General features: G+C 45.7%; 1 protein-coding gene across 1 annotated transcript; it reads left to right on the forward strand.

Moving 5' to 3' along the window:
• Positions 1–5,660: 5,660 nt before the first annotated feature.
• On the forward strand, positions 5,661–54,608 carry LOC149438038 (uncharacterized). The gene is given in 2 exon segments (XM_089660326.1): positions 5,661–7,380; positions 52,592–54,608. Coding segments are annotated over 2 exon segments (3,492 nt in total). The 5' UTR covers positions 5,661–5,847; the 3' UTR covers positions 54,551–54,608.
• Positions 54,609–72,089: the final 17,481 nt, after the last annotated feature.

Here is a 72,089-nt window from a genome sequence, read left to right on the forward strand (position 1 = left end):
GCAGAGAATAGGATTTGGAGCCCCGAGCTCTTTATCTCTGAATGTCTCCACATATTTGTAGTGTATTTGTGATGATTTCTGTGCACACACAATAGGACAGCGCTGTGACACATAATGCTCTTCTAGATGACAGGGAATCCTTCCCTTTGTTACAGCAGCAGTCCGCTAGAAGGTTTTTGTAGGTTTGGAGTTGTTACACATAGCGCGGGTTTTATCCATTTATAGTGATGACATCATTGCCCAAATCTGGGGGTCACCAGCCATTTCCACCCTTTACTCCCAGCTGGGGGGCTTTGTATCCATATACCAGATGTTCTACAGGACTAAATCTGCAATCAATGTTACTGCAAAATCAAAGGGGCCAAAACCCCTCCCCCGAGCAGTCATATATTTATGTCCCCCTTGGTGGGAGTGGAGGTGACCCCTCTATAAGGATCTACAGTCCATACACACCCAGCACAAGGCCGGGGTCACACTACCAGACGCTTCTCGGGGCTGCAGTTCCTCTGAGCTCCACAAGGTGGGGATCTCACTTCTACCCAGACAGGAAGTCTCTATGGAAGACAGACAGGAAGTGATGTCAGGTACAGACAGGAAGTGATGTCAGGTACAGGCAAGAAGTGATGTAAGGTACAGACAGGAAGTTCCATGAATCAGGAAGTAGAGAGGAGACATTCCTGGATCTGGCAGCAGAGGAGGTAATACGTAGATGAACCCCTTCAGGGGGAGGAGTTGATGATAATATATTTGCTCCCAAAGCTGGCCTACATGGTTCAGTTTTATCGTTCAGCCAGCGGGATGACCATAAAACATGAAGCGATTCCCCCATCCACACATTGGAGGTGGATGGGGGAATCCTCCCCGATGCACTCTTGTATTCTGACAATGGGGGGACTCCTCCGCTCTCAGAATACACGGATCAGCACTGAAGCTATTGGCTGCAGCCGCTGGGGGAGTGGCTTTTATCCGGCAGTGGCCACACATGGATGGAAATGTGAGCGATCCCTGCTGAACCAGCTGAATTTCCATGGATCTATGGTCACCTTCAGTGACTTCCTCCCCTCCCCCTCATCTCCTTCATGATGGAAGTCATGCTGAGATCATCTCCCATTGGCTGAGCAATATTCTCATTTGTCTCTCAGCTCCTTCTTGCTATTCCTCGTCCTGCCTGTTGTTTCCTTGGATTGATTTTCTGTGTAGTGACCCCGGCTTGGTCTCTTGGATGCGCTCGTCTGTTGCTTGCCCTGACCTTTCTCCTGATTCCTGGATCTCCTCCTCATCTCTCCTCCATATCCTCTTACACAGCTTTTCTCCACACCTGCAGTGACCCTGGGGGGAGGAAACATCACACTGACCTCACAGCTCCTCCCCCCAATGTCCCTCCATCCGGAATCAGAGAATCCTATGACATCACACTGACCTGACAACTCCTCCTCCCAATGTCCCTCCATCCAGAATCAGAGAATCCTATGACATCACACTGACCTCACAGCTCCTCCTCCCAATGTCCCTCCATCCAGAGTCAGAGAATCCTATGACATCACACTGACCTCACAGCTCCTCCTCCCAATGTCCCTCCATCCAGAGTCGGAGAATCCTATGACATCACACTGACCTCACAGCTCCTCCTCCCATTGTCTTTCCATCCAGAGTCAGAGAATCCTATGACATCACACTGACCTCACAGCTCCTCCCCCCAATGTCCCTCCATCCAGAGTCAGAGAATCCTATGACATCACACTGACCTCACAGCTCCTCCTCCCAATGTCCCTCCATCCAGAGTCAGAATCCTATGACATCACACTGACCTCACAGCTCCTCCCCCATTGTCCCTCCATCCAGAGTCAGAGAATCCTATGACATCACACTGACCTCACAGCTCCCCCCCCCCCAATGTCCCTCCATCCAGAGTCAGAGAATCCTATGACATCACACTGACCTCACAGCTCCTCCTCCCAATGTCCCTCCATCCAGAGTCGGAGAATCCTATGACATCACACTGACCTCACAGCTCCTCCCCCCAATGTCCCTCCATCCAGAGTCAGAGAATCCTATGACATCACACTGACCTCACAGCTCCTCCTCCCAATGTCCCTCCATCCAGAGTCAGAATCCTATGACATCACACTGACCTCACAGCTCCTCCTCCCAATGTCCCTCCATCCAGAGTCAGAATCCTATGACATCACACTGACCTCACAGCTCCTCCTCCCAATGTCCCTCCATCTGGCATTTTTCTGATGCTCTTAGGATGTGGGGCCCCTTGGTATCCTCACATGTAAAGTGGGACTGTTGGTCCTGCGTTGTATGTAATGACATCAGAATGCTGCAACAAGCCTATACCCTGCGTAGTGTGGGGGTCCTGTGGGGGGGAATTATACCTCAGCCTGAAGTGGGGCTTTAATAAAATGGAGACCTGAATGGAGAGGTGAGGAGGATTCTGGGAATATCATTTGATGTGACTATTTGTGTTCAGATGTAGAGTTTTCCTCCTGTGAAGTCTGGAGATCATATGACATCACATTGCCTCCACCTCCCTCCCTGATAGAAGAGAGAAAGAAGAAGAAGATTCTAGAAGTCACCAGAGAGATCACTGAGCTGCTGACAGGAGAGGTGAGCGGTGCCGGGAATTCTGGGACATTCTCCAGTAACAGACAAGGGATGTGTCTGGATGGTGACTGTATCATTGTGTGTGTCAGGTTCCTATAAGGTGTCAGGGTGTCACTGTCTATTTCTCCATGGAGGAGTGGGAGTATTTAGAAGGACACAAGGATCTCTACAAGGACGTCATGATGGACAATCAGCCGCCCCTCACATCACCGGGTAAGAGGAGACTTTATTGTAAAGGAGAGAGCAGTACGGAGGATCCACCTAGATCCCCCATCATCTGATAAACACATAGAAACAATGGATTCAGTCAGTGTGTGTGTTTCCTACAGATGGATCCAGTCATGGGAACCCACCAGAGAGATGTCCCCGTCCTCTGTATTCCCGGGATTCCACACAGGAAGGTCACACCATCCCTCACCATTGCAAGGTTGGTGGGATGGAGCATCTAGAACATGGATTCATAGAGACAATGTGTGGATATTTTATGTGACCTTATATTTTACAGATGATATTCTCTCTCATTTCCTTGATTTAGAGTGGAGATCCAATCGATACAGAATTTGAGGTGAAAGCAGAAGAAGAAGAGGCGTATGTGAGGGATGATCAGCAGTCTATGGAGGAGGATGGAATAACGGGGACATTTATAGAGGAGGACACTCCTACAGAGATCAGCACAGGTGGGTCATGAACACTAAATCCATTCCTCCACCCATACTGCTCACTGATTGGTCCAGAGTAGGGCGGGGACTGGATGATATCTGTTTTTTTTACCTTCATGCATTCTTCAGCCTTTAGAGCCACTTTAAGCCACCACTGATTATTGGACAACACTTGTAGCGCTCACCCCGGATGGGCCGGCTGATTTTTCCTCAGGCTCTTTTTCATAGCTCGCCCGGTGGCAGCCAGGCACACAAGATGGAAAGATGGTGTTGGACCCGTAGGGTTATCTTCCTGGTATTTTTCTATGAAGGCATTGATGTTGGTGTAAATGATCTGGTTCCTGGGCAGGTGGCTTCTACACCCCCGAGGATCTCCACCTCTTCATCTCCCTGGCTTGTAGTGTAAGGCAACGAGAACTGAGATTGAAGCTCCACACCACTGCTAAGAGGTCCAGATACAATTTTAATTCCAGTAAAAGCCGGTTTAGGGGGTCAGAGCGCAGCCTTCATCAGGGCTTGACGTGCAACAATGGGAACAAACCAGAGGTTTGGCAGCTACACAAGATGCTTGTATTTCACAATGCACAAAAAATACAATTGTAGGTCCAGTTCATTTTGATGCCAGTCAAGCCCTGATGAAGGCAGCGCTCGGACCCTCGAATCGCGTTGGCTACTTCTTGGATTGTACCCCTAACTGTTAATGAATGAAGTTGTATCTGGACCTCTTAGCAGTGGTGTGGTGCTTCAATTTCTGTTCTTGTTCCATCCCAGTCACTCTTCTGGCTCCATGAACAGTCTAGGAATATCCCTTTATAGATGATGTATTATGGGGTGACCTGGGATATGGTGCAGGGGGGCTGTGGGGTACTCCAGTAGTAGTGTAGTAACATGGGGACACTATGACTTTCTCACACTTCTCAGAACGGTCCTTCCAGCAGCAACGAAGGGACTGAGTGACATGAAGACACTGTAGGAAATGTCCCGCTGTAAGCCAGCTCTAGCATCACACAGTCACTAGGATCCTACACACTGGTCTGTACTCACAATGTCCCTGGGTACTTAGATGTCTGCGTCCAATATCAGCCAGACATTCCTCCCATGAACCCTCCAGACCAGATTCTCAATCCGTTCTAGCAAGGTTCAGTACAATAGGCCCCTCAGCTCCAGCATAGCTAAGACCTCGATCAGCACATTTAGAACCACAGCTGGACTGCCCAGAATGGAAGCAGCTCTTCAGGCTGGGAACTTCTCCTCCTGGACAAGAACAGGGCTGCCTCAGACCCTAGGCTATTTATGCACTCCCTGGCCACCTACTGGGCATCCTCCAGGGATTGGCTGAGACAAAATAAATATGCAGGCTGTGAATCTGCCTTTTCCAGCCCACTATGTTTTATATTACTCCAGAAGGAAGGGGAAGCAGTTGAACCTGAAGAAAGTGAAGCCTAAAACAGTCCAAAACATTCAATCACTGATTACAGGGAAGCCAAAAAGGACTAAAGGAGCCTAGGCTATCTAGAAACCTGTCTAGGAGTGTGCTATGGACTATATAATTTATATTACAACTTGACCCATGCACTATATACTGTATGTTGTGCATTACATCCTCCTGACCCCTGCACTATATACTCTGTTGTACATTACAAACTCCTGACCCCTGCACTATATACTCTATGTTGTACATTACATGCTCCTGACCCCTGCACTATATACTCTATGTTGTACATTACATACTCCTGACCCCTGCACTATATACTCTATGTTGTACATTATATACTCCTGACCCCTGCACTATATACTCTATGTTGTACATTATATACTTCTGACCCCTGCACTATATACTCTATGTTGTACATTACATACTCCTGACCCCTGCACTATATACTCTATGTTGTACATTACATACTCCTGACCCCTGCACTATATACTCTATGTTGTACATTACATAATCCTGACCCCTGCACTATATACTCTATATTGTACATTACATACTCCTGACCCCTGCACTATATACTCTGTGTTGTACATTACATACTCCTGACCCCTGCACTATATACTCTATGTTGTACATTACATCCTTCTGACCCCTGCACTATATACTCTATGATGTACATTACATCCTCCTGACCCCTGCACTATATACTCTGTTGTACATTACATACTCCTGACCCCTGCACTATATACTCTATGTTGTACATTACATACTCCTGACTTCTGCTCTGCCCCCTCCCCCCACTGCTATATATACACATAATATGGATTCTCTTTTGTTCCCCTCATTTCCTTCCAGCTGGACATTTTATATCGGATGATGTGATTGGAGCACAGACTTTTACATGGTGATAATAATGTGATAACATCCTCCAACTTTGGGCCCTTAAACAGAAAGTGATAATGAGGGAGGAGTCAATACCCCAATGATGGTGGTCTTCAGGATCAGTCCAGTCTTCATCTTGGTTGTTCTCCCCCCATCCTCACTCTCTGACCTCTGGTGGGGCTCAGCCAGTCCTGGTTTGGGGGAACCAATCAGCTCCTGTCTAGTAATCCTCTTTGTCTTTGTATTTTAGTCCATGGCCGGGAGATGAGGAAAACCTCAGAGGATTGTCTCACTTTGTCTCCAGACTGGAAAGTAGAAGATGAGGACATCACACAGTATAGTCCAGGAGAAAACCCGGCTCCCTCCAATGTCCATCTGGCACCACCCAGTGTAGATGGACCATCGGATTCTTCGTATCCTAAGGAACCTCAGACTGTGCGGGACCTGGCCGGCCTTCCAACAGAGAAGAGGCTCTCCTGTACTGAGTGCGGGAAGGGTTTCCGGCGTAAATCAGAGCTTAATGTGCATAAAAGATCTCACACGGGGGAGAAGCCATATGCCTGTCCTGAGTGCGGGAAATGTTTTTCACATAACTCCAGTCTTTGCCTTCATAAAAGATGTCATACAGGGGAGAAGCCATATTCCTGTCCTGAGTGCGGGAAATGTTTTTCACAGAAGTCCTATCTTTACCTGCATAAAAGATCTCACACAGGGGAGAAGCCTTATTCCTGTCTTGAGTGTGGGAAATGTTTTTCAGTCAAGTCCATTCTTTACAAACATCAGAGATCTCACACAGGGGAGAAGCCGTATTCCTGTCCTGAGTGCGGGAAATGTTTTTCAGTACAGTCCAGTCTTTACACACATCAGAGATTGCACATGGGGGAGAAACCTTATTCCTGTACTGACTGCGGGAAATGTTTTAGTTCTAAAAACAATCTTAATAGGCATAAAAGATCTCACACGGGGGAGAAGCCGTATTCCTGTCCTGAGTGTGGGAAATGTTTTTCAGACAAGTCCAATCTTTACACACATCAGAGATTTCACACAGGGGAGAAGCCGTATTCCTGTCCTGAGTGCGGGAAATGTTTTTCAGACAAGTCCCATCTTTACACACATCAGAGATCTCACACAGGGGAGAAGCCGTATTCCTGTCCTGAGTGTGGGAAATGTTTTTCAGAAAAGTCTAGTCTTCACAAACATCAGAGATCTCACACGGGGGAGAAGCCGTATTCCTGTCCTGAGTGCGGGAAATGTTTTTCAGTGAGGTCCTATCTTTCCAGGCATCAGAGATCTCACACGGGGGAGAAGCCATATTCCTGTCCTGAATGCGGAAAATGTTTTTCAAACAACTCTAATCTTTACACACATCAGAGGTTTCACACAGGAGAGAAGCCGTATTCCTGTCCTGAGTGTGGGAAATGTTTTGCACATATGTACATTCTTCACAAACATCAGAGATCTCACACAGGGGATAAGCCGTATTCCTGTTCTAAGTGCGTAAAATGTTTTTTAGAGAAGTCCGATCTTTCCAGACATGAGAGATCTCACACGGGGGAGAAACCATATTCCTGTCCTGAGTGTGTGAAATGTTTTTCACATAAGTGCAGTCTTTCCAGACATCAGAGATCTCACAAAGGGGAGAAGCCGTTTTCCTGTCCTGAGTGCGGGAAATGTTTTTTGCAGAAGTCCGATCTTTGCAGACATCAGAGAACTCACACAGGGGAGAAGCCACTTTCCTGTCCTGAGTGAGGGAAATGTTCCTCACTGAAGTCCTGTCTTCCTGTACATCAGGGGTCCCACACAACCCTGGAGGTGTATTAGTGCCTTGAGTGCGGGAAATGTCTTCTAGATGAATGTTGCTGGACATCCCAGCTCTCATGTGGGGAAGAAGCACACCCTGATATACACCTCAGATATACTCCATGGCTGATCTTCATCATGGAAGAAACAGTTCATAAGGAGATCAGAGGCCCCCAAAGACATGGATGAAGTGTGGGACCGGGTTGGCCATTGATGGCAGGAGAAGAATAAAAATGGAGTTCTGCCTGAAAGGATCTAGAGAACCTCCATTGTGTTGATGTACGCCTTTTTAAGTATTAAGTTAGGTTTTTGCAGATATATTAGAAGTTTATTAGAACTGTTTTAGTTTGCTGAAGGATGTATCAACAAAAGATAACATGACCCTGAAGTTTTCTTTGCCCGGCTAATTCTCAGAAAGCTAGCAAAAACAGTTTATACCAAGAAATGTATATGTCATGTTTCATGTAGTCAGCTCATAATGGAAACTTACAAGTTACAGTTTTAGAACTCGCTCCCCCCCCCTTATTATTTCTGTATCCTATATAATCTTAGTAATGTCTAATAAACTTTGAACATCTCTGAACAAAGGCTGCTGATATTTCCGTGTTCAAGGGGTGTTCCCAGAATTCTGCTGATAAACCAGGAATCTCTCCACATACCGGGGGTCTCTGAGGGGATATGAAAATCATCCTTTCAGCTGAGGGCTCGTCCGGGATGACCACCCACCTCACTTGGTAGGTAAACCTTTTTTCTTTTATGACCAAAAGCTCTTTCTTGCCCTGTGTTGAGGGAAGGTCTTGAATCATTCTGTATTGTCTATATAGACCCGTGATAACCTGTAGCTGCTTTTGGTAAGCAGACTTAACTCTTTGGTAGAGTTACAAAATAGTGCACTATAAAAAAAGAGTGTTTTTGGTAAACACAGATTGTTCTCTGGTAGAACATAAAATAAATTGTTCTTTGGTAGAACACACTGTCCTTTGGTAGAACAGTGAAGAGATAACTTTTGGCAAGTTATCAAAAGGTTAATAAGTCTGTGGAGCAGATTCTGGTTTATCTGTCTTTTGCTTTTTCTTTCTGTTGCGTAGAAGTATAAGATAATTTGTTGTGTGGAATAAAATAAGATTTTATCCACTGTCTAAATATGGGTCAAGGAGGTAGTTACCCACCAGGTACCCCAGAAAAGGGAGAAAATTGTAAGGATTATGTGGGACAGACTACTATTTAATAAATCCCTGGGTGGATTGTATGGCTGGTTGGACAGAGGCCATGGGAAGTACAGACCCATCCCCGAGAGATCTTATGGGAATTTTAGGGATTTCTCTGAGAGTAACATTAGAAGGAGGTATTGTTGCCAGATCCTCCAAAGTACCCATTATACCCGCCTATTTCAATGATGAGAGTCATCCCTCACACATTACACCCCCTCCTGATACACATCCAGTTGGGGCCACAAATTCTATGGATGTAGGATTGATTTCATGTACACCATACACAGTCACACTCAAGGAAGGGGCATTGTCCTACAAACAGAGGCAATACAAATTGATGCCAGAGAAGGAGGAAGGGATTGCTCCTCTAGTGGAAAGATTTTTAGGGACAGGTATTTTAGAAGAAACGGTTTCTCCTTACAACACACCTATCAATCCTGTTAAGAAGCCAGATGGCTCTTACAGGTTTGTACAAGATTTGAGGGCCATAAATAATTTGGTGGTTCCAATAGCCCCAATAGTGCCTGATGTGCCATCACTCCTCACCTCCATTCCGTCCGATGCAGAATATTTTACAGTGATTGATTTAACAAATGCATTATTTTTGGTTCCTCTGGACCACCAGATGAGGGCGCTATTTGTATTTATATTCTGAAAATCATCAGATGACCTGGTGTAGAATGCCCCAGGGTTTTGTAGATTCACCTGCAGTCTGCTCACTTGCCCTCCAGACCACACTGAGGTCCTGGACCCCTCCCAATGGTTCAGTTCTCCTACAATATGTGGGACCTATTGATTTGTAGTTCAAGTCAGGCGGCCAGTCAGGAGGATAGTTGGTCTCTGTTAGAATGGTTGTCAGGGAATGGTCACAAAGCATCTAAAAAGAAACTGCAATGGTGGCAAAAACAGGTTGAGTACCTTGGTTCTACTCTAAGTCATGGTGAGAGGAATGTCAGTCACAAAAGAGCTGCGGCTCTCGTGGGTCTGCTCCGCCCACAAACAAAAAAGGACATGCTAACTTTTCTTGGTATGATTGGTTACTGCCGCCAATGGATACCTGATTGTTCATTCTATGATCACACTCTGAGGTCTGCCACACTTTCAGAATCACCTGACATTCTCACATGGTCAAATGAAATGGTTGATGCCTTTGTGTACCTGAAGAATGCTATGGTAACAGCCCCTGGTCTTGGACTACCTGACTATAAGAATGTTTCATCTGTATGCGGGGGAAAATTGTACAACCATGGCGGGGGTCCTGGCTCAGGAACATGGAGGCAAGCTCCGCCCTGTAGCTTTTTTTTTTCAAAGTAGTGCCAACTCAGGTTCAGGGCATGCCTGCTTGTCTGAGAGTTTTTGCATTCAGCGTGATGGTGGTGGGAATGGCTATTTCTTTCACATTGGGACATGAAACTACCCTACACACCACACATCAAGTGTCCTTACTACTGAAAAACATACACACTCAACACATGTCAGCACAAAGGTTGAGCGGATATGAAGTGATTCTTCTATCTGATCCCAACTTGATTATTAAATATTCTTCAGCAAATTCAGGCCCTGCTCCAATTTTGAATGCCCTATTGGGGCTAAAGGGGGAACAGGATGAAGTGGCACCAGAACACAACTGTATAACCCACATACAGCAAGACACTTCCCCTAGGTCCGACATGTCAGCTGTGGCTCTTGATGGGGCCCCAGATGTGTTTGTAGATGGCTCATGCTCTAGGCCAAATGATAATACTTACCATGCAGGATATGCCATTGTGCAACTTCCTGACAAAATACTCGAGGCAAAGCCAATCCCATATCAGTCAGCCCAAGCAGCCCAACTGATTGCCCTTACAAGAGCATGTCAATTATTTGCAGGACAGGATGTCAACATTTACACAGACTCCAAGTACGCCCATGGTGCTGTACACGATTTTGGGGTCATTTGGGAGAGAAGAGGATTCATTGCTGCTGATGGCAAAACCATATCTCACTCTTCCTTGATATCTGATCTACACAAAGCCATACAGTTACCAAAAACATTAGCCATTCTCCATTGCAGGGCACATACAAATCACAGAGATCATATTGCCAAAGGAAATGCATTAGCAGATAAGGTAGCAAAGGAAGCTGCATTACAACAGGTGGCCAGTGAGCAGATGTCTATGCCCACTTCAGGCGTCACAACTACCCCACATGACCAGATGTATGCAGATTTACAAACATTTGCTACAAAAATCGATCTAGCAGACTGGAATGGTTCTGGAGCACAACTAGATCCAGCTTCTGGTCTAGTGTGCTTAGAGGGGAAACCATGCATTCCCATGTCAAGTGCCCCATTGTTCATTGCACAGTACCACGGTCTAGGACATAGAGGATGGAAAACGACATGTGAAACATTATTGCAGGATTTTTACATTACAGGTTTATCTAGGTTGGTGAAAGAATATGTTTCCAGGTGCATTACATGTATAAGGAACAATCCACAGAACCCAATGAAATCACAACACCAGCATCTAGTGTACCCAACTACACCTTTCACCCATTTACAAATAGATTTTACCCACATGCCAAAAACAGGACAGAGGCAAGAGTTTTTGTTGGTAATGGTGGATATGTTCAGCAGATGGGTGGAAGCATTTGTCACTAATAAAGAAGACGCACAGACTGTAATCAGAATTCTTACACAGGAGATAATACCCAGATGGGGATGTCCACTGCAGATAAATTCTGATAACGGACCAGCCTTTGTGGCCAAGGTACGCCAAGACCTGGTAAAAGTACTTAGATTGGAAATGTCATATTCCCTATCATCCTCAAAGTTCAGGTATAGTAGAAAGGATGAACAGGACAATTAAGGATAAGTTGAGGAAGGCCACTGGAGGAACCTATACCCACTGGAAGAAGATGTTACCTGCAATTCTAGCAGAGGTAAGAATGACACCTAATAAGACTACAGGGTTATCTCCTTTTGAAATATTAATGGGAAGACCGTTCCCCACTCCTTGGGCTAGACAGCCACTTACGTTATAAAGAGGGGACCTTGACCTGGTACAACAAGAATATGTGAGAAAATTGATTCGGATTTTAGATAAGGTTGAAAGAAATGTTGCTCGCACTTTTTCTTTATCTTTTCAGGAACCAACACACCTTTTCCAAGTGGGAGATGCCGTAGTGGTCCGCCAACTCGCTAAAGACAAGAAGCAAGGCTACCCCTTTGGACCACCTACTACGGTGATAGCGGTTACCAGAACGGCTGTTCTGGTGGAGAATTCCCAGTCCTGGATCCATGCTAGTCGAGTGAAGAAGGTGAACCAAACACCTGAGAAACACGAGATGGAAAAAGGAGGGGAAGTATGAGAGGAAAATCCTCGAAGAGCGGGTGAAATCAGTGAAAAAGGCCCTGAAGATGACATTCCTTACTTCCCCTCATGGTGCTTTGAAGATCTGGGTCCTATTGGTCACACTGACTGCTCTTTTTCCTGCCAGTATGGATCATAACTAACTGTATTTATCACCCTGAGGACTTGGGCCTAATAAAAGGTATCTGTGGTCAAGGACTAGCTTTAAATGAGACCCAGATAACCAAAAGTGAAAGAAAGTCAAAAAGAAGTTTTGAAGAGAACAATCCTTTTTCAGGAAAATGTTGATGATGCAGTTTAAATCTGCTTATGCTCAAAAGTCAGGTTCTGATAAATGTTGGATCTGTAGTAAGTTACATCCGAGCACATAGGAAATTCCTCTTCTGGCCGCTCCAGTCAAAATATTTTTGTTAATAACAGGGAATGTAAGTATTGGTTTGACCAATATTACTTCTAATGCCACCATATCTTTTCCAACTCTGGGAGTCACTCAACTCCCCGATTGGTGTTTTAGACTGGGGAATACTTCCCACAAGGGAAAGGGAATGTGCTCTCAGTCCATATTAAACATATCTGATCCTGGAAGGAGGGATGGAACTTCTTCTGTGAAACTCTGGCAAGTAAATGGTAGAGCCCTGAATGAAAGTTTAGAAGGGATAAAAGACAATGTGGGGAAAACTATGTATGGAAAACTTCTTTTTTATTTCACACTTGTTGTCACCCCTGAATTTTGCTCTGCAATACAAAAATAGCCGATCTCCTTGGGAAACAATACCTATATCTGTTGTGGTAAGATCTGTTACCCTTGGATACCGAGTAATGTCCATGGCTGGTGCTATGTAGCCCAATTAGTGCCAATCATGGCAGCTATAGACCAGAAGGAACACCAGGTAAAAGCCAGTACATACCCAAAACACCAACTAACTCTGAGACAGAGAAGGGAAACCAAACAAGAAAAGGTAGATCTATTCTCTACAGGTGATAAGGATGGTCATGGTTCCCTACCTACACGGGATGGGGAATAACACTCATGAACAAAATAAATAATTACACAAACATTATTGATGATATACTGGAGAGGAACTCTAAGGACATGGGGTTGCTAAATACTGAGACCAGAGCTATTAGAGAACAGCTGGAGATGCAAGAATTAGCTATTGAAAGTATGAGTGCTGCTCTGACAGGTCTGTGTGAGATGACAGAGGATTCTGAATGTTGTACTTGGATATATAATACCACAATGACTGTTCCAGATTATTATGAAATAATAAAGCAACACAGGGAACAGGTAGATGGTTTAATGGAAGAAGCTAGAGCTATAGGAAAAGATGGATGGACTCCTTTTGATTGGCTAGGATCAGGATTTGGTTCCGTCTTTTCATGGATGAAAGGTATCGCTGTAAGAATAGTCATGATATTGTTTTTTGTTTTATTTTTATATCTATGTTTTAAATGCTTATTATATTGCATTGTTAGAGCTACCAAGCCACAAAATACAAATGAAGGTTATCTGGCTATGTAAAAAAAGATGAATGAAGTAAAGAATTGAGGTCATGTTCATGATCTAAGAGGGAATTGAAAGGATCTAGAGAACCTCCATTGTGTTGATGTACGCCATTTTAAGTATTAAGTTAGCTTTTTGCAGATATATTAGAAGTTTAATGGAACTGTTTTAGTTTGCTGAAGGATGTACCAACAAAAGATAACATGACCCTGAAGTTTTCTTTGCTCGGCTATTTCTCAGAAAGCTAGCAAAAACAGTTTATACCAAGAAATGTATATGTCATGTTTCATGTAGTCAGCTCATGATGGAAACTTACAAGTTACAGTTTTAGAACTCGCTCCCCCCCCCTTATTATTTCTGTATCCTATATAATCTTAGTAATGTCTAATAAACTTTGAACATCTCTGAACATAAGCTGCCGTTATTTCCGTGTTCAAGGGGTGTTCCCAGAATTCTGCTGATAAACCAGGAATCTCTCCACAGACCGGGGATCTCTGAGGGGATAAGAAAATCAATCCTTTCACTTACCTGACCTAAATCCAACAGAACACCTCTAGGATATCATGTTTTGGTCCATCCGACGCCACCAGGTTGCAACCAAACGGGATATCGTATGTAGTCTCCAGCGCCTCAGGATATGCACAGCCAAAAGGGAAGCCAAGGGAACCAGGACAGCGACAACCAAAGGAAATGCTTCAGGGGTGCAGCCCTCCTCAGACGGGGAGATCAGCCACTATTATTATTATTATTATACAGTATTTATAAAGCGCCAATAGTTCGCTCAGCGCTGTACATTACAGAGGGGGACAGAACATGTGACAGAACAATACCAATACAATGCAAAACATGAGGGGATCGAGGGCCCTGCTCTTTCGAGCTTACAATCTAGGAGGGAGGGGATGGTGGCACAGGAGGAGATAGCTGTGGGGGATGGAGTGGTAGGAAGAGTGGAGGAGGTCGGCAAGTTAGCAGGGGGTGGGGTAGGCTTCCCTGAAGAGATGGGTTTTCAGGGTGCGCCTAAAGGAGAGGAGAGTAGGTGATAATCTGATGGGTTGGGGCAGGGAGTTCCAGAGGATGGGTGACACCCTGGAGAAGTCCTGGAGGCGGGCATGGGAGGAGGAGACCAGGGAACTAGAGAGAAGGAGGTCTTGTGAGGAGCGGAGTGTGCGTGTTGGGTGGTACTTGGATATTAGGTCAGTGATGTAGTTTGGGGCAGTATGGTGGACGGCTTTGAACGTCAGTGTTAGGATTTTGAATTTGATCCGTTGCGCAATCGGAAGCCAGTGGAGGGATTGGCAGAGGGGGGTGGCGGAGACAGAGCGGTTGGAAAGGTGAATGAGTCTGGCAGCCGTATTCAGGATGGACTGAAGCGGGGATAGCCAGCGGCGAGGCAGGCCAGTGAGGAGGGAGTTGCAGTAGTCGAGTCGTGATATGATGAGGGAGTGGATGAGCTGTTTAGTGGTTTCTGGGGTTAGGAACGTGCGGATTTTGGCGATGTTGCGGAGGTGGAGTCTGCATGTTGCGGAGGTGGAGTCTGCACGAGTTTGTTAAAGATTGGACTTGGGGCTGGAAGGATAGGTTGGAGTCCAGAATGACACCCAGTACTCTGGCCTGCAGGGCGGGTTTGATGGTAGCGTTGTTGGATGTGACGGAGAAATCAATGGGGGGTGGTGTCCGGGCTGGGGGGAAGACAAGAAACTCGGTTTTGGAGAGGTTCAATTTAAGGAAGTGGAGCGACATCCAGTCTGATATGTCGCTCAGTAGGTGTGTGATTCGGGCTGAGACCAAGGGGGTGAGGTGGGGGGTTGAGAGATAGATTTGTGTGTCATCGGCATAGAGGTGGTAGTTGAAGCTGTGAGAGTGTATGAGTTGGCCAAGGGAGGAGGTATAGATGGAGAAGAGAAGGGGCCCGAGGACAGAGCCTTGAGGGACCCCAACAGAGAGGGGGAGTGAGGGGGAGGTGGTAGCATTATAGGTAACGCTGAAAGAGCGTTGTGACAGGTAGGATGAGAGCCAGGAGAGAGCAGAATCTCTGAGGCCGAGGGAGTGTAGTTTGTTGAGGAGGAGGGGGTGGTCGACTGTGTCGAAGGCCGCAGAGAGGTCAAGGAGTAGGAGCACTGAATAGTAGCCATTAGCTTTGGCGGTTAGCTGGTCGTTGGAGAGTTTGAGTAAGGCAGTTTCGGTGGAGTGTAGGGGATGGAAGCCGGACTGTAGGGGATCGAGGAGGTTGTTGTCGTTGACTAGATAGAGAATAAACAGGTGCGCACACACCTTGTGCATTATCCAAGGATTATTGGAAGGAGTGAAAAATAAAACCAGACTCACAGGTGAAGCATGTATCTAAAAATCATTTGCATAATGACGATGGCCACAACGGCAAGCAAGGTGTTCCAAGTGTCAGTGCGGTCAAATGGTTGACGCGTTTCGGGGATGAATCCCTTTAATCAGAGATCCTGACCAGCCTCTGATGCAGATGTGTAGTGGATGGATGATGGGAGTCTTGCTGGTGATCTCTTATTAGGACCCTCCCCCGACATTGTCAGGCATGCATACAAGCACATGGGGGCCATACAGACTACTGAGGACCATTCTGAGTTGCTGCAATGACATTTCAGCACAATGGATGACAGGCGGTGCCACTTGTGAGACTCGGCATGTGAAGGTAAAATTGCCGCACTGTGAAGCTAAGCATGGAGGTCACAGCAATGTGTAATCAGCCAATCAGCTGCATTCTTCATTTAGAGGTAGGTGATCAGGGGGCGGGTCTGTGACATCATCCTCTTCTAAGCCCCTCCCATCTGATCGTGCCCATTACTCTCCATGACATGCCGAGCAGAACTTGGTTTTCATGTGTCTGCGTTGGGCTGATTTGTGGTCACCATGGATTGAATTATTAGGTGTAAACCAGGCAGATGGCTTGTTCTGGGGATTGTCAGTGATCACATGTCCTGTTATATGGATTCAATATCCATCGTCTGACATCCTAACAGGAGTTCTGTCATTTTTCAGGATGTCAGGAAAAACATGTCCTCCGTCAGTAAATGTTCATGTTGTGTCAGTAATAAAAGTCACGGAGGGTTGGGAACCCTGCAAGGGGTGCAGAGATATGTGACTGCCTAGTCCAGCCTTTCTCAGCCAGGGTTCCTCCAAAGGGTTCTAGGGCTTCCTTGTCACTTCATTGGGCTGTATATGGAAGTGTCACCGACCAGCCGTTTCTGGATACACAGCTTTGTCATCATTGCACACACACACCATTTTGTTTTCATTCAATACATTTTTTATTATAATTTCACTTTTAACAAGATTGCAGAAAAAAATCAGTAAACGGTAAAAGAAGGAATCTGATTGGTCAGGAAGATCCCTTGTCTGGAATGTGGGGGCGGAGTCATTATTATTGGTGTACAATACAATACACAACGTGTTCCATTATTATAACAAAGTATTGTAGAAAAGATCCCAACATGTGACATGGCTGAATGAATGCTGGTCATATTAGTCCATCTATTCTCTAAGTGGGGTGGTATCTATTGGGCCAATCCCTTTTACAAACCACACATAATATCGCCCTTCAAAGTGAAAACAGAAACGATTTGCACAAAATCAAAGAGTAGAAATATTTTCCGGTGGATCCCCTCTACCCAGACCCCATATGTAGACATAGAACAACAAGCTGTGTTCCCTCTCGTGCCGCACTCCTCCAACCACCCAAACCCACACAGAAGCCAAGGGAAATAATGAGAGGAAAGTTCCCCCATAGTTTGGGGCGGAGTTCTCCTTCCCTCCTCTTGGGGGATGGGAGAAGGATGGACTGAAGACAGAGAGACGCTTCGGGGTCACCACTGTTCTGTAGAGCCTTGAAATGAAGGACATCAACTTCAGAAGTTCTTGTTGTCTGTGTAAAGTTCCCCGATAACCAGATCTGGGCTCTCCCGGCTTCTAGCTCTGTAACCCGCTATATCATTATCAGGAAACGCAACTCCGACACCCAAGAAGGGCTGAAGTTGTGTCCTTCATTTCCAGGATCTACTGACCACTCTGCACCCCGACATTTACTGCACTTCATCCATGTCTTTGGGGACCTCTCATCTCCTTATCAACTGTTCCTTCCATGATGAAGATCAGCCATGGAGTATATCTGAGGTGTATATCAGGGGGTGCTTCTTCCCCACATGAGAGCTGAGATGTCCAGCAACATTCATCTAGAAGACATTTCCCGCACTCAAGGCACTAATACACCTCCAGGGTTGTGTGGGACCCCTGATGTACAGGAAGACAGGACCTCAGTGAGGAACATTTCCCTCACTCAGGACAGGAAAGTGGCTTCTTCACCGTGTGAGATCTCTGATGTGTGTAAAGACTGGACTTCCATGAAAAACATTTCCCGCACTCAGGACAGGAATATGCCTTTTCCCCCGTGTGAGAACTCTGATGTGTGTATAGATGGGACTTCGTTGAAAAACATTTCCCGCACTCAGGACAGGAATACGGCTTCTCACCTGTGTGAGATCTCTGATGTGTGTAAAGACTGGACTTCGTTGAAAAACATTTCCTGCACTCAAAACAGGAATACGGCTTCTCACCTGTGTGAGATCTCTGATGGGTGTAAAGACTGGACTTCCATGAAAAACATTTCCCGCACTCAGGACAGGAATATGGCTTCTCCCCCGTGTGAGATCTCTGATGGGTGTAAAGACTGCACTTCACTGAAAAACATTTCCTGCACTCAGAACAGGAATATGGCTTCTCCCCCGTATGAGATCGCTGATGTGTGGATAGATGGGACTTCGATAAAAAACATTTCTCGCACTCAGAACAGGAATACGGCTTCTCCCCTGTGTGAGATCTCTGGTGTGTGTAAAGACTAGACTTCTGTGAAAAACATTTCCCACACTCAGGACAGGAATACGGCTTCTCCCCTGTGTGAGATCTCTGGTGTGTGTAAAGTTTGGACTTCGTTAAAAAACATTTCCTGCACTCAGGACAGGAATATGCCTTATCCCCTGTGTGAGATCTCTGATGTGTGTAAAGACTGGACTTCACTGAAAAACATTTCCCGCACTCAGGACAGGAATACGGCTTCTCACCTGTGTGAGATCTCTGATGTGTGCACAGATGGGTCTTCAGTGAAAAACATTTCCCGCACTCAGAACAGGAATACGGCTTCTCCCCCATGTGAGATTTCTGATGTGTGCACAGATAGGTCTTCAGTGAAAAACATTTCCCGCACTCGGGACAGGAATATGACTTCTCCCCCGAGTGAGATCTCTGATGTCTGTAAAGATTGTACTTCAGTGAAAAACATTTCCCACACTCAGAACAGGAATACGGCTTCTCCCCCGTGTGAGATCTCTGATGTATGTATAGATGGGACTTCATTGAAAAACATTTCCCGCACTCAGAACAGGAATACGGCTTCTCATCTGTGTGAGATCTCTGATGTGTGTAAAGACGGGACTTCTCTGAAAAACATTTCCCGCACTCAGGACAGGAATACGGCTTCTCCACTGTGTGAGATCTCTGGTGTTTGTAAAGATTGGACTTACTTGTAAAACATTTCCAGCACTCAGGACAGGAATACGGCTTCTCCCCTGTGTGAGATCTCTGATGTATGTGAAGATTGGACTTCTTTGAAAAACATTTCCCGCACTCAGGACAGGAATAAGGCTTCTCCCCCGTGTGAGATCTTTTATGCCTATTAAGTTGGTATGTAGAAAGGAAACCCTTCCCGCACTCAGTACAGGAGAATCTCTTCCCTGTTGGAAGGCCGGCCAGGTCCCGCACAGTCTGAGGTTCCTCAGGATACGAGGAATCCGATGGTCCATCTACATTGGGTGGTGCCGGATGGACATTGGAGGGAGCCGGGTTTTCTCCTGGACTATACTGTGTGATGTCCTCATCCTCTACTTTCCAGTCTGGAGACAAAGTGAGACAATTCTCAGAGGTTTTCCTCATCTCCCGGCCATGGACTAAAATACAAAGACAAAGAGGATTACTAGACAGGAGCTGATTGGTTCCCCCAAACCAGGACTCCGCCCACATCAGGCAGCTTGGTCTCTGAGGAGCTTACAATTCCACCCTCAAGGGAACAAGGAAATGGCTCCTCTGATCTCCTACCAGGTCATTTCTTTATTCATGGACCTTAGTCAGAGAGTGAGGAAACAACCAGAACTGTCTTTTATAGGAGGGACAGTGATGAGGGGATTATAGGACGAGGGTCCCCACCCCCTCTATCACTCATCGCCATCTTCCCAACACAAGAAGTACTGCACTTCCTTATTTACTCCATGATTTAGTCATGAAGAACAGCGGGGCTGAGCCCCACCAGAGGTCAGAGAGTGAGGATGGGGGGAGAACAACCAAGATGAAGACTGGACTGATCCTGAAGACCACCATCATTAGGGTATTGACTCCTCCCTCATTATCACTTTCTGTTTAAGGGTCCAAAGTTGGAGGATGTTATCACATTATTATCACCATGTAAAAGTCTGTGCTCCAATCACATCATCCGATATAAAATGTCCAGCTGGGAGGAAATGGGGGGAACAAAAGAGACTCCATATTATGTGTATATATAGCAGTGGGGGGAGGGGGGAGAGCAGAAGTTAGGAGTATGTAATGTACAACATAAGGTATATAGTGCAGAGGTCAGGAGTATGTAATGTACAACATGGAGTATATAGTGCAGGGGTCAGGAGTATGGAATGTACAACATAGAGTATATAGTGCAGGGGTCAGGAGTATGTAATGTATAACATAGAGTATATAGTGCAGGGGTCAGGAGTATGGAATGTACAACATAGAGTATATAGTGCAGGGGTCAGGAGTATGGAATGTACAACATAGAGTATATAGTGCAGGGGTCAGGAGTATGTAATGTACAACATAGAGTATATAGTGCAGGGGTCAGGAGTATGTAATGTACAACATAGAGTATATAGTGCAGGAGTCAGGAGTATGTAATGTACAACATAGAGTATACAGTGCAGGGGCCAGGAGTATGTAATGTACAACATAGAGTATACAGTGCAGGGGTCAGGAGTATGGAATGTACAACATAGAGTATATAGTGCAGGGGTCAGGAGTATGTAATGTACAATATAGAGTATATAGTGCAGGGGTCAGGAGTATGTAATGTACAACATAGAGTATATAGTGCAGGGGTCAGGAGTATGTAATGTACAACATAGAGTATATAGTGCAGGAGTCAGGAGTATGTAATGTACAACATAGAGTATACAGTGCAGGGGCCAGGAGTATGTAATGTACAACATAGAGTATACAGTGCAGGGGTCAGGAGTATGTAATGTACAACATAGAGTATACAGTGCAGGGGTCAGGAGTATGTAATGTACAACATAGAGTATATAGTGCAGGGGTCAGGAGTATGTAATGTACAACACAGAGTATATAGTGCAGGGGTCAGGACTATGTAATGTACAACATAGAGTATATAGTGCAGGGGTCAGGAGTATGTAATGTACAACATAGAGTATATAGTGCAGGGGTCAGGAGTATGTAATGTACAACATAGAGTATATAGTGCAGGGGTCAGGAGGATGTAATGTACAACATAGAGTATATAGTGTAAAGGTCAGGCCTCATAATTACCATTCAGTAATCAACTGTAATCTAAATGTTTACTGTAGACAAGTTGCAGAGATCCCACACCGCTGCCTCCCATCTCCTGAGACTGCACTCAGTGACTTGGGTCTGAGACACTACAGACATATCCCTCCACCCGACACAGCCAGCAGACCACAGAGCAAGGAACCCTGGGAGAAATGTTCTGTCAGACATCTTACTATACTCGGGCATGGAGAAGAAGAAAAAAATTACTTGTCCAAGGTGCTTAGGTATCTTAACACTTGTGAAAACGAACATTTTTCTGCCAGCTGAACCCCAGAACCTCCATAAATCCAGTCTAGAGACATAAATTGTGTCTGCAGCACAGAGAAGGAAGATTATCCGAGAGAAATCCAGGAATACAGGACGGGGAACACAGCTCAGGAAAGTGACCAGGGGATTACAGGCTGATATCACCCAGTCCCCGCCCTACTCTGGACCAATCAGTGAGCAGTATGGGTGGAGGAATGGATTTAGTGTTCATGACCCACCTGTGCTGATCTCTGTAGGAGTGTCCTCCTCTATAAATGTCCCCGTTATTCCATCCTCCTCCATAGACTGCTGATCATCCCTCACATACGCCTCTTCTTCTTCTGCTTTCACCTCAAATTCTATATCGATTGGATCTCCACTCTAAATCAAGGAAATGAGAGAAAATATCATCTGTAAAATGTAAGATTTATGATTGTGACATCACACACAAAATCCACACATTGTCTCCCTTCACAGAAGCAGATCACATGTGATATGTGGGTACATTTCCCCTAAATACCGCATGCCATCCTGAAACTGTCCATTTCCTATCCCGTGTTGCGGTATTGACCACAAACACTGAACACGCTCAGTAAATACCGCATGAACAGGCGTTACATTCACAGAAGGAAATAAAGAATGAAATGCATGCGGTCATTAATTAGTGGTGGAGACATGCGGCATTCAGGAAATGTGTACTGCTTGGTAAAGAGTGGGCGGCCGCTGGCATCCTTAACAACCAGTAAACAACATGGTTGTTAGGGAGCAAACGGCCGCTGCGTCTTAACCAACCGATAAATTTAAAAAAAAAAAAGATTTGCCGGCAACAAAATATTAAGAAAATGGCGTAGGATTCCCCCTTTGGGGGGTCTAGTATGGATTTTGAGGGGGACCCCTTGTCAAAATGAAAGAAATACATACCAGACCCCTATCTGAGCATGCAGCCCAGAAGGTCAGGAAAGGGGGGGGATGAGCAAGCGACCCCCCCTCCTGAAACATACCAGGCCACGTGCCCTTAACATGGAGTGGATGTTCTGTTGCAGGGGGGGGGTTTGCTCCCCCAAAGCACCTTGTCCATGTTGATGAGGACAAGGGACTCTTCCCCACAACCCAGGCTAGTGGCTGTGGGGGTTTGCAGGCAGAGGATTTACAAAATGTAACAAGGGGGCCCTCAGATCCCTCACGCCATGTGAATGAGTATGGGGTACATGGTACCCCTAATTATTCACCCCCAACAAAGTATTCTGTTATATAGACAGCAGGCAGTTTTTGACAAGTCCTTTATTAAAAAAGCAAAACTAAAGCAAAATGTCCCCCCGGTGTAGATCCATCATCAATCACGATGCTCGCTGTCACCGCTGACTCGGAAAGAAAAGCTCTGCTCCCAATGAAGACTCCCCTCTGTCTGACAGCTCTGCTGCCTCCTGCCACTAAATATATTAAGGGACGGTGCCACTCAGTGATGTCACTGACCGGGGCATGTTGTATTGGTGATGTCACTGACCGGAGCATGTTGTATTGGTGATGTCACTGACCGGGGCATGTTGTATTGGTGACATCACTGACCGGGGCATGTTGTATTGGTGATGTCACTGACCGGGGCATGTTGTATTGGTGACATCACTGACCGGGGCATGTTGTATTGGTGACGACACTGACCGGGGCATGTTGTATTAGTGACCTCATTGACCGGGGCATGTTGTATTGGTGACGTCACTGACCGGGGCATGTTGTATTGGTGACGTCACTGACCAGGGCATGTTGTATTGGTGATGTCACAAAAGGGCAAGGCCACCCAGTGATGTCACAGGGTGGTAGAACTCCTTATTCAGTCAGTGATGACAGCGAGTATCGTGATTGGATCATCGATGGATCTACATCAGGGGGATATTGTTCTTTATTTTTGTTTTTTCAAAAATTACTTCCAGTTTTTTCTTAAACTACTTTTTTTTGGTGAATGAATAGGGGTACTATGTACTTTATACTCATTCACATTGTGGGGGGCCGGGATCTGGGGGCCTCCTTGTTAAAGGTGACTTTTAGATTCCAATAAGCCCCCCACAACCACTGCCCAGGGTTGTGGGGAAGGACCCTTATCCCCATCGACATGGGGACAAGGTGCTTTTGGGAGGGCAGAGTGCCCCTGCCCTGAAGCACCCACCCAATGTTGAGGATATGTGGCCTGGTATGGTTCAGGAGGAAGGTGGGCACTCACTAAGGGTCTGGTATTGATTTTGGAGGGGAAACCACGCCTTTATTTTTATTATTTTGGCATCGGGGTTCCCCTCAAAACCCATACCAGACCTGTCACAGCTGTCAGCGGGGAACTTGGCGACCGTCCGCTCCTTGTTTACTGGTTGTTGGGGACACTGGCGGCTGCCCTCTCCTTAACAACAAGCTATTTACAAGTGTTGCTATGGACACCAGTGGTAAATTACCCGCAGGCTTCACTACTAAAAAACAGAATGCAGCATCTTACTACATACTGGGATACGGGAAGATACCGCTTTGTGATTGGAGCCCATAGTCTCTACAAGTCCATGTTCTAGATTCTCCATCCACCAACCTTGTAATAGTGAGGGATGGTGTGACCTTCCTGTGTGGAATCCCGGGAATACAGAGGACGGGGACATCTCTCTGGTGGGTTCCTGGTATTAGGTGGCTCCATCATATCCTTGTGTCCTTCTGAAAACTCCTCCATCACTCCATACTCCTCATCCTCCTCTTTATACTCTTCTTTAACATCAATATTATCATCCCCGAGGATTCCACTCTGAAAGATATAATAAAACATTCATTGTAACAAACATGCTGTGTATAAATCACAACTACCAATAATTGTCATCATCTACCTGATGATGGTGAGGGATGGTGTGACCTTCCTGTGTGGAATCCCGGGAATACAGAGGACGGGGACATCTCTCTGGTGGGTTCCCATGACTGGATCCATCTGTAGGAAACACACACACTGACTGAATCCATTGTTTCTATGTGTTTATCAGATGATGGGGGATCTAGGTGGATCCTCCGTACTGCTCTCTCCTTTACAATAAAGTCTCCTCTTACCCGGTGATGTGAGGGGCGGCTGATTGTCCATCATGACGTCCTTGTAGAGATCCTTGTGTCCTTCTAAATACTCCCACTCCTCCATGGAGAAATAGACAGTGACACCCTGACACCTTATAGGAACCTGACACACACAATGATACAGTCACCATCCAGACACATCCCTTGTCTGTTACTGGAGAATGTCCCAGAATTCCCGGCACCACTCACCTCTCCTGTCAGCAGCTCAGTGATCTCTCTGGTGACTTCTAGAATCTTCTGTGTCTTCTGTCTTGTAGGGATCAGGGGTGGAGGTGGGGGGATGGTGATGGGATTCTGGATTCTCGAGGATCTTGTGGTCATACGATGAGATCTCCTTCTGGTGTCATTGTCGGTAGATTTCTTCATGACTCCTGTACAGTTCTGTGTTATACAAAGATAAATCTCACTCTCCCATAATCCCTCACTTCTATGGTCAGCTCTAGATTTATTCTCCAGGGATTGGCCACAATGTGCCGACTCAGCAAAGGACAGACATCTCCATCCAATGATATGATGACAATGGGGTCAGATTTATAGCTCCTTCTAGAAGTCATATAATAGAGTCACTAATGGTTTACTAGTAAGGCTCACTGACCCACCAGGAAATGTCACCCATGGATTTAGTGGTCAGTGGGCGTGGCATGCTGGTAATCATGGGTCTCTGTGATTGGACTAAAGCTGAGATTGTTCTCTTCTATAACCAATGCCGCCATCTTGTGCTATAACCAAATCTCATAGAGTCCGGACACTTTATGTATTCATAGTACTTGTGTGGATGTCGTTATTGATTACAGAACATCAGAAGACTTCAAGTGACTCTGAATACCTCCCAGTGTACAGCCGAGTCAGATTTAACCCCTTCATTACACTCACCTCTCCAGTCAGCAGGCTGAGGATCTCCAGGGTGAGCTTCAATATCGTCTCATTCCGGGGAAATTCCTTCCTTACAATCTTCACAAAACCCAAAGTCTGCTGATTGTCCATCATGACGTCCTTGTAGAGGTCCTTGTGTCCTTCTAAATACTCCCACTCCTCCATGGAGAAATAGACAGTGACACCCTGACACCTTATAGGAACCTGACACACACAATGATACAGTCACCATCCAGACACATCCCTTGTCTGTTACTGGAGAATGTCCCAGAATTCCCGGCACCGCTCACCTCTCCTGTCAGCTGATGGACCATCATGGTGGTCAGTTCCAGAATCTTCTGCTCTTTCTCCCTCTCAGGTATCAGAGAATGAGATGGAGGCACCATGGTGAGGCTCCGGGTTCTGCTCCATCCTCCTGAGATTGGCTCCCCACTAGACTTCTTCTTTACAACATAATCCTACAGATCAGGAGACAAATAAAACAATATCAACCACCTGACATCATCTAAATGTGTGCAAAAATAAAATGGTCTATTGACCAGAATAGACAAGAGTGATGTCATGTGACCTCCCAGAATCCTCCTCGCCTCTCCGGTCAGGTCTGTGTTTATTAATAGAGATGAGTGAAGTCATGTGACCTCTCAGAATCCTCCTCACCTCTCCGGTCAGGTCTGTGTTTTTTTAATAGAGATGAGAGTGACGTCATGTGACCTCCCAGAATCCTCCTCACCTCTCCGGTCAGCAGGTAGATGATCTCCAGGGTGAGGTTTAGTATCTTCTCAGTCATGTGACTCCGGTCCTCCTCCATCCTCATTGGTGCCATCATGTGATCTATACAGGTCTCCTTGTAGACGGATAACTTTGGGAAATGAAAGTAAGAATGATTTGGATGGTATTGGTCACACAATAATAGGATGTGGATGTGAGGGGGGAATAGGAGGGTTGATGGACATTGAAGAACTACTCCCCCCATGGGAATACATTTAGTTTGGACTGTTTAGTGTTTACTACAATTTTGAGGTCCGGGGCCCCTTTTCTCTGTTGGGTTTGTTTGGTCTCTGAACTGATTTTGATGAGTATTAGATCTGCAGACAAGGAATGATAAATCTGATCCTTCCTATGACTAGTTTGTTCTGAGGCAGTGCTGTGAGGTCAATGTCGGCTCATCATGCAGGGATGGTCACTTTACATCACCCGACGCCCGGGATATGTAGTTCTGGGGGCCGGGCAAGTATTGTGTTTAATCTTTATCCCTGCTGAGGGCAAGCCACAGGGCTCTCCTTTCAGGTGCCAGCCTCTGCCACCCCGTGTGTGTGAACCTCTCCTGTACCTACTATGCTTCCCCGGCTCTGCTTGCCCATCTGTGGGCCCGGGTCAGCGGGTGTCGGAGGGTAGAGGGGACGGAGGAGAGCGGACATGTTCACTCCCTTCTTGTCCTGACCCAGAAGTGATGTTATGACAGATTTCCCGACCATCGAGGACGGCAAAGAATGTAATGCGGTGCGATGTGCTCTACATTACATCCAATGGAGTACAGGGGAGACATTGGGGGTCTCAATAAAGAGAACCTGTCATCAAAAGTCACCAGAGGACTTTGTCCCCTTAAGTAAATTTTTTTTTAATTGTAAAGAATTAAAGTTACAACCAAGTACATAACTCCTCCCTTTAAAAAATGTTGAGGTCCCCCCACCCCCACATATATGCACACCCAAATGTAATTGCACACGCTGGAGCACCTACACGTGATAACATTGATTGTGATACACGTTACATATCGCCGGTCACACCAGAATGAGAGGATAATTCTAGGAGCAGACCTCCTCCGTACTCTATACTGATGACCTAGAAGGGGCTATAAATGTGTCACCTATAGATAATACCGGGACTAAAGGTTGTCACCATTTCAGCACACACAACTTAAGGTTTGACATGTTGGATATCTATTTACTCGCTGCAACCTCGGCTTTTATATTATTACAAATAAATGGGTCATTTATTGCTTTTTTGTGCCCTGAAATTAACTTAAGTGTATTTTTTACTGAAATTTGGCATTTCCTAGACTTTGTGATAATATTTTGTGACATAAAAAATTGGAACTGCCACTATTTTGTTCTCTAAAGTCTCTACTTGCAGAAAATCGATATTTTGGGGGTTTTGTGTCATCTTCAGGATAAAATAATTTTTTAAATGTGCAAAAAAGGCTCTGGGAGTGAAAGGGAGAAGGCAATCGGTTCTCATTACACTGCAAGGTCTCTCTCCTCCCTGCTAGTCCCTGGGTTCAGTGCTGGAGAGAGGCGGGGGAGGGGAGGAGGAGATAAACAGCGCAATGTTACACATATTACACATTTAAGTTGCTATAAAGCCCCTTTCATTTTTTAAAGCCGAAAACATTCCTAAAAGAGCCTCAGATTTATAAACATTTGTTGTAAATAGTTAATAACATCTTATTACCTCCTCTGCTGCCACTTCCACCAACGTCTCCTCTGTACTTCTTCCCGCCTCACCTCTCATCTGGAACTTCCTGTCTGTGCTTGACATCACTTCCTGTCTGTACCTGACATCACTTTCTGCCTGTGTCTGACATCACTTCCTGTCTGTGCCTGACATCACTTCCTGTCTGTACCTGACATCACTTCCTGCCTGTGTCTGACATCACTTCCTGCCTGTGTCTGACATCACTTCCTGTCTGTACCTGACATCACTTCCTGTCTGCATTCCATAGAGACTTCCTGTCTGGGTAGAAGTGAGATCCCCACCTTGTGGAGTTCAGAGGAACTGCAGCCCCGAGATCCATCCCATAATCCCCCTTCCTGTATAATATGTACCTTACAGGGATACTACGGGAGATGAAACATTACTGAATAAAGGAAGAAGAAATAAATGTAACTCTTATGTAACCAACTGTTCAACAAACATCTCTTATTACATATAGAAAAGTCTTACAAACACAGAACACAAAATACAAATGTATAGCTAATGAGAGCGATCCCGCCAAACCTGATCCTTCTGGGGGGGACAATGCAAATATATATATCAATCCAATCATAATGACATCATCTTCTGGGAGTGTCTGCACATCCATCCATTTCATACACATTTCACTGTCTCAGCAGATCTCCTGCAGCCTATTAGCTCCCATTTCCCTCTCTATGTCTCAGCAGATCTCCTGCATCCTATTAGCACCCATTTCCCTCTCTATGTCTCAGCAGATCTCCTGCAGCCTATTAGCGCCCATTTCCCTCTCTATGTCTCAGCGGATCTCCTGCAGCCTATTAGCACTCATTTCCCTCTCTATGTCTCAGCGGATCTCCTGCAGCCTATTAGCTCCCATTTCCCTCTATACGTCTCAGCAGATCTCCTGCAGCCTATTAGCACCCATTTCCCTCTCTACGTCTCAGCGGATCTCCTGCAGCCTATTATCACCCATTTCCCTCTCTACGTCTCAGCGGATCTCCTGCAGCCTATTGGCTCCCATTTCCCTCTCTACGTCTCAGCGGATCTCCTGCAGCCTATTGGCATCCATTTCCCTCTCTACGTCTCAGCGGATCTCCTGCAGCCTATTAGCACCCATTTCCCTCTCTACGTCTCAGCGGATCTCCTGCAGCCTATTGGCACCCATTTCCCTCTCTACGTCTCAGCGGATCCTCTGCAGCCTATTAGCACCCATTTCCCTCTCTATGTCTCAGCAGATTTCCTGCAGCCTATTAGTTCCCATTTCCCTCTCTATGTCTCAGCGGATCTCCTACAGCCTAATAGCACCCATTTCCCTCTCTATTTTTCAGCGGATCTCCTGCAGCCTATTAGCGCCATCTTCCATCTCTATGTCTCAGCGGATCTCCTGCAGCCTATTAGCACCCATTTCCCTCTCTATGTCTCAGTAGATCTCCTGCAGCCTATTAGCACCTATTTCCCTTTCTATGTCTCAGCGGATCTCCTGCAGCCTATTAGCACCCATTTCCCTTTCTATGTCTCAGTAGATCTCCTGCAGCCTATTAGCACCCATTTCCCTTTCTATGTCTCAGCGGATCTCCTGCAGCCTATTAGCTCCCATTTCCCTCTCTATGTCTCAGCAGATCTCCTGCAGCCTATTAGCACCCATTTTCCCTTTCTATGTCTCGGCAGATCTCCTGCAGCCTATTAGCACCCATTTCCCTCTCTATGTCTCAGCAGATCTCCTGCAGCCTATTAGCACCCATTTCCCTCTGTATGTCTCAGCGGATCTCCTGCAGCCTATTAGCACCCATTTCCATCTCTATGTGACGCATTACAACAAGCAGTCACAAAGGTAAATGTAAAATAAAAGCAGAGAGGGAGAGAAGGCTGATAAAGCAGCTCATCGATGAGAGGTACATAAGAACATACAATGTCAATACAAAACAGTGACATGGCCATCAATCACAAACGATCGGAGCAGACAGATCGGTGTCATAGGTGTCCCGTGGGTCCTGAACTGCCTCCAGCGCAGGGACAGTAGCAGGGTGTAAAGCAGGTAGGTACTCCAACTTTCTCATTTCTGCTCTGACCTTCATCAGTGCCGGTAACATGGGGGACATAGAAGACAGCCAATGCATGGGAATGGTTCTCCTGGCTGCCCTCATGTAGGTGGAAAGTTTCCTCGCACATTTAGAGAGACCCGAAAAGGTAGACCCAACAGAAAGTAAATGGGCTCAAAAGGGACAGGAGCCAGGAAAAGTAACCACAATGGGGTAAGGACCTCCCCCAAAAGGGCGCAATGGACCGGCAATCCCAATAAATGTGGAAAAGAGTGTCAGTTTCCGTCCCACAACACCAGCAAACAGAAGAAACATTCGGGTTACTATCATGGAGAACCTCAGGGGTCCGATACCAAAACATGGGGGTCTTAGAAGGATTTTCTGTATACATTACACACACAGAAGATTTAGAAGAGGCCTCCCAAATCCTACTCCATTGATCCAACCCAATATCACATTGAAGGAAACGGGACCATTTACACATATAAAGGGGAGAACCAATAGAAAAAGGGCGACATCTACAAGCAATGTATACGTAGCGGAAATGATGTCCCGGTGGTGTGGGCCTTGGATGCAGATATGATCTAAAGGGGTAGGTTGTTCAAGAGTCAGAGAAGAGGCTTTGGAGGCAAAAATGTGTTGTATCTGTAGATAAAATACTGATGGGGTGGAATGCGAGCAGCTTTTTGAATGTCAGGGAAGGATTTAAGATTGTGAATTATGGGATTGACCAAATGTCACAATTGGAATAGATTAACCTCAGCCCAAGGACGGACTCGACCAATGGCCAGACTATCTGGGAGACTTGGGTTAAAAATGATGTTGGTCAAGGGGGAACACTTAGAGCCTAGGATGAATCTAACCCTACACCTCCTCCATATAGACAACATAAACTGCATGGGTCCTAATATGAGAGGAGAGGTAGTGCGGGCTGTGACAAAATAAGTCCCCCTCATTCCCTCTTTACACCAAGTCATGGCCAGACATGCACGCCTCGGTTAGCTAGTCGCTGTGGCCGCGTGCATGTGGGTGGGATCTGTGACAGCCTCTGATGACTCCTCTGTAATCCAATAAAGCTGATGGACCTCAGATGTCTTCCATGTCCTATGATGAAGCTGATGGACCTCTGATGTCTTCCTTGTCCTATGATGAAGTTGATGGACCTCTGATGTCTCCCTTGTCCTACGATGAAGCTGATGGACCTCTGATGACTCCCCTGTCCTCCAATAAAGCTGATGGAACTCTGATGTCTCCCTTGTCCTACGATGAAGCTGATGGACCTCTAATGTCTCCCCTGTCCTCTGATTAGGCTGATAGACCACTGATTTCTCCTCTGTCCTCTGATAAAGCTAATGGACCTCTGATGTCTCCCCTGTCTCCAATGAGGCTGATGGACCTCTGATGTCTCCCCTGTCCTCTGATGAAGCTGATAGACCTTTGATTTCTCCTCTGTCCTCTGATGAAGCTGATAGACCTTTGATTTCTCCTCTGTCCTCTGATGAAGCTGATAGACCTTTGATTTCTCCTCTGTCCTCTGATGAAGCTGATAGACCTTTGATTTCTCCTCTGTCCTCTGATGAAGCTAATGGACCTCTGATGTCTCCCGTCTCCAATGAGGCTGATGGACCTCTGATGTGTGCCTATCCTCTGATGAAGCTGATGGACCTCTGATGACTCCCCTGTCCTCTGATAAAGCTAATGGACCTCTGATGTCTCCCTTGTTCTACAATGAAGCTGATGGACATTTTGATGTCTCCCCTGTTCTCAGATGAAGCTGATAGACTTCTAATGTATCTCCTGTCATCTGATGAAGCTGATGGACCTCTGATGTCTCCCTTGTTCTACAATGAAGCTGATGGACATTTTGATGTCTCCCCATTCTCAGATGAAGCTGATGGACTTCTGATGTCTCTCCTGTCATCTGATGAATCTGATGGACCTCTGATGTCTCCCCATCCTCTGATATCCACCAGTCAATGTTCACTGAAGGAAGGGGGATCCAGGAGTGAACATTCACTGAAGGAAGGGGAGATCCATGAACGAATGCTCACTCCAGGAGGGAGAAATCCAGGCGTGAATGTTCACCATGGGAAGTGGAAATCCAGGAGTAAATGTTCAATGAAGGAAGGGGGAATCCAGGAGAGAATGTTCACTAATCTCCCACCCCTCTAACTGGCATCACCCCGTGTCAATCCTAGGTGTGTTAATGGGCCCATGGCAGGGGTGTGTGGGGGGACCTACCTTTACCAGGGTGTGTGGGGAAAACCCCCATTGCTGGACTATGCAGGGGGACCTACCATTACTTATATGTATGGAGGAATCCACCATAACCTGGGTGTGTGCGGGAGGGCTTACCATTACCAGGGTGTGTGCGCGGGGGGGGGGCACCATTGCTGGTGTGTGTGGGGGAACCCCCCATTACAATAGAGTTCAGGGGAGCCAACCATTACTGGGGTATATGGGGGACCCACCATTTGTCAATAAGATAACACCGTGTTATCATTAGTTCATTTTGAAGTGAAGTTCCCCTTCATCTTCATACTTCTCCTAATGCTGGATGAGGAACTGGTATGGATATTAAAGGGGAACCCCACACTTATTTAGTTTTGAAGCAGAGTTTTCCTTTATATTGTTAGACCTCACAGTTGAGCTGAACTTTTACTGCCCCCTATATCTGCAGAGGCAGTGGGCAGTGTCTACACATATCCCAGTAGTGATGGTTGTCTTCGCAGTCACAGCAGGAATTATCCCCAAGATGTCACTTTTGATGGGTGTAGCTCCTGCTGAATGTGACCCATTGAAGTGAATGAGGCTGTTCTTTGACCCCCCAACAAGTACAGGCAATGCATGTGCCTCACAAACTGCACCAAAAACACAAGGCAGGTGCATTTTTTATGTGGTTTGCCATGTTTTCCATTGATTTCAATGGGGAGGTGCATTTTTTGTGTTTACCACACCAAGCCTGCACTAAAAATGTGACAAGCATGACTTCAAAAAATGCAGCGGCCCCGCATCGGCTGAGTGTAAAAAGGAATCTGGGAGGGAAATGTAATTTGTTGGCAATTTAAAACTCTTCTCTAGATCTGTAAATGTCAGCGACGTGCGATGATTGACACCCCCTTACCCAGATAATGGGGACTTGTAATCTGACAGATTCACACAGGAATTGTTCATTGCTGAAGGAGCCCCGAGAAACCTTTGGAGGACCCCTGGCTGAGAAAGGCTGGACTAGGCAGTCATATATTTCTGTCCCCCTTGGTGGGAGTGGAGGTGACCCCTCTATAAGTGTAGTGATCCCCCAAAGGGGGTAAGTTTGTTCACTCCACCACTCTGCCTCCCAACCCCAAGAACTGTCTCAGCCCCAACTGACACCCCTGACAATAGTGAAGTACAAGGACCAATGAAAAGCACACACGGTATAATAAACACAGAGATCAGCTTTACTGTAAGACCTCTATGGGAAGTAATAAACATGAACAACAGGTATACGTTCGGTGAATCCAGAGAACAGCAAATCCTGAGACCGGAAGCAATATAACTCACTTTTACACTCAGGCTGCTTTCAGGGGATTCCAACCGTGAATAACCCCAAGAGCAGAGGAAACACTTACATGGCGCCCTCAAAGTGGGTCTAAACCCCTTTACATAAACTCAGCTCTATGATGTCCAAGCAGGAGGAGAGCAGAAGGATGACTCTCTGTGGTGTCAGACTTCTCCCTTCTAACCCCCGACACCACAAGCCCAATAGGCAAACACTGCGCCCAACTGATGCTTCATAGCTACTTTCCAAGGTAGAGCTATTCCCTCCCACACCATGCAATATAGAGGCCTGAATACGCATGCGCGTGCCCGTATGGCACCAGTAACTTCAGTCTCTTGGTAACAGGATGAATGTTGGGGTCTTCAGCGAGACACTTTCATTGGTGCACTTACACTCCTATGGTAAAGTATCATTGTAATCCCGTGGCAGGATTTGTATAGCAAAGCAAACACTGTGTCTGTATAGCAGGACCATCTACACAACCCAGTGCCTGGTGAGTATGGGAGAAGTGTCATGTCTCTGTGTGCCGTGTTCCTGTCATCTGCCAGGGGGCAAAATCCCTCTCACCAGATCCTGGGACTAAGGCCCAAACCATGGTCCTGGAAATGACCGGCTCCTGTGGTCACCTCACGATGAGCCCTTCACACTGTCGGTGTAGGCACTGTACTGTAGGCCACATCTCTCAGGTTGGATGTTCCCTGACTGATGCAGATACCTAAACATGGAGTGAACTGACCCTGAGCACTTCTCTGCCAGGTCCAGACTGTCTCCTGCCACATGCAGACTGCCTCCCCTCAGGAAAAACAAGATGGAGTCCTTCACTCTGCTCTCACTAAGCATGCTGGTCTCTGTAGTTCCATCCCTCATATCAGCCTATCAGGCCATTTCTGTTCAGGACTGCATATCCCACAATGCTTTGCAGCTGCACCTCCTGCTTGAGAAAGTCCCTGTCATTGGCTCCTTTAATACCTCTTCTGATTGGCTCTCTCTGTGTTACAGTCTGAGAGGAGAAGGGAGGGGCTGAAATCCCTGACTGCCTTGTGTGTATCCAGTGCAAGTGTCCGATTTCACAGGAGATGCCAGTCAGCAGGTTACAGCAGTCACAGATAGGAGTCATTTCCTCCCTACACAAGGATCTACAGTCCATACACACCCAGCACAAGGCCGGGGTCACACTACCAGACGCTTCTCGGGGCTGCAGTTCCTCTGAGCTCCACAAGGTGGGGATCTCACTTCTACCCACACAGGAAGTCTCTATGGAAGACAGACAGGAAGTGATGTCAGGTACAGACAGGAAGTGATGGCAGACATAGACAGGAGGTAGAGATGAGACGTGGCTGAAAGTAGCAGCAGAGGAGGTAATATTATTATTATTATTATACAGTATTTATAAAGCGCCAATAGTTCGCTCAGCGCTGTACATTACAAAGGGGACAGAACATGTGACAGAACAATACCAATACAATGCAAAACATGAGGGGATCGAGGGCCCTGCTCTTTCCAGCTTACAATCTAGGAGATAAGATGTTATGTTCTATTTACACCCAGTAACTCCCCCGTCATGTCCGTCCTCTTCCTCCATAGTCATTTCCGTCCTCTTCCTCCATAGTCACTGTGACATCTTTTATCTCCAGCAGATGATGATACACACATATATAGTGTGGGAACCCAGATGAACCCCTTCAGGGGCAGAACATTCCCCCACTTCCAGGGCCGGAACATTCCCCTCATTGTGGAGAGGTGTCACCTTTCCCACCAATCACTCTCTTACCTCATCAGTCTATACCAAAGGATTATACCACTTTTATAAATGGCGGGGGATGGAGAATCCTATGACATCACACTGACCTCACAGCTCCTCCTCCTAATGTCCCTCCATCCAGAGTCAGAGAATCCTATGACATCACACTGACCTCACAGCCCCTCCTCCCAATGTCCCTCCATCCAGAGTCAGAGAATCCTATGACATCACACTGACCTCACAGCCCCTCCTCCCAATGTCCCTCCATCCAGAGTCAGGGAATCCTATGACATCACACTGACCTCACAGCCCCTCCTCCCAATGTCCCTCCATCCAGCTCTTTTTTCTTTTTTTCCGGTGCTCTTAAGATATGGGTGGACACTTTACATCCTCACAGCCAAAGCAGAACTGTTGCTCCAGCATTTTATGTAATGACGTCAGAATTCATTTTATCTGCGTAGTGTGGGGGTCCTGTGGGGGGAAATTATACCTCAGCCTGAAGTGGGGCTTTAATAAAATGGAGACCTGAATGGAGAGGTGAGGAGGATTCTGGGAATATCATTTGATGTGACTATTTGTGTTCAGATGTAGAGTTTTCCTCCTGTGAAGTCTGGAGATCATATGACATCACATTGCCTCCACCTCCCTCCCTGATAGAAGAGAGAAAGAAGAAGAAGATTCTAGAAGTCACCAGAGAGATCACTGAGCTGCTGACAGGAGAGGTGAGCGGTGCCGGGAATTCTGGGACATTCTCCAGTAACAGACAAGGGATGTGTCTGGATGGTGACTGTATCATTGTGTGTGTCAGGTTCCTATAAGGTGTCAGGGTGTCACTGTCTATTTCTCCATGGAGGAGTGGGAGTATTTAGAAGGACACAAGGATCTCTACAAGGACGTCATGATGGACAATCAGCCGCCCCTCACATCACCGGGTAAGAGGAGACTTTATTGTAAAGGAGAGAGCAGTACGGAGGATCCACCTAGATCCCCCATCATCTGATAAACACATAGAAACAATGGATTCAGTCAGTGTGTGTGTTTCCTACAGATGGATCCAGTCATGGGAACCCACCAGAGAGATGTCCCCGTCCTCTGTATTCCCGGGATTCCACACAGGAAGGTCACACCATCCCTCACCATCATCAGGTAGATGATGACAATTATTGGTAGTTGTGATTTATACACAGCATGTTTGTTACAATGAATGTTTTATTATATCTTTCAGAGTGGAATCCTCGGGGATGATAATATTGATGTTAAAGAAGAGTATAAAGAGGAGGATGAGGAGTATGGAGTGATGGAGGAGTTTTCAGAAGGACACAAGGATATGATGGAGCCACCTAATACCAGGAACCCCCCAGAGAGATGTCCCCGTCCTCTGTATTCCCGAGATTCCACACAGGAAGGTCACACCATCCCTCACTATTACAAGGTTGGTGGGATGGAGAATCTAGAACAGGGGTGGGCAAACTTTTTGACTTGAGGGCCGCAATGGGTTCATATATTGGACCCAGGGGCCGGACCAAGAGTAGATGAATGATGCGTATGTGTCATCCATAGTAAGTATAGTAATATTCCCCCATAGTAAGCATAGTAATTCATCCCCCATATAGTAATTCATCCCCCATATATTAATTCATCCCCCATATAGTAATTCATCCCCCATATAGTAATTCATCCCCCATAGTAATTCATCCCCCCATAGTAATTCACCCCCCCATAGTAATTCATCCCCCATAGTAATTCATCCCCCATAGTAATTAATCCCCCATATAGTAATTCATCCCCCATATAGTAATTCATCCCCCATATAGTAATTCATCCCCCATATAGTAATTCATCCCCCATAGTAATTCATCCCCCATAGTAATTCATTCCCCATATTAATTCATCCCCCATATAGTAATTCATCCCCCATATTAAGTCCCCAAGTCCCCCCTGTGTCAATTCACTTACCTTTGCTCCGTGCGTTCCTCTCGCCGTGTTCCCGCGCCGTTCCGGTGTAGCATGAAAATCTGTCTCCTATGAGGATCTGTCCCCCTCGACGTATCTGCGCATGTGCCAGTTTCAGGCATTAGCAGCCGATCGGCGATCTCCGGCACATGCGCAGATACGTCGAGGGGGGACAGATCCTCATAGGAGACAGATTTTCATGCTACACCGGTCTTCAGGCCGGACTGTGAGAGGAGCCTAGCTCCCCTCACGTTCGTCACGCTGCCCCTCCTACACACATCCTGACAGCCATCCTCACAGTATCACGCTCCGCGGGCCGGATTAAAAGGTCCGCCGGGCCATATACGGCCCGCGGGCCGTAGTTTGCCCATTGCTGATCTAGAACATGGACTTGTAGAGACTATGGGCTCCAATCACAAAGCGGTATCTTCCCGTATCCCAGTATGTAGTAAGATGCTGCATTCTGTTTTTTAGTAGTGAAGCCTGCGGGTAATTTACCACTGGTGTCCTTAGCAACACTTGTAAATAGCTTGTTGTTAAGGAGAGGGCAGCCGCCAGTGTCCCCAACAACCAGTAAACAAGGAGCGGACGGCCGCCAAGTTCCCCGCTGACAGCTGTGACAGGTCTGGTATGGATTTTGATGAGAACCCCGATGCCAAAATAATAAAAAAAAAGGCGTGGGTTCCCCTTCAAAATCAATACCAGACCCTTAGTGAGTGCCCACCTTCCTCCTGAACCATACCAGGCCACATACCCTCAACATGAGGTGGGTGCTTCAGGGCAGGGGCGCTCTGCCAATCCCAAAAGCACCTTATTCTTGTGTCGATGGGGACAAGGGTCCCTTTCCCACAACCCTGGGCAGTGGGTGGGGTGCTTATTGGAATCTGGAAGCCACCTTTAGCAAGGAGGCCCCCAGATCCCGGCCCCCCACAATGTTAATGAGTATAGAGTACAGGTGAAACTCACAAAAATGAGAATATGGTGCAAAAGTTCATTTATTTCAGTGCAGCAACTTAAAAGGTGAAACTAATATATGAGACTCATTCCATGCAAAGCAAGATAGTTCAAGCCGTGATTTGTCATCATTGTGATGATTATGGCTTACAGCTCATGAAAACCCCAAATCCACAATCTCAGAAAATGAGAATATTGTGAAAAGGTGGAATATTCTCGGCTCAAAGTGTCCCACTCTAATCAGATCATTCAGCCATAACACCTGCAAAGGGTTCCTGAGCCTTTAAATGGTCTCTCAGTCTGGTTCAGTAGGAATCACAATCATGGGAAACACTGCTGACCTGACACCATCACTGACACCCTCCATAAGGAGGGAAAGCCTCAAAAGGGAATTGCAAAAGAAGTTGGATGTTCCCAAAGTGCTGTATCAAAGCACATTAATAGAAAGTTATATGGAAGGGAAAAGTGTGGAAGAAAAAGATGCACAAGCAGCAGGGATGACCGCAGCCTGGAGAGGATTGTCAAGAAAAGGCCATTCAAAAGTATTGGGGGCTTTCACAAGGAGTGGACTGAGGCTGGAGTCAGTGCATCAAGAGCCACTACACACAGACGGATCCTGGACATGGGCTTCAAATGTCGTATTCCTCTTGTCAAGCCGCTTCTGAACAACAAACAACGTCAGAAGCGTCTTACCTGGACTAAAGAAAAACAGACCTGGCCTGTTGCTCAGTGGACCAAAGTCCTCTTTTCTGATGAGGGCAACTTTTGCATGTCATTTGGAAAGCAAGGACCCTGAGTATGGAGGAAGAAAGGAGAGGGCCAAGGACCCAGAGTATGGAGGAAGAATGGAGAGGCCCAAGGACCCAGAGTATGGAGGAAGAATGGAGAGGCCCAAGGACCCCGAGTATGGAGGAAGAGTGGAGAGGCCCAAGGACCCCGAGTATGGAGGAAGAATGGAGAGGCACAAGGACCCCGAGTATGGAGAAAGAATGGAAAGGCACAAGGACCCCGAGTATGGAGGAAGAATGGAGAGGCCCAAGGACCCCGAGTATGGAGGAAGAATGGAGAGGCCCAAGGACCCCGAGTATGGAGGAAGAATGGAGAGGCCCAAGGACCCCGAGTATGGAGGAAGAATGGAGAGACCCAAGGACCCCGAGTATGGAGGAAGAATGGAGAGGCCCAAGGACCCAGAGTATGGAGGAAGAATGGAGAGGCACAAGGCCCCCGAGTATGGAGGAAGAATGGAGAGGAACAAGGCCCCCGAGTATGGAGGAAGAATGGAGAGGAACAAGGACCCCGAGTATGGAGGAAGAATGGAGAGGCACAAGGACCCCGAGTATGGAGGAAGAATGGAGAGGCACAAGGACCCCGAGTATGGAGGAAGAATGGAGAGGCCCAAGGACCCCGAGTATGGAGGAAGAATGGAGAGGCCCAAGGACCCCGAGTATGGAGGAAGAATGGAGAGGCACACACTGCAAGATGCTTGAAGTCCAGAGTGAAGTTTCCACAGTCTGTGTTGATTTGGGGAGCCATGTCATCTGCTGGAGTTGGTCCACTGTGCTTCATTATGTCCAGGGTCAACGCAGCCGTCTACCAGGAGATTTTGGAGCACTTCATGCTTCCTTCCGCAGACGAGCTTTATGGGGATGCTGACTTCATTTTCCAGCAGGACTTGGCATCTCCCACACTGCAATAAGCACCAAAACCTGGTTCAATGACCGTGGGATTACTGTGCTTGATTGGCCAGCAAACTCGCCTGACCTGAACCCCATAGAGAATCTATGAGGCATTGCCAAGAGAAAGATGAGAGACATGAGACCGAACAATGCAGAAGAGCTGAAGGCCGCTATTGAAGCATCCTGGTCTTCCATAACACCTCAGCAGGGCCACAGGCTGATAGCTTCCATGCCACGCCGCATTGAGGCAGTAATTGCTGCAAAAGGGGCCCAAACCAAGTCCTGAGTACATATGCAGCTTCTACTTTTCAGAGGTGCGATATTGTTCTATGTACAATCCGTGTTTTATTGATTGCATGGAATATTCTCATTTTCTGAGATTGTGGATTTGGGGTTTTCATGAGCTGTAAGTCATAATCCTCACAATGATGACAAATCACGGCTTGAACTATCTTGCTTTGCATGGAATGAGTCTCATATATTAGTTTCACCTTTTAAGTTGCTGCACTGAAATAAATCAACCTTTGCACCATATTCTCATTTTTCGAGTTACACCTGTACATAGTACCCCTATTCATTCCCCATTCTCCTGATGTAGATCCATCAATGATCCAATCACAATACTCGCTGTCATTGTTGACTCGAAGAAAAAATAAAGCTCCCCTCCTGCCATCTGACAGCTCCGTCGCTTCCCACTTCTAAATAAACTAAGGAGCGCCACCACCCTGTGATATCACTGGGTGGCCTTGCCCTCTTGTGACATCACCAATACAACATGCCCCGGTCAGTGACGTCACCAATACAACATGCCCCAGTCAGTGATTTCACCAATACAACATGCCCCGGTCAGTGACGTCACCAATACATCATGCCCCGGTCAGTGACGTCACCGAGTGGCACCGTCCCTTAGTATATTTAGTGGCAGGAGGCAGCAGAGCTGTCAGACAGAGGGGAGTCTTCATTGGGAGCGGAGCTTTTCTTTCTGAGTCAGCGGTGACAGCGAGCATCGTGATTGATGATGGATCTACACCGGGGGGACATTTTGCTTTAGTTTTGTTTTTTTAATAAAGGACTTGTCAAAAACTGCCTGCTGTCTATTGAACAGAATACTTTTTTGTGGTGACTAATTAGGGGTACCATGTACCCCATACTCATTCACATGGGGTGAGGGATCTGAGGGCCTCTTTGTTAAATGTTGTAAGTCCCCTGCCTGCAAACCCCCACAGCCACTAGCCTGGGTTGTGGAGAAGAGTCCCTTGTCTCCATCAACATGGACAAGGTGCTCTGGGGGAGCAAAGCCTCCCCTGCCCCAGAGCATCCACTCCATGTTAAGGGCATCTGACCTGGTATGTTTCAGGAGGGGGGGTCGCTTTCTCATCCCCCTCTTTACTGTCCTGCCGAGCTGCATGCTCAGATAGGGGTCTGGTATGTATTTCTTTCATTTTGGCAAGGGGTCCCCCTTAAAATCCATACTAGACCCCCACGCCATTTTCTTAATTTTTCCTTTCCGTTAATTCTTTTTTAGATTTATTGGTTGGTTAGGACGCAGTGGCCGCTCGCTCCCTAACAACCATGTTGTTTACTGGTTGTTAAGGATGCCAGCGGCCGCCCACTCTTTACCAAGCAGTACACATTTCCTGAATGCCGCATGTCTCCACCACTAATTAATGACCGCATGCATTTCATTCTTTATTTCCTTCTGTGAATGTAACGCCTGTTCATGCGGTATTTACTGAGCGTGTTCAGTGTTTGTGGTCAATACCGCAACACGGGATAGGAAATGGACAGTTTCAGGATGGCATGCGGTATTTAGGGGAAATGTACCCACATATCACATGTGATCTGCTTCTGTGAAGGGAGACAATGTGTGGATTTTGTGTGTGATGTCACAATCATAAATCTTACATTTTACAGATGATATTCTCTCTCATTTCCTTGATTTAGAGTGGAGATCCAATCGATATAGAATTTGAGGTGAAAGCAGAAGAAGAGGCGTATGTGAGGGATGATCAGCAGTCTATGGAGGAGGATGGAATAACGGGGACATTTATAGAGGAGGACACTCCTACAGAGATCAGCACAGGTGGGTCATGAACACTAAATCCATTCCTCCACCCATACTGCTCACTGATTGGTCCAGAGTAGGGCGGGGACTGGGTGATATCAGCCTGTAATCCCCTGGTCACTTTCCTGAGCTGTGTTCCCCGTCCTGTATTCCTGGATTTCTCTCGGATAATCTTCCTTTGTGCTGCAGACACAATTTATGTATCTAGACTGGATTTATGGAGGTTCTGGGGTTCATCCGGCAGTAAAATGTTCATTTCACCATAAGTGTTACTAGACCTAGGCACCTGGACATGTTCTTTTGATCTTATTCCTCATGGTGGTGACATAGCAATTCTCCCAGTATTTGTCACCTGTGCCAGGGGAGGGATATGTCTGTAGTGTCTCAGACCCAAGTCACTGAGGGCAGTCTCAGGAGATGGGAGACAGCGGTGTGGGACCTACATAGTTAGTCTGGCTGAAAAAAGACATCCATCTAGTTGAACCATTAAAAATAAGAGTTTTATAATCCGACACCCACAGCTGATCCACCAGAAGGCAAAAACCCAGAAAAGCACGATCCGATCTGCTCCTGCAGGGGAAACAATTCCTTCCTGATTCCCCGAGAGGCAATCGGATATTCCCTGGATCAACTTTCCCTATAAATGTTATATCCAGTTATATTCTGTGTATCCAAGAAAGAATCCAGGACTTTCCTACAGCAATCCACTGAGCTGGTTACAACCAACTCTGGAGGGAGTCTATTACACATTCTCACAGCTCTTACTGTGAAGAAACCTTTCCGTGTTTGAAGATTACATTTATTTTCCTCCAGACGTAAAGAGCGCCCCCTTGTCCTCTGTGATGACCTCAGGAGGAATAACTACACCGAGTTCATTATATTAACCACTGATGTATTATACATGGAGATCATATCCCCCCCTTATGTATTATACATGGAGATCATATCCCCCCTTATGTATTATACATGGAGATCATATCCCCCCTTATGTATTATACATGGAGATCATATCCCCCCCTTATGTATTATACATGGAGATCATATCCCCCCTTATGTATTATACATGGAGATCATATCCCCCCCCCTTATGTATTATACACGGAGATCATATCCCCCCTTATGTATTATAGATGGTGATCATACCCCCCTTATGTATAATACATGGAGATCATATCCCCCCTTATGTATTATACATGGAGATCATATCCCCCCTTATGTATTATACATGGAGATCATATCCCCCCTTATGTATTATACATGGAGATCATATCCCCCCCTTATGTATTATACATGGAGATCATATCCCCCTTATGTATTATACATGGAGATCATATCCCCCCCTTATGTATTATACATGGAGATCATATCCCCCCCTTATGTATTATACATGGAGATCATATCCCCCCTTATGTATTATACATGGAGATCATATCCCCCCCCCTTATGTATTATACACGGAGATCATATCCCCCCTTATGTATTATAGATGGTGATCATACCCCCCTTATGTATAATACATGGAGATCATATCCCCCCTTATGTATTATACATGGAGATCATATCCCCCCTTATGTATTATACATGGAGATCATATCCCCCCTTATGTATTATACATGGAGATCACATCCCCCTTATGTATTATACATGGAGATCATATCCCCCCCTTATGTATTATACATGGAGATCATATCCCCCTTATGTATTATACATGGAGATCATATCCCCCCCTATGTATTATACATGGAGATCATATCCCCCCCTTATGTATTATACATGGAGATCATATCCCCCCTTATGTATTATACATGGAGATCATATCCCCCCCTTATGTATTATACACGGAGATCATATCCCCCCTTATGTATTATAGATGGTGATCATACCCCCCTTATGTATAATACATGGAGATCATATCCCCCCTTATGTATTATACATGGAGATCATATCCCCCCTTATGTATTATACATGGAGATCATATCCCCCCTTATGTATTATACATGGAGATCATATCCCCCCCTTATGTATTATACATGGAGATCATATCCCCCCTTATGTATTATACATGGAGATCATATCCCCCCTTATGTATTATACATGGAGATCATATCCCCCCTTATGTATTATACATGGAGATCATATCCCCCCTTATGTATTATACATGGTGATCATATCCCCCTTATGTATTATACATGGAGATCATATCCCCCCCTTATGTATTATACATGGAGATCATATCCCCCTTATGTATTATACATGGAGATCATATCCCCCCCTTATGTATTATACATGGAGATCATATCCCCTCTTATGTATTATACATGGAGATCATACCCCCCTTATGTATTATACATGGAGATCATATCCCCCCTTATGTATTATAGATGGTGATCATACCCCCCTTATGTATAATACATGGAGATCATATCCCCCCTTATGTATTATACATGGAGATCATATCCCCCCTTATGTATTATACATGGAGATCATATCCCCCCTTATGTATTATACATGGAGATCATATCCCCCCCTTATGTATTATACATGGAGATCATATCCCCCCTTATGTATTATACATGGAGATCATATCCCCCCCTTATGTATTATACATGGAGATCATATCCCCCCTTATGTATTATACATGGTGATCATATCCCCCCTTATGTATTATACATGGAGATCATATCCCCCCTTATGTATTATACATGGAGATCATATCCCCCCTTATGTATTATACATGGAGATCATATCCCCCCTTATGTATTATACATGGAGATCATATCCCCCCCTTATGTATTATACATGGAGATCATATCCCCCCTTATGTATTATACATGGAGATCATATCCCCCCCCTTATGTATTATACATGGAGATCATATCCCCCCTTATGTATTATAGATGGTGATCATACCCCCCTTATGTATAATACATGGAGATCATATCCCCCTTATGTATTATACATGGAGATCATATCCCCCCTTATGTATTATACATGGAGATCATATCCCCCCTTATGTATTATACATGGAGATCATATCCCCCCCCCTTATGTATTATACATGGAGATCATATCCCCCTTATGTATTATACATGGAGATCACATCCCCCTTATGTATTATACATGGAGATCATATCCCCCCCTTATGTATTATACATGGTGATCATATCCCCCTTATGTATTATACATGGAGATCATATCCCCCCTTATGTATTATACATGGAGATCATATCCCCCCTTATGTATTATACATGGAGATCATATCCCCCCTTATGTATTATACATGGAGATCATATCCCCCTTATGTATTATACATGGAGATCATATCCCCCTTATGTATTATACATGGAGATCATATCCCCCTTATGTATTATACATGGAGATCATATCCCCCTTATGTATTATACATGGTGATCATATCCCCCCTTATGTATTATACATGGAGATCATATCCCCCCTTATGTATTATACATGGTGATCATATCCCCCCTTATGTATTATACATGGAGATCATATCCCCCCCTTATGTATTATACATGGAGATCATATCCCCCCTTATGTATTATACATGGAGATCATATCCCCCCTTATGTATTATACATGGAGATCATATCCCCCCCTTATGTATTATACATGGAGATCATATCCCCACTTATGTATTATACTTGGAGATCATATCCCCCCTTATGTATTATACATGGAGATCATATCCCCCCTTATGTATTATACATGGTGATCATATCCCCCCTTATGTATTATACATGGAGATCATATCCCCCCCTTATGTATTATACATGGAGATCATATCCCCCCTTATGTATTATACATGGAGATCATATCCCCCCTTATGTATTATACATGGAGATCATATCCCCCCCTTATGTATTATACATGGAGATCATATCCCCACTTATGTATTATACTTGGAGATCATATCCCCCTTATGTATTATACATGGAGATCATATCCCCCCTTATGTATTATACATGGAGATCATATCCCCCCCTTATGTATTATACATGGAGATCAGATCCCCCTTATGTATTATACATGGAGATCATATCCCCCTTATGTATTATACATGGAGATCATATCCCCCCTTACGTATTATACATGGAGATCATATCCCCCCCTTATGTATTATACATGGAGATCATATCCCCCCTTATGTATTATACATGGAGATCATATCCCCCTTATGTATTCTACATGGAGATAATATCCCCCCTTATGTATTATACATGGAGATCATATCCCCCCTTATTTATTATACATGGAGATCATATCGCCCTTATGTATTATACATGGAGATCATATCCCCCCTTATGTATTATACATGGAGATCATATCCCCCTTATGTATTATACATGGAGATCATATCCCCCTTATGTATTCTACATGGAGATCATATCCCCCCTTATGTATTATACATGGAGATCATATCCCCCTTATGTATTATACATGGAGATCATATCCCCCCCTTATGTATTATACATGGAGATCATATCCCCCTTATGTATTATACATGGAGATCATACCCCCCTTATGTATTATACATGGAGATCATATCCCCCTTATGTATTATACATGGAGATCATATCCCCCCTTATGTATTATACATGGAGATCATATCCCCCCCTTATGTATTATACATGGAGATCATATCCCCCTTATGTATTATACATGGAGATCATACCCCCCTTATGTATCATACATGGAGATCATATCCCCCTTATGTATTATACATGGAGGTCATATCCCCCCTTATGTATTATACATGGAGATCATATCCCCCTTATGTATTATACATGGAGATCATATCCCCCCCTTATGTATTATACATGGAGATCATATCCCCCCCTTATGTATTATACATGGAGATCATATCCCCCCTTATGTATTATACATGGAGATCATATCCCCCCTTATGTATTATACATGGAGATCATATCCCCCCTTATGTATTATACATGGAGATCATATCCCCCCTCATGTATTATACATGGTGATCATATCCCCCCTTATGTATTATACATGGAGATCATATCCCCCTTATGTATTATACATGGAGATCATATCCCCCTTATGTATTATACATGGAGATCATATCCCCCCTTATGTATTATACATGGAGATCATATCCCCCCTTATGTATTATACATGGAGATCATATCCCCCCTTATGTATTATACATGGTGATCATATCCCCCTTATGTATTATACATGGAGATCATATCCCCCCTTATGTATTATACATGGAGATCATATCCCCCCTTATGTATTATACATGGAGATCATATCCCCCCCTTATGTATTATACATGGAGATCATATCCCCCCCTTATGTATTATACATGGAGATCATATCCCCCTTATGTATTATACATGGAGATCATATCCCCCCCTTATGTATTATACATGGAGATCATATCCCCCCTTATGTATTATACATGGAGATCATATCCCCCCTTATGTATTATACATGGAGATCATATCCCCCCTTATGTATTATACATGGAGATCATATCCCCCCTTATGTATTATACATGGAGATCATATCCCCCCTTATGTATTATACATGGAGATCATATCCCCCCTTATGTATTATATATGGTGATTATATCCCCCTTATGTATTATACATGGAGATCATATCCCCCCTTATGTGTTATACACGGAGATCATATCCCCCCTTATGTATTATACATGGAGATCATATCCCCCTTATGTATTATACATGGAGATCATATCCCCCCTTATGTATTATACATGGAGATCATATCCCCCCCCTTATGTATTATACATGGAGATCATATCCCCCCTTATGTATTATACATGGAGATCATATCCCCCCCCTTATGTATTATACATGGAGATCATATCCCCCCTTATGTATTATACATGGAGATCATATCTCCCCTTATGTATTATACATGGTGATCATATCCCCCCTTATGTATTATACATGGAGATCATATCCCCCCTTATGTATTATACATGGAGATCATATCCCCCCTTATGTATTATACATGGAGATCATATCCCCCCTTATGTATTATACATGGTGATCATATCCCCCCTTATGTATTATACATGGAGATCATATCCCCCCTTATGTATTATACATGGAGATCATATCCCCCCTTATGTATTATACATGTTGACCCCCCCAGTTGTACCCCCCCTAGTATGTATGATGCATATTCTTAGCCCCCCCCCAGTGCAGAACCTTACATTTATCACCATTAGCCCTCATTGGCCCCATAGCCCCCCAATTACACAGAGCATTGAGGTCGGCTTGTAAGTTGGAGACATCCTGTAAGGACGTTATTCCCCGGCACAGCTTGGTGTCATCTGCAAAGACTGGAATGGGGTTTATAATCTCACACCCCATATTGTTTATACATATATTAATAAGTAAGGGGCCCTACACTGAACCCTGGGGTACCCCACTAATAACACTGAACCCTGGGGTACCCCACTAATAACACAACCCTGGGGTACCCCACTAATAACACTGAACCTTGGGGTACCCCACTAATAACACTGAACCTTGGGGTACCCCACTAATAACACTGAACCTTGGGGTACCCCACTAATACCTCTGAACCTTGGGGTACCCCACTAATAACACTGAACCTTGGGGTACCCCAGTAATAACACTGAACCTTGGGGTACACCACTAATAACACTGAACCTTGGGGTACCCCACTAATACTACTTAACCCTGGGGTACCCCACTAATAACACTGAGCCTTGGGGTACACCACTAATAACACTGAACCCTGGGGTACCCAATTAAAAACACTGAACCTTGGGGTACCCCACTAATAACACTGATCCTTGGGGTACCCCACTAATAACACTGAACCCTGGGGTACCCCTCTAATCACACTGAACCTTGGGGTACACCACTAATAACACTGAACCTTGGGGTACCCCACTAATAACACTGAACCTTGGGGTACACCACTAATAACACTGAACCTTGGGGTACCCCACTAATAACACTGAACCTTGGGGTACCCCACTAATAATACTGTAACTTGGGGTACCCCACTAATAACACTGAACCTTGGGGACCCCCACTAATAACACTGAACCTTGGGGTACCCCACTAATACTACTTAACCCTGGGGTACCCCACTAATAACACTGAGCCTTGGGGTACACCACTAATAACACTGAACCCTGGGGTACCCAATTAAAAACACTGAACCTTGGGGTACCCCACTAATAACACTGAACCCTGGGGTACACCACTGACACCCCCAGACCATTCAGAGTATGAATCATTAACCACTACTCTCTGAATACGATCTTTTAGCCAGTTTTCTATCCATTTACATTCAGATTTCTCCACCCATAGACTTTACCTTACATATTAGCCGTGTGTGGAGAACTGTGTCCAAGTATACCACGTCCACCGCCACCCCTCTGTCCAAGTATACCATGTCCACCGCCACCCCTCTGTCCAAGTATACCACATCCACCGCCACCCCTCTGTCCAAGTATACCACGTCCACCGCCACCCCTCTGTCCAAGTATACCACGTCCACCGCCACCCCTCTGTCCAAGCATACCACGTCAACCACCACCCCTCTGTCCAAGTATACCACGTCAACCACCACCCCTCTGTCCAAGTATACCACGTCAACCACCACCCCTCTGTCCAAGTATACCACGTCCACCGCCACCCCTCTGTCCAAGTATACCAGGTCCACTGCCACCCCTCTGTCCAAGTATACCATGTCAACCACCACCCCTCTGTCCAAGTATACCACGTCCACCGCCACCCCTCTGTCCAAGTATACCACGTCAACCACCACCCCTCTGTCCAAGTATACCACGTCCACCGCCACCCCTCTGTCCAAGTATACCACGTCCACTGCCACCCCTCTGTCCAAGTATACCATATCAACCACCACCCCTCTGTCCAAGTATACCACGTCCACCGCCACCCCTCTGTCCAAGTATACCACGTCCACTGCCACCCCTCTGTCCAAGTATACCACTTCCACCGCCACCCCTCTGTCCAAGTATATCACATCCACCGCCACCCCTCTGTCCCAGTATACCACGTCCACCACCACCCCTCTGTCCAAGTATACCACGTCCACCGCCACCCCTCTGTCCAAGTATACCATGTCCACCACCACCCCTCTGTCCAAGTATACCACGTCCACCGCCACCCCTCTGTCCAAGTATACCACGTCCACCGCCACCCCTCTGTCCAAGTATACCACGTCCACCACCACCCCTCTGTCCAAGTATACCACGTCCACCACCACCCCTCTGTCCAAGTATACCACGTCCACCAACACCCCTCTCTCCAAGTATACCATGTCCACCGCCACCCCTCTGTCCAAGTATACTACGTCCACCGCCACCCATCTGTCCAAGTATACCACGTCCACCGCCACTCTTCTGTCCACGTATACCAAGTCCACCGCCACCCCTCTGTCCAAGTATACCAGGTCCACCGCCACCCCTCTTTCCAAGTGTACCTCGTCCACTGCCACCCCTCTGTCCAAGTATACTACATCCACTACCACTCCTCTAATCGTTTCATGATGGTTTAATCCCAGCTCACCTCTACATGTTGTCTACAGTAAACATTTAAGCTTCCACTGATTACAGAATACTAATACTGAGAGTCCTGACCCTTATACTAAATAACTTGTACATTACATACTCCTGACCCCTGCACTATATACTCTATGTTGTACATTACATACTCCTGACCCCTGCACTATATACTCTATGTTGTACATTACATACTCCTGACCCCTGTACTATATACTCCATGTTGTACATTACATACTCCTGACCCCTGCACTATATACTCTGTTGTACATTACATACTCCTGACCCCTGCACTATATACTATATAACTTGTACATTACATCCTCCTGACCCCTGCACTATATACTCTATGTTATACATTACAGACTCCTGACCCCTGCACTATATACTATATGCTGTACATTACATCCTCCTGACCCCTGCACTATATACTCTATGTTTTACATTGCATATTCCTTACCCCTGCACTATATACTCCATGTTGTACATTACATACACCTGACCCCTGCACTATATGCTCTATGTTGTACATTACATACTCCTGATCCCTGCACTATTTACTCTGTTGTACATTACATACTCTTGACCCCTGTACTATATACTCTATGTTGTACATTACATCCTCTTGACCCCTGCACTATATACTCTATGTTGTACAGTACATACTCCTGACCCCTGCACTATATACACTCCATGTTGTACATTACATACTCCTGACCCCATGCACTATATACTACATGTTGTACATTACTTACTGCTGACCCCGACACTATATACTCCATGTTGTACATTACATACTCCTGACCACTGTGCTTTATATTCTATGTTGCACATTACATCCTCCTGACCCCTGCTCTATATACTTTGCTGTACATTACCTACTCCTGACCCCTGCACTATATACTCTATGTTGTACATTCCATACTCCTGACCCCTGCACTATATACTCTATGTTGTACATTACATACTCCTGACCACTGCACTATATACTCTATGTTGTACATTACATACTCCTGACCCCTGCACTATATACTCTATGTTGTACATTACTTACTCCTGACTCCTGGACTATATACTCTATGTTGTACATTACATACTCCTGACCCCTGCACTATATAATCTATTTTGTACATTACATACTCCTGACCCCTGCACTATATAATCTATGTTGTACATTACATACTCCTGTCCCCTGCACTATATACTCTATGTTGTACATTACTTACTCCTGACTCCTGGACTATATACTCTATGTTGTACATTACATAATCCTGACCCCTGCACTATATACTCTATGTTGTACATTACATACTCCTGTCCCCTGCACTATATACTCTATGTTGTACATTACATACTCCTGACCCCTGCACTATATACTCTATGTTGTACATTACATACTCCTGACCCCTGCACTATATACTCTATGTTGTACATTACATACTCCTGACCCCTGCACTATATACTCTATGTTGTACAGTACATCCTCCTGACCCCTGCACTATATACTCTATGTTGCACACTACATCCTCCTGACCCCTGCACTATATACTCTATGTTGTACATTACATACTCCTGACCCCTGCACTATCTACTCTATGTTGTACATTACATACTCCTGACCCCTGCACTATCTACTCTATGTTGTACATTACATACTCCTGACCCCTGCACTATATACTCTATGTTGTACATTCCATACTTCTGACTTCTGCTCTCCCCCCTCCCCCCACTGCTATATATACACATAATATGGATTCTCTTTTGTTCCCCCCATTTCCTCCCAGCTGGATATTTTATATCGGATGATGTGATTGGAGCACAGACTTTTACATGGTGATAATAATGTGATCACATCCTCCAACTTTGGACCCTTAAACAGAAAGTGATAATGAGGGAGGAGTCAATACCCCAATGATGGTGGTCTTCAGGATCAGTCCAGTCTTCATCTTGGTTGTTCTCCCCCCATCCTCACTCTCTGACCTCTGGTGGGGCTCAGCCCCGCTGTTCTTCATGACTAAATCATGGAGTAAATAAGGAAGTGCAGTACTTCTTGTGTTGGGAAGATGGTGATGAGTGATAGAGGGGGTGGGGACCCTCGTCCTATAATCCCCTCATCACTGTCCCTCCTATAAAAGACAGTTCTGGTTGTTTCCTCACTCTCTGACTAAGGTCCATGAATAAAGAAATGACCTGGTAGGAGATCAGATGAGCCATTTCCTAGTTCCCTTGAGGGTGGAATTGTAAGCTCCTCAGAGACCAAGCTGCCTGATGTGGGCGGAGTCCTGGTTTGGGGGAACCAATCAGCTCCTGTCTAGTAATCCTCTTTGTCTTTGTATTTTAGTCCATGGCTGGGAGATGAGGAAAACCTCCGAGGATTGTCTCACTTTGTCTCCAGACTGGAAAGTAGAAGATGAGGACATCACACAGTATAGTCCAGGAGAAAACCCGGCTCCCTCCAATGTCCATCCGGCACCACCCAGTGTAGATGGACCATCGGATTCCTCGTATTCTGAGGAACCTCAGACTGTGCGGGACCAGTCCGGCCTTCCAACAGGGAAGAGATTCTCCTGTACTGAGTGCGGAAAGGGTTTCTGTTCTAAATCCAAACTTAACGTGCATAAAAGATCTCACACGGGGGAGAAGCCGTATTCCTGTCCTGAGTGCGGGAAATGTTTCCAATCTAAATACAATCTTAATGTGCATAAAAGATCTCACACAGGGGAGAAGCCATATTCCTGTCCTGAGTGCGGGAAATGTTTCCAATCTAAATATGGTTTTAATGTGCATAGAAGATCTCACACGGGGGAGAAGCCGTATTCCTGTCCTGAGTGCGGGAAATATTTTTCACGGAAGTCTCATCTTTACTCACATCAGAGATCTCACACAGGGGAGAAGCCGTATTCCTGTCCTGACTGTGAGAAATGTTTTTCCCAGAAGTCTAAAGTTTACAGACATCAAAGATCTCACACTGGGGAGAAGCCATATTCTTGTCCTGAGTGCGGAAAATGTTTTTCAGACAAGTTTAGTCTTCACACACATCAGAGATCTCACACGGGGGAGAAGCCGTATTCCTGTCCTGAGTGTGGGAAATGTTTTTTAAAGAAGTCCATTCTTCATAAACATCAGAGATTTCACACGGGGGAGAAGCCGTATTCCTGTCCTGAGTGCGGGAAATGTTTTTCAGATAAGTCCTATCTTTACAGACATCAGAGATGTCACACAGGGGAGAAGCCGTATGCCTGTTCTGAGTGTGGGAAATGTTTTTCAGACAAGTCTACTCTTCACACACATCAGAGATCTCACACAGGGGAGAATCCGTATTCCTGTCCACAGTGCGAGAAATGTTTTTCAGTGAAGTCCCGTCTTCTCACACATCAGAGATCTCACAAAGTGGAGAAGCCGTATTCCTGTCCTGAGTGCGGGAAATGTTTTTCATACAAGTCTAGTCTTCACACACATCAGAGACTGCACACGGGGGAGAAGCCTTATTCCTGTCCTGTGTGCGGGAAATGTTTTTCACAAAAGACCAGTCTTCACACACATCAGAGACTGCACACGGGGGAGAAGCCTTATTCCTGTCCTGAGTGTGGGAAATGTTTTTCACTGAAGTCTGATGTTTACAGACATCAGAAATCTCACACTGGGGAGAAGCCGTATTCCTGTTCTGAGTGTGGGAAATGTTTTTCATACAAGTCTAGTCTTCACACACATCAGAGATCTCACACGGGGGAGAAGCCGTATTCCTGTCCTGTGTGCGGGAAATGTTTTTCACAAAAGTCCAGTCTTCACACACATCAGAGACTGCACACAGGGGAGAAGCCGTATTCCTGTCCTGAGTGTGGGAAATGTTTTTCATACAAGTCTGGTCTTCACACACATCAGAGACTGCACACGGGGGAGAAGCCGTATTCCTGTCCTGTGTGCGGGAAATGTTTTTCACAAAAGTCCAGTCTTCACACACATCAGAGACTGCACACGGGGGAGAAGCCGTATTCCTGTCCTGAGTGTGGGAAATGTTTTTCATACAAGTGTAGTCTTCACACACATCAGAGATCTCACACGAGGGAGAAGCTGTATTCCTGTCCTGTGTGCGGGAAATGTTTTTCAAAGATGTCCATTCTTCATATACATCAGAGATCTCACACTGGGGAGAAGCCGTATTCCTGTCCTGAGTGCGGGAAATGTTTTTCACAGACGTCCCATCTTTACAGACATCAGAGATCTCACACAGGGGAGAAGCCACTTTCCTGTCCTGAGTGAGGGAAATGTTCCTCACTGAAGTCCTGTCTTCCTGTACATCAGGGATCCCACACAACCATGGAGGTATATTAGTGCCTTGAGTGTGGGAAATGTCTTCTAGATGAATGTTGCTGGACATCCCAGCTCTCATGTGGGGAAGAAGCACACCCTGATATACACCTCAGATATACTCCATGGCTGATCTTCATCATGGAAGAAACAGTCCATAAGGAGATCAGAGGTCCCCAAAGACATGGATGAAGTGTGGGACCGGGTCAGACATTTTTTGGTGTAATCTTTCACAAATTCTTAGAGGTCTATGTTTATTAAATGAGTGGAATAAATATGAAATGTGTTTGATCAGCCATGAGAGATATTGTCTGTATTTTATTTCATATAGTGGTTTCCTATGACCATCTAGTGCAGGGCTGTCAGACTCTGTCACTGCGGGCACACCAGCAATATGGGGCCCTCAAAGGTCCGGCTGTGTCTGGAAGACGATAGAAATGTCTCTTCTCTTTCTCATATGAAACATTTCCCTCTGCATTCCATTATCACTGGGTTAGTAAGAAGTCAGAACTCGCTCTGAGAGTAGAAGTCTAGGACACATCATGGCAGCAGATATTCCCGGCTACAACTATCTACAATTTATGGAAAATGTGTTTTGGGAACAAAGTTGTGTTTTTCAATCATCAGACAAATATTTCCAATTGTGCTGCTGCTGCTGGGAAGAAGCTGGGGAAGGGCTGGGAAGCAGAAAGTGCAGGGTCTGGAAGAGGACTGGAATCAGCTGCCAGAGTCTGGATGCTGAGGTCAGGGGAGACAGAGATGGGGGTGTGCTGTGGCTGGAAACAGAAGCACAGGATCTGGTGGAGGAGTGCTGTCCTCCTCTCTGCTACTGACTGCTGGGACAGGGAGTAGCAGAGATGGGCCTCCTCAGCTGCACAGAGAAGCACAGGATCTGGTGGAGGAGTTCTGTCCTCCTCTCTGCCGCCGACTGCTGGGATGAGGAGTAGCAGAGATGAGCTTCTCCACAGCTGCACAAAGAAGAGCAGGATCTGGTGGAGGAGTTCTGTCCTCCTCTCTGCTGCCAATTGCTGGGATGAGGAGTAGCAGAGATGAGCCTCTCCACAGCTGCACAAAGAAGTGCAGGATCTGGTGGAGGAGTTCTGTCCTCCTCTCTGCTGCCAACTGCTGGGACGAGGAGTAGCAGAGATGAGCCTCTCCACAGCTGCACAAAGAAGTGCAGGATCTGGTGGAGGAGTTCTGTCCTCTCTGCTGCCAACTGCTGGGACGGGGAGTAGCAGAGATGAGCCTCTCCACAGCTGCACAAAGAAGTGCAGGATCTGGTGGAGGAGTTCTGTCCTCTCTGCTGCTGACTGCTAAGACAAGGTGCTTGAGAGCCTGAATATCCGAGATTTTCCTTTCTGGGCCTATCTGCAGATAAGACACTTTCTGCTCTCACACAAACCGTTTCTTGACTGGACTCGTCCCCTCACTCCTTCTGAATCTCTATGCTCTAAAGCTGAACCACACAAACATTTGATTTCGGAGATTTACCCCCTCCTCGTTGAGAGCAGGGCTTACGACTCCTTACCCTCCTGCCGGGCATGGAACAGAGACCTGGAAGACAGTCGGACTCCAACTGGGACCAAATATTCATGCATGCCCATAAGTGCTCCCTAATGTCTTGACTCAGGAAAACGGCTACAAATTGGCTTTGAGATGGTACCGAACCCCGTTGAGAATCTCTCATTTCAACCCAGCTTTCCCCAATAGCTGTTGGAGATGTGGAACATCAGATGGGTCCTTTCTCCACATTTGGTGGTCCTGTCCGAGTATCCAACCATTCTGGCAGGAGGTCCACAGGCTTGTAGTGTCTGTAACCACCTTGCCCCTAGCTCTGTCTCCTGCCCAGTTTCTTCTCCATCATTCCCCCCTTCCCAGGGGACAAGACTTCAAATCCCTAGCCATGCATATGGTCAACGCAGCCAGACTCTGTCTTCCAGCTCTTTGGGGCTCCACTCGCCCTCCCTCCATACGTGACTGGCTGACCTGGGTGAGTAAAATTGTGGAAATGGAGGAACTGATTGCAACTGCACTTGACTCCTCCACTAAATTGTCCCACATCTGGGCCTGCTGGACTCATTTTACAACTACCCCTTCATACCAGTCCCTCATGGACCGACCCACCTGATTTATCCATTTCAATACCGGGCAATTTTACACCCTCCTGCCCCCAGGCCATTTTTCAGGTTTCAGCGCTCTCACACTTTGAATGACAATTGCGCGGTCATACAACATTGTACCCAAACTTAAATTTTATTGTTTTCTTCACACAACTAGAGCTTTCTTTTGGTGGTATTTAATCACCGCTGGGGTTTTTATTTTCTGCTAAATTAACAAAAAAAGACCAAACATTTTGAAAAAAAAACACGTTTTTCTTTGCTTCTGTTATAAACATTTACAAATAAATAATTGTTCTTCATAAATTTAGGCCGAGATGTATTCTGCTACATGTCTTTGGTGAAAATAACCCAAATTAGGATGTATTATTTAGTTTGTAGGAAAGTTATAGAGTTCACAAACTATGGTATAGATCTGAAAATTGATCAATCCTGAAGTACTGACAGCCAATCTAATTTCTTGAGGTCCAAGAATGTCAGAATAGTACAGATATCCCCAAATGACCCCTTTTTGCAGAGTAGACAGTCCGACGTACTTCATAAGAGGAATGGCGAGTTGTATTTTTTTTTCATAATTTTTCGTAAAAATTAAAAAAATTATTTTCACTATTTTTTTTTTACTTACTGTCACCAGTGCAGTACAGCATCATCATATAACATATTTTTTTTATTATTTTTAAATTTTTATTATTTTTTTATTTTTTTTTCTTATTTCCTATAAGCAAGCATTTACCTCAATGAAATCGATTCATTCAGGTTTTTTTTTCTTTTGTGCTTAGCAGTGATTTGGTCACAGCTAATCACATGACATGTGCATGTGACCTGCTGTGACCATTCACAGCTAGGCACTAGTATACAATGGATGGCATGAATGAAGCCATCCATTGTATACAACTGTCATGTGACCTGCTGTGATTGGTCACAGCAGGTCACATGGTACCAGCAACGGGGGCCGGTACTCAGATCTGTCATCGGCCATGTCCGAGGTAAATGGCCGGTGACAGATCGCTCCGCGGCTCTGCAGGAGCGCAAACTGCGCATGTGCGGGAGCACGCCAAATGGCGTGCACCTGGAATGCCGAAGCGCTTTTGCAGCTGCCAAACGGCCATTGGCCGGGCGGCAAATGGGTAACCTAGCTCTCCGGTGGGTGCTGCTCCATTACACTAGACCATATGGTAGGCAACGTCCTCCCCTTCAGGGTTTTACCCCCATCCATCTGCTCTGGTTGATAGACTAATGCTTAAATCCACCCACGTAAGACCCTTGGTATTGAGGATAATACAAATTCCGCTCATTCTCCCCCCCCTTTTTTTTTTTTCTTTCTCTCCCCCCTCTTTTCTTTCTCTCCCCCCTCTTTTTCTCTCTTCTTTCCTCCTTGTCACATGCCCATTAGTTACTGGTTACCTCTTTAGAGAACGTTAGGCATGTGAATATCATACTCTCTCTATTTACATCAGCGACCTTCACGATGATTTCCGCTAGCCTGCAGGCACTTTCATTCCCGTATGACTCTCGCCTCGTCTCCAACATTTGTGCCGCATCTTCCCTCCCTTTGTAGCTCCGCAGTGAGAATTGCACACATAGGAGGTTCGATGCGACAGCATTCCCATCCATATTACTATAATGCCTGAGTATTACAAACTTGTCCCCGTCGTTGATCGGTTCATTATTGTTCCATGTTTTTTCTTTGCAAGAGTCTTCCTACTTTTTCATGGTATGCATCGCCAAATGTCATATCTGAGCATCATTTGCAGTATGGCCGGGGGACGTAAGGAGTGTGGCGGTTCCTGTACCTGTGTCCATGTTGGACGGCACAGCCATGCTTCCAGAGTATTCATGGAGAGTCTCCGAGTGCTGTAAGCAGCTGGCAGTGTTCTTCCCCACAGACACCCCCAGACATGCATACTGGAAGGAGGTCCATATTCCTCTATATAGATATTTACAGTCATGGCCGAAATTGTTGGCACCCTTGATATTTTTCCTGAAAATCAAGTATTTCACACAAAAAAGGTATTGCATTAACACATGTTTTGCTATACACATGTTTATTCCCTTTGTATGTATTGGAACAAATATAAAACAGAGGCAGAAAAGCAAATATGACATAATGTCACACAAAACCCCAAAAATGGGCTGGACAAAAGTATTGGCACCCTTAACTTAATATTTGGTTGCACACCCTTTGGAAAACATAACTGAAATCAGTCGCTTCCTATAACCATCAATAAGCTTCTGACACCTCTCACCCGGAATTTTGGACCACTCTTCCTTTGCAAACAGCTCCAGGTCTCTCTTATTGGAAGGACACCTTTTCCCAACAGCAATTTTAAGATCTCTCCACAGGTGTTCAATGGGATTTAGATCTGGGCTCATTGCTGGCCACTTCAGAACTCTCCAGCGCTTCTTTGCCATCCATTTCTGAGTGCTTTTTGACGTATGTTTGGGGTCATTGTCCTGCTGGAAGACCCAGGATCTTGGACGCAAACCCAGCTTTCTGACACTGGGCCCTACGGTGCGACCCAAAATCCTTTGGTAATCCTCAGATTTCATGATGCCTTGCACACAGTCAAGGCACCCAGTGCCAGAGGCAGCAAAACAACCCCAAAACATTATTGAACCTCCACCATATTTTACCGTAGGTACTGTGTTTTGTTCTTTGTAGGCCTCATTCCGTTTTCGGTAAACAGTAGAATGATGTGCTTTACCGAAAAGCTCTATCTTGGTCTCATCTGTCCACAAGACGTTTTCCCAGAAGGCTTTTGGCTTACTCAAGTACATTTTGGCAAACTGTAGTCTTGCTTTTTTATGTCTCTGTGTCAGCAGTGGGGTCCTCCTGGGTCTCCTGCCATAGCGTTTCATTTCATTTAAATGTCGACGGATAGTTCGCGCTGACACTGATGCTCCCTGAGCCTGCAGGACAGCTTGAATGTCTTTGGAACATGTTTGGGGCTGCTTATCCACCATCCGGACTATTCTGCGTTGCAATCTTTCATCAATTTTCCTCATCCGTCCACGACCAGGGAGATTAGCTACAGTGCCATGGGTTGCAAACTTCTTGATAATGTTGCGCACTGTGGACAAAGGCAAATCTAGTTCTCTGGAGATGGACTTGTAACCTTGAGATTGTTGATATTTTGCCACAATTTTGGTTCTCAGGTCCTCAGACAGTTCTCGTCTCCTCTTTCTGTTGTCCATGCTTAGTGTGGCACAGACAGACACACAATGCAAAGGTTAAGTGAACGTCTCTCCTTTTTATCTGCTTTCAGGTGTGATTTCTATATTGCCCACACCTGTTACTTGCCCCAGGTGAGTTTACAGGAGCATCACATGCTTGTAACATTCTTATTTATCCGCAGTTGTGAAAGGGTGCCAATACTTTTGTCCAGCCCATTTTTGGAGGTTTGTGTGACATTATGTCGAATTTGCTTTCTTTCCTCCCTTTTTTTGTTTTGTCCCAATACACACAAAGGGAATAAACATGTGTATAGCAAAACATGTGTTAATGCAATACGTTTCGTGAGAAATACATGATTTCCTGGAGAAATATCAAGGGTGCCAACAATTTCGGCCATGACTGTATAACTCTAGATGGGTCACCGGCGGGAGGAAGGAGGTCCCGATTCCTCTATATAGATCTTTATATCACTAGAGGGGTCACCGGCAGGAGGAAGGAGGTCTTGATTCCTCTATATAGATCTATCACTAGAGGGGTCACCGGCAGGAGGAAGGAGGTCCTGATTCCTCTATATAGATCTTTATATCACTAGAGGGGTCACCGGCAGGAGGAAGGAGGTCTTGATTCCTCTATATAGATCTTTATATCACTAGAGGGGTCACCGGCGAGAGGAAGGAGGTCCCGATTCCTCTATATAGATCTTTATATCACTAGAGGGGTCACCGGCAGGAGGAAGGAGGTCCCGATTCCTCTACATAGATCTTTATATTACTAGAGGTGTCACCGACATGAGGAAGGAGGTCTTGATTCCTCTATATAGATCTTTATATCACTAGAGGGGTCACCGGCGGGAGGAAGGAGGTCCCGATTCCTCTATATAGATCTTTATATCACTAGAGGGGTCACCGGCGGGAGGAAGGAGGTCCCGATTCATCTATATAGATCTTTATATCACTAGAGGGGTCACCGGCAGGAGGAAGGAGGTCCCGATTCATCTATATAGATCTTTATATCACTAGAGGGGTCACCGGCAGGAGGAAGGAGGTCCTCATTATTCTATATAGATCTTTATATCACTAGAGGGGTCACCGGCAGGAGGAAGGAGGTCCCGATTCCTCTATATAGATCTTTATATCACTAGAGGGGTCACCGGCAGGAGGAAGGAGGTCCCGATTCCTCTATATAGGTCTTTATATCACTAGAAAGGTCACCGGCGGGAGGAAGGAGGTCCCGATTCCTCTATATAGATCTTTATATCACTAGAGGGGTCACCGGCGGGAGGAAGGAGGTCCCGATTCCTCTATATAGATCTTTATATCACTAGAGGGGTCACCGGCAGGAGGAAGGAGGTCCCGATTCCTCTATATAGATCTTTATATCACTAGAGGGGTCACCGGCAGGAGGAAGGAGGTCCCGATTCCTCTATATAGATCTTTATATCACTAGAGGGGTCACCGGCGGGAGGAAGGAGGTCCCGATTCCTCTATATAGATCTTTATATCACTAGAGGGGTCACCGGCGGGAGGAAGGAGGTCCCGATTCCTCTATATAGATCTTTATATCACTAGAGGGGTCACCGGCGGGAGGAAGGAGGTCCCGATTCCTCTATATAGATCTTTATATCACTAGAAAGGTCACCGGCGGGAGGAAGGAGGTCCCGATTCCTCTATATAGATCTTTATATCACTAGAGGGGTCACCGGCGGGAGGAAGGAGGTCCCGATTCCTCTATATAGATCTTTATATCACTAGAGGGGTCACCGGCGGGAGGAAGGAGGTCCCGATTCCTCTATATAGATCTTTATATCACTAGAGGGGTCACCGGCGGGAGGAAGGAGGTCCCGATTCCTCTATATAGATCTTTATATCACTAGAGGGGTCACCGGCAGGAGGAAGGAGGTCCCGATTCCTCTATTTAGATCTTTATATCACTAGAGGGGTCTCCGGCAGGAGGAAGGAGGTCCCGATTCCTCTATATAGATCTTTATATCACTAGAGGGGTCACCGGCAGGAGGAAGGAGGTCCCGATTCCTCTATATAGATCTTTATATCACTAGAGGGGTCACCGGCAGGAGGAAGGAGGTCCCGATTCCTCTATATAGATCTTTATATCACTAGAGGGGTCACCGGCAGGAGGAAGGAGGTCCCGATTCCTCTATATAGATCTTTATATCACTAGAAAGGTCACCGGCAGGAGGAAGGAGGTCCAGATTCCTCTATATAGATCTTTATATCACTAGAGGGGTCACCGGCAGGAGGAAGGAGGTCCTGATTCCTCTATATAGATCTTTATATCACTAGAGGGGTCACCGGCAGGAGGAAGGAGGTCCTGATTCCTCTATATAGATCTTTATATCACTAGAGGGGTCACCGGCAGGAGGAAGGAGGTCCCTATTCCTCTATATAGATCTTTATATCACTAGAAAGGTCATCGGCAGGAGGAAGGAGGTCCCGATTCCTCTATATAGATCTATATATCACTAGAAAGGTCACCGGCAGGAGGAAGGAGGTCCCGATTCCTCCATATAGATCTATATATCACTAGAAAGGTCACCGGCAGGAGGAAGGAGGTCCCGATTCCTCTATATAGACCTTTACATCACTAGAGGGGTCACCGGCAGGAGGAAGGAGGTCCCGATTCCTCTATATAGAGCTTTATATCACTAGAGGGGTCACCGGCAGGAGGAAGGAGGTCCCGATTCCTCCATATAGATCTTTGTATCACTAGAGGGGTCACCGGCGGGAGGAAGGAGGTCCTGATATCTCTATATAGATCTTTATATCACTAGAGGGGTCACCGGCAGGAGGAAGGAGGTCCTGATTTCTCTATATAGATCTTTATATCACTAGAGGGATCACCGGCAGGAGGAAGGAGGTCCCGATTCCTCTATATAGACCTTTACATCACTAGAGGGGTCACCGGCGGGAGGAAAGAGGTCCCATTTCCTCTATATAGATCTTTATATCACTAGAGGGGTCACCGGCGGGAGGAAGGAGGTCCTGATCCCTCCATATAGAGCTTTATATCACTAGAGGGGTCACCAGCAGGAGGAAGGAGGTCTCGATTCCTCTATATAGATCTTTATATCACTAGAAAGGTCACCGGCAGGAGGAAAGAGGTCCCAATTCCTCTATATAGATCTATATATCACTAGAAAGGTAACCGGCAGGAGGAAAGAGGTCCCGATTCCTCCATATAGATCTATATATCACTAGAGGGATTGCCAGCAAGAGGAAGGAGGTCTTGATTCCTCTATATAGATCTTTATATCACTAGAGGGGTCACTGGCAGGAGGAAGGAGGTCCCGATTCCTCTATATAGATCTTTATATCACTAGAGGGGTCACCAGCAGGATGAAGGAGGTCCCGATTCCTCTATATAGATCTTTATATCACTAGAGGGGTCACCGGCAGGAGGAAGGAGGTCCCGATTCCTCTATATAGATCTTTATATCACTAGAGGGGTCACCAGCAGGATGAAGGAGGTCCCGATTCCTCTATATAGATCTTTATATTACTAGAGGGGTCACCAGCAGGAGGAAGGAGGTCCCGATTCCTCTATATAGATCTTTATATCACTAGAGGGGTCACCGGCGGGAGGAAGGAGGTCTGGATTCCTCTATATAGATCTTTATATCACTAGAGGGGTCACCGGCAGGATGAAGGAGGTCCCGATTCCTCTATATAGATCTTTATATTACTAGAGGGGTCACCAGCAGGAGGAAGGAGGTCCCGATTCCTCTATATAGATCTTTATATCACTAGAGGGGTCACCGGCGGGAGGAAGGAGGTCTGGATTCCTCTATATAGATCTTTATATCACTAGAGGGGTCACCGGCAGGAGGAAGGAGGTCCCGATTCCTCTATATAGACCTTTACATCACTAGAGGGGTCACCGGTGGGAGGAAGGAGGTCCCATTTCCTCTATATAGATCTTTATATCACTAGAGGGGTCACCAGCAGGATGAAGGAGGTCCCGATTCCTCTATATAGATCTTTATATTACTAGAGGGGTCACCAGCAGGAGGAAGGAGGTCCCGATTCCTCTATATAGATCTTTATATCACTAGAGGGGTCACCGGCGGGAGGAAGGAGGTCTGGATTCCTCTATATAGATCTTTATATCACTAGAGGGGTCACCGGCAGGATGAAGGAGGTCCCGATTCCTCTATATAGATCTTTATATTACTAGAGGGGTCACCAGCAGGAGGAAGGAGGTCCCGATTCCTCTATATAGATCTTTATATCACTAGAGGGGTCACCGGCGGGAGGAAGGAGGTCTGGATTCCTCTATATAGATCTTTATATCACTAGAGGGGTCACCGGCAGGAGGAAGGAGGTCCCGATTCCTCTATATAGACCTTTACATCACTAGAGGGGTCACCGGTGGGAGGAAGGAGGTCCCATTTCCTCTATATAGATCTTTATATCACTAGAGGGGTCACCAGCAGGATGAAGGAGGTCCCGATTCCTCTATATAGATCTTTATATTACTAGAGGGGTCACCAGCAGGAGGAAGGAGGTCCCGATTCCTCTATATAGATCTTTATATCACTAGAGGGGTCACCGGCGGGAGGAAGGAGGTCTGGATTCCTCTATATAGATCTTTATATCACTAGAGGGGTCACCGGCAGGATGAAGGAGGTCCCGATTCCTCTATATAGATCTTTATATTACTAGAGGGGTCACCAGCAGGAGGAAGGAGGTCCCGATTCCTCTATATAGATCTTTATATCACTAGAGGGGTCACCGGCGGGAGGAAGGAGGTCTGGATTCCTCTATATAGATCTTTATATCACTAGAGGGGTCACCGGCAGGAGGAAGGAGGTCCCGATTCCTCTATATAGACCTTTACATCACTAGAGGGGTCACCGGTGGGAGGAAGGAGGTCCCATTTCCTCTATATACAGTCATGGCCGAAATTGTTGGCACCCTTGATATTTTTCCTGAAAATCAAGTATTTCACACAAAAAAGGTATTGCATTAACACATGTTTTGCTATACACATGTTTATTCCCTTTGTATGTATTGGAACAAATATAAAACAGAGGCAGAAAAGCAAATATGACATAATGTCACACAAAACCCCAAAAATGGGCTGGACAAAAGTATTGGCACCCTTAACTTAATATTTGGTTGCACACCCTTTGGAAAACATAACTGAAATCAGTCGCTTCCTATAACCATCAATAAGCTTCTGACACCTCTCACCCGGAATTTTGGACCACTCTTCCTTTGCAAACAGCTCCAGGTCTCTCTTATTGGAAGGACACCTTTTCCCAACAGCAATTTTAAGATCTCTCCACAGGTGTTCAATGGGATTTAGATCTGGGCTCATTGCTGGCCACTTCAGAACTCTCCAGCGCTTCTTTGCCATCCATTTCTGAGTGCTTTTTGACGTATGTTTGGGGTCATTGTCCTGCTGGAAGACCCAGGATCTTGGACGCAAACCCAGCTTTCTGACACTGGGCCCTACAGTGCGACCCAAAATCCTTTGGTAATCCTCAGATTTCATGATGCCTTGCACACAGTCAAGGCACCCAGTGCCAGAGGCAGCAAAACAACCCCAAAACATCATTGAACCTCCACCATATTTTACCGTAGGTACTGTGTTTTGTTCTTTGTAGGCCTCATTCCGTTTTCGGTAAACAGTAGAATGATGTGCTTTACCGAAAAGCTCTATCTTGGTCTCATCTGTCCACAAGACGTTTTCCCAGAAGGCTTTTGGCTTACTCAAGTACATTTTGGCAAACTGTAGTCTTGCTTTTTTATGTCTCTGTGTCAGCAGTGGGGTCCTCCTGGGTCTCCTGCCATAGCGTTTCATTTCATTTAAATGTCGACGGATAGTTCGCGCTGACACTGATGCTCCCTGAGCCTGCAGGACAGCTTGAATGTCTTTGGAACATGTTTGGGGCTGCTTATCCACCATCCGGACTATTCTGCGTTGCAATCTTTCATCAATTTTCCTCATCCGTCCACGACCAGGGAGATTAGCTACAGTGCCATGGGTTGCAAACTTCTTGATAATGTTGCGCACTGTGGACAAAGGCAAATCTAGTTCTCTGGAGATGGACTTGTAACCTTGAGATTGTTGATATTTTGCCACAATTTTGGTTCTCAGGTCCTCAGACAGTTCTCGTCTCCTCTTTCTGTTGTCCATGCTTAGTGTGGCACAGACAGACACACAATGCAAAGGTTAAGTGAACGTCTCTCCTTTTTATCTGCTTTCAGGTGTGATTTCTATATTGCCCACACCTGTTACTTGCCCCAGGTGAGTTTACAGGAGCATCACATGCTTGTAACATTCTTATTTATCCGCAGTTGTGAAAGGGTGCCAATACTTTTGTCCAGCCCATTTTTGGAGGTTTGTGTGACATTATGTCGAATTTGCTTTCTTTCCTCCCTTTTTTTGTTTTGTCCCAATACACACAAAGGGAATAAACATGTGTATAGCAAAACATGTGTTAATGCAATACGTTTCGTGAGAAATACATGATTTCCTGGAGAAATATCAAGGGTGCCAACAATTTCGGCCATGACTGTAGATCTTTATATCTGTCATGCCTTCAGCAATTTGTTCTTTGTTAATTAGGTATTATTAGTATGCCTTATCAGTTTGTAATTCTCTGTTCATTGTGTAACTGCTCCATCTAGTGGCTGTTTGTATACACTGCATCTTTTCACAGTAGAAGTTTGACCCATTTCAGCTTCCATAGCTTGTAGCCTATGAACTCTGATTACATCATCAGCCCTGCTCATAGCAGTCATTTCCTCATCACAGACTCCATTCCTGTGGTATGCTGGTAGGATCCAGCCCTCACATTCAGGTTCACAATAGCATCGTCGGTACGTCTACACACATGTCTATATCTTATGCATCTGTGTTTTATGTAACCTACATGTCTTACATGTGTTTATATGTGCATTGCCTTACTGTAATGTATAATATGCTTTGTCACATGGCAGACAGTGTTACTAAGCGCCTTATTTTCTGTTCCTCAGTTTCACCTCTTATATCTTTGCAATAAAGACAAAGTTGGACGTTGCTTCTTTGTCAACTCATTGCCGAGAAAGGTTTAGCTGTCTGTCAAGCTATGTACCTTCACACATAAGGAGGACAGAACAGTGAAACGACGGCTTCTTACAAGCTGGATACGAGGACTGCGACTCCTGAAGTCCTGACTGCAGTGAAACGACGGCTTCTTACAAGCTGGATACGAGGACTGCGACTCCTGAAGTCCTGACTGCAGTGAAACGACGGCTTCTTACAAGCTGGATACGAGGACTGCGACTCCTGAAGTCCTGACTGCAGTGAAACGACGGCTTCTTACAAGCTGGATACGAGGACTGCGACTCCTGAAGTCCTGACTGCAGTGAAACGACGGCTTCTTACAAGCTGGATACGAGGACTGCGACTCCTGAAGTCCTGACTGCAGTGAAACGACGGCTTCTTACAAGCTGGATACGAGGACTGCGACTCCTGAAGTCCTGACTGCAGCGAAACGGTGGCTTCTCACAAGCTGGATAAGAGGAACTACGCAGCATCGCCACCCGCAGCGGTTGCAAGTGTGCTAACCCGTTCACAGCATCATCATGTCAGCAAGGGAATCCGGACAGTTCGAGACAAGGTCTCGCATCTCAGTTAACTCTAGAGGCTCAGGGAGATCTTTGAGCAGCTCCACCGTCGCCATTGCCCGCGCGAAGGCCGAGGCCGCCAAAACCCGCGCGACATTTGCCGAACAAGAAAGACAATTAAAAATAGAGAAAGCATGCACGGAAGCAGCTCTAGAAAAGCTAACTGTGGAAAAAGAAGCTGCAGCTGCTGTAGCAGAAGCAGAGGCTTTAGAGGAAGCAGCAAACTTCACAAGCGATAGACTCAGCTACATAAGTAGGCCCGAACCCAGTCTTCACAATAACTTGCAACGCACTTCAGATTACGTACTGCAACATGCTAAGTCAGAAGACGGCCTAAATCCAGGTCCAAGAGCGACATCAACCCCTGCTAAGGAGCTCCAACAGACTCCAGTCATACAACAAGCGACCTCAGTTAACCAAAGACCCTGCATGGAACAAGTCGACGGTTCCATAGGACATCAACCCTCAATGCAACCTGCATTCAAACCCACAAATGATCGCAGTATGGTCAAACCCTTTAAAGAAGAACAAGTAGATGGTGCCTATTACAGCAACAATCTGTCAAACAGAGATACAGGTATGTCAGATTTTCTAAAATTCTTTGCCCGACGTGAGTTAATAACCAAGGGACTCTCCAAGTTTAATGACAGACCTGAAAGCTATAGGTCATGGCTATCATCATTCAGGAATAATATCAGAGATCTGGATCTGTCTGCATGTGAAGAAGTAGATCTTCTTGTCAAGTGGCTAGGAAATGAGTCGACAGAGCATGCAAGGCGGATTAGAGACATTAATATTAACTACCCAATCAGAGGGTTAAACATGATATGGGAGAGACTTGAGGAGTGTTACGGCTCACCAGAAGTGATAGAGAACGCACTTTTCAAAAGAATTGAGGATTTCCCTAAGATCCAAAACAAAGATTCCCAGAAGCTAAGATAACTGAGTGATCTGTTAACAGAGCTACAAGTTGCCAAAACTGAAGGAGACTTACAAGGTCTGGCATTCTTAGATACTGCACGTGGTGTAAACCCCATAGTACAAAAATTACCGTACAACCTGCAAGAGAAGTGGATTGCTCAAGGCTCCAGGTACAAGCAACAGTACGATGTCTCGTTCCCTCCATTCTCTTTCTTTATGGACTTCGTGCACCAACAAGCAAAAACTAGGAATGATCCCAGCTTTAACTTCTCGATGTTTGACACCGCTTACCCCAAATCAGGTAAACCTATCTCACTTCGTAACATGAAAGGTACACCGGTTGCAGTACACAAAACCAGTGTGTCTCTTAAAGACTCCTCAAACAAAACCTACAGTACTACAGAGTCTGAGACGATCTCCACAAAGGACCCATGCAGAGAATGTCCTCTACATAAGAAACCACACTCATTGTTGAAATGCAGAGGATTTAGAGGAAAACTTCTCAGTGATCGCAGAACTTTCCTCAAGGAAAACCACATTTGCTACAGGTGTTGTGCCTCAACCTCTCATCTTGCAAAGGACTGCACAGTGAACATCAAATGCTCGGAATGCAACAGTGAAGCGCACAATACAGCTTTACACCCTGGGCCAGCCCCATGGACTCTCACACCCCCAGACCAGGCTGTAGAGCACGGCGGGGAGGAGGGAGACACAGTACCTCCTGAAGTGACACCCCAGTGCACCCAAGTCTGTGGAGAAGGTCTTAGTAACAAATCTTGCTCCAAGATTTGTCTTGTTACAGTTTACCCCATCGGTCATAAAGAGAAAGCGGTAAGGTTGTATGCCATCCTTGATGACCAAAGCAATAGATCTCTTGCAAACTCAGCCTTCTTTGATATCTTCAGTATTAAAGGACACTGCTCTTCATATTCACTTAAAACTTGCGCTGGTGTGAGTGAAGAAAAAGGCAGAAGAGCTACTGGTTTCCAAGTCGAATCCATAAATAGTGAAGCATCCCTGCAACTACCTACCTTGATTGAATGCAATCAGATCCCAAACAATAGAGAAGAGATTCCTACACCTGAGGCAGCATTACATCATGAACATTTAAAGACCATAGCGCATCTCATACCTGCACTCGACCCAAAGGCCCAAATAGTACTTCTCCTTGGGAGAGATATCATAAGAGTCCACAAGGTAAGAAAACAAATAAATGGTCCTCATAGTTCTCCATATGCTCAGAAGCTTGACCTGGGGTGGGTCATCATAGGTGATGTTTGCCTAGGAAATGTTCACAAGCCAACCACAGTGAATTCTCTTTACACAAATACCTTGGAGAATGGACGTCCATCCCTCTTTCAGCCTTGTCCTAACAGATTCCTTCTAAGAGAGAAGCCGGCAAGTGTGCTATATCCTGACTTTACAGAAACCGAGAACCACTCTTGCAGTGAAGACCAAGATCACTTGGGGTGCACGGTGTTCCAGAGGACAAAGGAAGACCACAAGATAGCTCCCTCTATTGAAGATGAGGCCTTCTTGGGCATAATGGAACAAGGATTCTTCAAGGATAAAACAAACACCTGGGTTGCACCACTACCTTTCAAAACACAGAGACGTCATCTTCCCAACAACAGGTATCAGGCCTTAAAACGCTTCTGTTCACTTAGACGCAACTTTCAGAAAAGACCAGAGATGATGGAACATTTCTTCTTATTCATGAAAAAGATGTTTGAGAACAATCATGCAGAAGTAGCTCCACCCCTAAAAGAAAAAGAAGAATGCTGGTATCTACCAATCTTCGGCGTTTACCACCCTAAGAAGCCAGGACGAATCCGAGTGGTATTTGACTCCAGTTCACAGTATGAGGGAGTCTCTCTCAATGATGTCCTTTTGACAGGACCAGACCTCAATAACACACTTCTCGGTGTCCTCATCAGATTCCGTAAAGAACCCATCGTTATAGTTGCCGACATACAACAAATGTTCTATTGTTTCCTAGTAAAAGAAGAGCACAGGAACTTCTTGAGATTTCTTTGGTTCAAGGACAATGACCCTACTCAAGACATCATAGAATATCGCATGAAGGTGCATGTTTTTGGCAACAGCCCATCTCCAGCTGTCGCTATTTATGGACTCAGACTCTCTGCTCAAGAAGGTGAAAAAGACTATGGGAAAGACGTTAAGAAGTTTGTTGAAAGAGACTTCTATGTAGATGATGGCTTAAAGTCGCTTCCCTCACCAGAGGCTGCAATCAGTCTACTCAAAAGGACCCAGAGTATGCTTTCCTGTTCAAACCTCAGACTTCATAAGATAGCTTCAAACAGCAAAGTTGTTATGGAAGCCTTCTCTACTCAAGATCATGCCAGTGATTTGAAAGATCTAGACTTAGCGACAGACCCGATACCCATGCAGCGCAGCCTAGGGCTCAGCTGGGACCTCAAATCTGACACCTTTACCTTTCAGGTCGACCAAGAGCAAAAGCCTTTCACACGACGTGGAGTGTTATCTACCATTAACAGTCTATATGATCCACTTGGATTTGCAGCTCCTGTGATCATCCAAGGTAAGACTCTGCTCAGAGAGTTAACCACAGATACGTGTGATTGGGATTCGCCACTTCCCTCAGAGAAAGAAGCACTATGGATAGCATGGAGAAACTCTCTACAGGCATTATCTAACTTACATATCTATAGGCCATATGCCCACTTCTCCCCTGCAGAAGTTCAGTCTAGGCAGCTGTGCATATTTTGTGATGCTTCGGTAAAAGCAATCGCTGCAGTCGCTTACCTTAAAACTATAAACATTAAAGGTCAAGTCCAAATTGGCTTTGTAATGGGCAAGGCAAAACTGGCACCAAGCCCTGAGATTACCATACCAAGACTGGAACTTTGTGCCGCTGTTCTGGCAGTAGAGCTGGCAGATCTCATTGTGTCAGAAATAGATATAAAACTTGTCAGTACAATGTTTCATACAGACAGCAAAGTAGTATTGGGCTACATTTACAATGAGACTAGGAGATTCTATGTCTATGTTCATAACAGAGTTCAAAGAATTAGGAGGTCAACACAGCCTACCCAGTGGTGCTATGTACCAACTGACCTCAACCCAGCAGACCATGCTACAAGAGCTGTTCCAGCAGCTCACCTTAAAGATACTACGTGGTTCACAGGGCCACCATTCCTCTACAAACCTGTACTTGACACCCTGGAGAAATAGTCATTTCAGCTATTAGAACCAAATGCTGATGCAGAGATTCGTCCTCATATTTCTGTACTCACCACAAGAGTTTCTCACAAAGAGCTTGGATCCAAACGATTCAACAAGTTTTCTACGTGGAAATCACTGAACAGAGCTATAGCCGGCTTGATCCACGTAGCCAGATCCTTTAGAGCCACACCTACAGGATCAGATCACTGCAAAGGTTGGCATTACTGTCACAAGGCCCATACAGTGGATGAGCTCACACAGGCCAGAGACGTTATCATCCGTTGTATCCAACAAGAGGTTTATACTCAAGAATTTGAACTCATCCAAAATCAAAAGAGTGTTCCTAAAGACAGTTCCCTCAAGAGGCTTGACCCCTTCATAGATGCTAATGGACTGTTGAGAGTTGGGGGACGTATTTCAAATGCAAAGTTCGAGAG

This window comes from Staurois parvus, unplaced genomic scaffold, assembly GCF_062004578.1.
Source record: "Staurois parvus isolate SC_StPar_1 unplaced genomic scaffold, SC_StPar_1.0 ptg001224l, whole genome shotgun sequence".
Taxonomy (NCBI): domain Eukaryota; kingdom Metazoa; phylum Chordata; class Amphibia; order Anura; family Ranidae; genus Staurois; species Staurois parvus.